The sequence below is a fragment of the Salminus brasiliensis genome, chromosome 17, assembly GCF_030463535.1.
Source record: "Salminus brasiliensis chromosome 17, fSalBra1.hap2, whole genome shotgun sequence".
In the NCBI taxonomy this organism is placed as follows: domain Eukaryota; kingdom Metazoa; phylum Chordata; class Actinopteri; order Characiformes; family Bryconidae; genus Salminus; species Salminus brasiliensis.
Genome location: NC_132894.1, coordinates 35,941,712 through 36,002,659, shown reverse-complemented (window position 1 = coordinate 36,002,659; position 60,948 = coordinate 35,941,712). Strand labels below are relative to the sequence as shown.

The following is a 60,948-nucleotide window of genomic DNA, read 5'->3' as shown; positions in this document are numbered from 1 at the left end:
TACTCTTCTAGAAAGGTTTTTACACTAGCTGCTGGAACATTGCTGTGAGAGAGGTCAGGTACTTGTGTGGCACTGACCTGTTCTGTCACTCCAGCTGGCGGTCTTTATACCCCTCTAGTCATACATGTCCTATCTAGTCCATGCTTGGAATTATGTGTGTTCTTAGACCAGGGACCTAAAGGGGACCTCACACTATGCACATTATCTGCCTGTGCTGGTTTAGGTGTGTTAGAGTAGGGGAAACACCAGATGCCCCGAGCACATGGCTCCCGGCACTGACTTTCAGAGCCAGACGCAGTCTTAACAAAGTGAGATTTGTTGGAAAATCTGTGTGCAGCTGAATTTCTACACAGATGGGGTGTCTGAACACTTTTGGCCATGTAGTTTAGTTTATGTATGTTTATGCTGAACAGCAGTGAGGAAGGAAGTGGAGTAGTTGGGAGGGAGTGTTGTATGTGTATGTATATGTATATGTGTGTGTGTGTGTGTGTGTGTGTGTGTGTGTGTGTGTGTATGTGTGTTCTGTGAGCGGCCTGTGGGGGGCAGTGTCGCTCCGCTATGTTTTGCCTGCCGGAGCTGTAACGGAAGAAGAGCGTCGCTAACGCTAGGCTATTAGCCGCTTCGCTTCGGTTTTACAGGGGTTTTTTAACATTTCCACCGAAATGCCGGCGGTGTCTAAAGGGGACGGGATGCGCGGACTGGCCGTCTTCATCTCGGACATTAGAAACTGTGAGTGGTTTTACTGAGGGCGGTGGTTATTCCCGCTAGGTGGCTCCAGCTAATGAAGCTAGGCTAGGGGCGAACTGAGCCAGAGCTAGCCAGGCAGCCTGCTGTGAGCTTGTAAAGCTGCAGTTATTAAACTGATATTAGGGATAATATTCACTAATAACACGGATAACAGCGAGATGAACACATAAACACCAGCCCAAGCTGTGGTTCAGTGTGAGGGAGTGCAGTAGCGGCTCTATAGGTGTGGCTACAGACCGACAGCGGAGCCCGTTCAGTTTAGCTGATGACCGAACCGAACCGGACCAGAACTGGACTGAATGCACGACATTTACTTCGACTCAGTCATTTTACAGTTATATGATTTATCACAGTAATAAATCATATAACTTAACAGCACTTCTGTCAGACAGCAGCCCCTGTAACACAGCTGCTCCCACCCCTAGCACAGAGGGGCCAGAACCTGCCACCCACCCAACCACCCACCCAACCTCGATCCAGACCTCCAAACTCCTGCCTAACAGACTTGAAGAAAGCTGGAGGACATGGACAGCATCAGGACATGGTTACTCCTGTAGTGCTTTATAATACCTCTGTTATAATATATATTAGTTATGTTATTTTGTTTGTGTTACTGAACTGCAACTGGCAGCTGAATATAATTATTATAATAATAATAATAATAACATCATTATTACTAAACCTATTAACCAGAATGAAACAGAATTCCAACATTCCTTATTGAAATCTCTGATTCGTGCAGAGGATCCTACAGCAGGCATAATTATATTAATTATACCAACACCGATCATTCAGATTTCTATTATATACTTATAGGAATCCTGTTCAAAGTTCTGCATCTTTTATATATGGTGTGTTTATCATCTCCAGGCCTGTAGTCCACCTGAAAATGCAACACTAGTTTTGAGGAAATGTTGCTGGAGATGTGTTGTAGATGTGTTGCTAGTCTTGTATATCCCTTTTTCCCATGTTTAGAATAAGAATAGTTATAATATATATAATAATAATAATAATGATTTTATTATGTTCAACAACAATGGTTTATTTAGCATAGGGCTGGGCGATATGGTAAAAATTATTTTTATTTTTGTGATACACAATCACAGACTAGAAACATCAGTAACAGAAGACTCTTATAAGCTACTATTCAGATCCTCTCCTGTACTGAATACAGTGATTTATACTCAACATCTGCTGCTCTTCATCTAATGAACCCTTCAGTCTAATTACACTGTTAGTAATGAAACCTGCAGCTGATCAGTGTTTATTAGCACTAACAGTCTCCTCCATATGATTAGAGAAGATTATTATTATTATCACCATAACAACATTTATCACAATACAATAAAATATCGTCATATTGCCCAGCTCTGATCACAGCGAATCTGCAGACTGCCTGTGATGATCCAAGCCTAGATCAAACTCAGCGGTGGTTGATTTGAGGAACGTCTCTGAATAGAGTTTACCACAAAACGAGAGAAACAAGGAAGTTATTTATTGCCATTATTCTCTGTGTTTAATTTAGGGCCTCCCTCGTCCTTTAGCTGAGACACGTGTCAGTACTACCTGTTAGTAATCATCAACGCTAGCTGGGCATGCTGTATCCTGTGTTGTCGTAACCAGCAGATGAAAATAAAGCCTTTTACAGGCTGCAAATGACCTCTTGCCAGTAAGGCTGGGTGATATGGTACAAATACTAAAAATCACGATATTTAAAGACATTTTCTCGATACATGATTCTATAAAAGTCTATACAGATTCTTATAATCTACTACTCAGATCTTCTCCTGTACTGAATACAGTGGTTTATACTCAACATCTGCTGCTCTTCATCTAATGAACCCTTCAGTCTAATTACACTGTTAGTAATGAAACCTGCAGCTGATCAGTGTTTATTAACATTAACAGTCTCCTCCATATGATTAGAAAAGATTATTATTATTATCACGATAACAAAATTTATCACGATACTATAAAATATCATCGTATTGCCCAGCTCTGCTTGTCAGTCCTGATATTAAAGCACGTTGTAAATGCGCTCTGTCTGTATTCACAGGTAAAAGTAAGGAGGCGGAGATCAAAAGAATAAACAAAGAGTTGGCCAATATTCGCTCCAAGTTTAAAGGTAAGTCAAAGCTTATGTTTCTGTTCAGATATTTTACATACAACCTCAGACACTAATTTTCTGACCATTTGAGGCATAAACTCCACAAGACCTCTGGAGGTGTGCTGTGGTATCTGGACACCTTCAGACATTAGCAGCAGATCCTGTAAGTTATGAGGTGGGCGGGGCCTTCATGAGCATTAATGGAGTCTTGGGCTCCCATGACCCTGTCGCGGGTACACTAGTTGTCCTCCCTTGGAGCACTTTAGGTAGGTACTGACCACTGCATATACTGGGAAGGAACACCCCACAAGACCTGCTTGCTGATGTTCTGGAGATGTTCTGACTCAGTCTAACTCGTCTAGAACATCACAGTCTGGTTCTTCTGGTCAAAGTGTCTCAGATTCTTAAGCTTGTCCATTTTTCCTGCTTCATCACCTTCATCACCTAAGAACTGACTGTTCACTCACTGCCTAATATGTAGATCCACATCTTGACCGGATCCGCTGTAGATTAAGATAATCAATGTTTTTCCCTCATCTTTAAAAGGCGTATTTGGACCAGGACCAGGTGGTTGACAGTGTTTCTTGATGCCTGTGTGTATTTTACAGTGCAGTACTGTGTGTTGTTACACTCCTAGTAAATATGGGCTGAAGTAGTGGTTGGGTTTAATCAGTTCGCTGTGACAGTCCTGCTGCTCTGCATTACTCAGGCGATGGATTAGATGTGCTCAGATTCATCCAGTCGTAGAATCAGTCAGTTTTCCTGACCCTGGTTTTCCTGCTGATTGTTTTCTGATTGACTTGCTTTTCGCAGTAAAACACTGTTCCAGGCAGTGTGAGTCAGATGCAGTGATGGCTGGCCCGCTTGTTTTCTCCCCATGGGAAGAAAGTGCTGGTATTTACTTCCTGCCTGCTGCTGCTGACTCATCTCCATCAGCCCTACCTTTCTCCTCTTCACTTCCCTTCAGTTTAGATCCATTCATTATTTACTGACTTGCTGCTTTTCACACTGGACTTAATAACAAAGCATCGCTTCGGTGTCTAGTCCTACTGATTGATTTATTGATTGATTAATAGATAGATTGATTTCTTTTATTACACCACTTAGTTTTTGTAAAACAAACAGCGTTTAGACTCTTTTGTGAGTTAATGTCGTTTTATAAATACAGTAACTGTCAGGAATAACACAAACCAACTCAAAAGGCAGCTGATTTACCACAGCAGATATCTGCGTACAGGCAGGTAATTAAATGAGCAAATCTTTCAAAAGCATTGGGACACACCTCCTAATCACTGAATCCAGGTGTCTGATTCAGTCTCATCAGCACAGCTGTATAAAGTCAAGCCTCTGGTCATGCAGTCTGTCTTTCCTCCACACATCAGTGAAAGAACGGGAGGTTCTGAAGAGCTCACTGAACTCCAGCGTGGTTCTGTATGTAATAGGAGACACCGCTGCACCAACAACAACAAGTCAGCTGGTGAAATTTAGACCTTCCCTCCTAGATCTTCCTCCATCAGCTGTGAGTGGTGTTATTATTGAACAGTGGAAGAGTTTAGGAGGAACAGCTCACAGAGAGCAGCTCAGCGTCCACCGAGGGTCTGTCAGACCACGTAAAGTTACAGAGCGGGGTCAGGGCCGAGTGCTGAGCTCAGAGCAGAGTGCAGAGAAGCCTCCAACTGACTCAGTAACTGCAGCAGAGCTCCAGACCCTCAGAGATCTATTAAAGGATGTTAGTCCAGTCTACATCCCGCACAATGTGAGCGAAGTGTGCTGAGCTCAGTTTACCTCGATCACGCTGTGTGTTAACATCCGCTGCTCTCTGCTCTGATGTGTTTCAGGAGATAAAGCTCTGGATGGCTACAGTAAGAAGAAGTACGTCTGTAAGCTGCTCTTCATTTTCCTGCTGGGCCACGACATCGACTTCGGCCACATGGAGGCAGTCAACCTCCTCAGCTCCAACAAATACACAGAGAAGCAGATAGTAAGTGCTGCAGGGATAGTTTGCATGTCTGAGCTTGTTTGTTTGCGACTGAAAATGAAGCCCTGGCATCTTAATCACAGAGTTCATGTGGGATCTGCCCCCGGTTGATAGAGCTGTCAGTCAGTCAGTTAGTTATAAGATGTGTTGTACATTACTGTTGATATGTAGAAATATATCATAGTGCTACTCTTTGCACGACACTGTATATAACATCAACACTGTTTTACTACTGCTGTTGTCTTCATAACTACGTAATTTCATAAGGAATTCGTTCTTATTCACACTATACAGTGTAAATTTGTGTAAATAAGTCTAAGTACTGTGTAATCTTCTGAGTATTTAGATAATTAATCAGAAAGTAAGAGGTCAGGGCGATTCAATAGATTGAAGTAGTGCAATATTAGGTTTTGCAATACTGTCAATTCTCAAACACAGTTTATATTAATAATAATATAATTATTACATATATTTTATATAATCTTGAACTGTATAATTAGATATTACAAATTATTTAGATATACAATATAAGTTGATATTAATTGCACAATGTTGGAAAACTAAGGTTGCGATATTTATTTCTGCAATTTATATTGCAATATTTAAAATATAAAAGAAAAAGTTATTTTACCAGAAGTCAGTGATCCAACATGATGATATTAATAATGCACTTAGTCTATCCAAGATGGGAGTCAAATAAATTAACCCGGACAGTTATAATCCACCCAGTCGATGTGCCGAGTGTGACTTTTTCCTTTCCTATCAAGCAGCAAAAAAAGTTATTTAATTTGCCTTACCTGAATATTGAACACGTGCACATTGTGGGAGTGTTGCTGAAACGATATATATACTGTGCAGGACTAATATTAATAGCTCATGTGCAAGGATTGGTGGCAGACAGTGGTTCATTCTGTGTTGTGTTTAAACCTCAACCACTAGAGAGCAGTGTTGTACACTGTCTTTAGATCCCGCTGTTCTGATTGGACTCAGACTTCATACAGATGGTGGTGTGGTTTTTTTTTTGTTTGTTTTTTTCATACTATGACAGTTTTCCTAAAATTAAAAAAAAAAAAAAACAATATCGCCCTGTTTACTGTATCGTGATACATCACAGTATCATCAAGTTCTTGCCATCACACAGCCCTAGTAATTATAGACTGACCTGAACCATAACAATCAAACCACTTTGTGTGCTGCACTGGTTTCCACCTTTTAGTGTATCTGACCTTTCTGGTGTTTTTCCAGGGCTATCTGTTCATCTCCGTGCTGGTGAACAGTAACAGCGATCTGATCAGACTGATCAACAACGCCATAAAGAACGACCTGTCCAGCAGAAACCCCACCTTCATGAACCTCGCCCTGCACTGCATTGCTAACGTTGGCAGCAGGGAGATGGCAGAGGCATTCGCATCAGAAGTGCCACGCATCCTGGTGGCGGGGTAAGAGAGGTTTGACATGATAACTGTAGAACTACTGAACAGTTGGAAATGCTCTAGTTTGTTAGATTCGGAAACTAAGCTGCCTTATGAATTCACTGTGTCCGTGATATCAGCCTACGTCAGTCTAGCTCCACCCACTCACACTGAAGTTAGAAGTTGTATAAAGAATAAAGGATAAGGAAAGGTTGGACATTCCTGAAGACTTCAGAATTATTATGCAGCCTGAACTGTTTCTAGGTGGTTGCTAGGGTGTTGCTAACCAGTTGGTTGGTTGGTTGGTGTATCTCCAGGTGGTTGCAAGGGTTGTTACTTGATTATTAGGTTGCTAACCATTTGCTATGCCATTCCTGTTGCTATTTGTTTATTACGGTGTACCGGGTGGTTGATGGGGTGTTGCTGAGTGGTTTTAATGAGTAAGAACCCTCTGTTTGTGTGGGTTTTCCAGGGACACGATGGACAGTGTGAAGCAGAGTGCAGCACTGTGTTTATTACGGCTCAACCGGACCTCTCCAGACCTCATCCCTATGGGGGAGTGGACTTCACGTGTCGTCCACCTTCTCAATGATCAGCACCTGGTACAGCTTCAGTTCTGCTGTATAACACATAGCAGTGATAAATCTAATGTTATCTATAATCAATAATCTTTCTGATCAGTAGAAATGTTCTAAGCCCATTGTTTTATTGTAAAAGAGGACATTATTGTTTGACTGCAGTAATAGAAGGATGTGCTTCTGTGCTTCTCACAGGGAGTGGTCACTGCTGCCACCAGCCTCATCATCACCCTGGCCCAGAAAAACCCAGACGACTTCAAGACCTCGGTTTCTCTGGCTGTGGCCAGACTCAGCAGGGTAAGACTGTCACTCTAAACAGGGCTTCAGGCTTTAATCTCCCTAATGTAATAAGTTTAATACGAATTTGATAAAATTATTGTTGCATGTACAGTCCTTTCTGTTATATTTGTATATTCAATAGGAATGAAATCAGTGTAATTTGACAGCTGCTGTAATCAATTATGTAATTACATACATTATGTAACTAGGTAGTTATGTAATTTTGTCGTTTAAACCGAACCAAAGCAGCATATTCTGCAGGTTAAACAGGTTAAAGGGTGTTGTAGCTGCGCTTTCCTACATATGCCATATGTCTGACCGAGCAGGCACAGACATTCAGATTTGCAGGGGTTTATAAAATGGGGTCTGATGGATGCACATAATTATTTGAAGTCTAACTTCACAAGACTTCACAATTGTTCTGCTTTACACACATTTTGCCAAAAGACCAATTTGTAGTGTTTATCTTGTCCTCGCTTCAAAACAAACCCGTCTGGCTGCAACGGGAATAAGGCTAATGAGCTGCCAGTCCGCTGGCTTTATTGATAGACTTTGGAAGAAGACCTGAGGCAAAATATGAGCCAGAATATAAACAGATTTCCAATGTGTGTGGGAGACTGCACTTTCTGATAGAAGTGAAAACTGAACAATAGTTGTTATTTCAGCTAGTTTATAAGCTGCAGAGGTGTCAAGTAATGAAATACAAGTAGAAATGTTGGTTATCTGAACTTTACTGGAGTAATTATGTATTTTTCAGACTTTTTACTTCTACTTCTTACATTTTCACCCAATTATCTGAACTTTCTACTCCTTACATTTTAAAAACAGCCTCGTTCCTCCTATTTCATTCCCCTTTGTTTTCATTCCGGCTCGTCATCAATAAAAACCCTCTCCAGATAAATCTCTCCATCCGGAAAGTGAGAGTCTGATCCTGATTGGATGAGAAGTATAAACAGACACCATTCTGACGCCCTATTGGTTTATAAGAGATCCATCACACCTGCACACGTCCCGTCACTCTCCAGCGAGCTCACAGCAGACGTCTGTAGTCCAGTATGAAGACTGTGTCCGTGGCAGAGACTCAAGAGAGCTGCAGTGAAACGTCCCGACTGAGCCCCACATTTATATTCCAATAAAGCTTATTGATCACACGCCTCTGAAGTCTGACTTTCTGCAGCTTTACAAATCTTCTAGACAACGACTCCTCATATTTTCCTCCATGAAGCTCATGTTAATGCTCAGTAGAGCACAGAGACGCTCCTTTAATAGAGCTGATATTACTGAAATGCTTCATTTTCAATGGGCAGATCTGCAGCTGAAACAGGAGCCTAGTGCAGCCCAACATTTTTGACATCAACATTTTAATAGAACATTCTTCTATTAACAGGAACAGGAACATATGAATATAGTAGTAATAAGAAATGATGCCACTTGTGGTTTTAGAGGCTTTATTGTGTGGAGCACAGTCTTGTAGGTTTTTTTTTCCAGATAAAATCAGTGTTTTGTTGTGTTTGCGTTCTCAGATCGTCACATCAGCCTCCACTGACCTGCAGGACTACACTTATTATTTTGTTGCTGCGCCGTGGCTGTCAGTCAAGTTGCTCCGCCTACTGCAGTGTTACCCGCCACCAGGTAGGAACAAATATGATTGTAGGTGTGTTAGTAGGACATGTGGCTACCTCATGTGTATATTCGTTATGGGGTATGTACACAGGGTAAAATAATATTTTAGCAGAAGCTTTGCTTTTATGCCTGTAAGGAAATATTGCAGTCTAATTCATCCCTAAAAAATAAACTTTTTGTAAAAGCTTTCAGGCTGTGTTTCACTGTGCCAGGATGCTCGCTGGGACCAACTGTCAGCATCGCCACTGGTAGAGCTGCTTAATTAAAGACGATAATGATGATAAAACAGAATGTTCCACATTGCTAATGGGCTCAAAGGGTTTATTGGCTGAAGGGCTGTGTATTTGGACGAGCTCCTGATTGTGCCTGTGTCCTACAATCAATGCTGGCTGCTATATTTGGGGGGGAAAAGCAGACAGCTCCCAATCACAGACACTTCATTGGAGTCTCAGTAGAATGAGTCATTCAGTAGACACATCCTGCTGAGTGAGATCATACAGTCTCTTACTGCAGTCTTGCCATCCAAACAACTAGTGTAGTGATTTCTGATGTAATCTAGTGATTAAATGCAGCACTGATGCTGTATGTTGCTGTTTGTAGTAACCTTAATGTGCTACAGGTAATTTATTATTGATATTGTGAAGCACTCTACAGGTGGTATGACTAATGCCTGGTTCGCTGTTGGATCTCATTAACTGCTGCCTGTGGTGTAACTGTCATAATCTGCTTTTTAATGTATTTTTATATAACCACTGACGTTTGGTTTTCCGTGCTTTTGTGGTTTTTATATTCAGAGGATGCAGCGATCCGAGGACGCCTGACTGAGTGCCTGGAAACAATTCTGAACAAAGCACAAGAGCCTCCAAAGTCCAAGAAAGTTCAGCACTCCAATGCCAAGAATGCAGTACTGTTCGAAGCCATCAGTCTCATCATACACCATGACAGGTTTGCAGTTCCCAAGCTGAAACTGTGCAGACATTAAGCCTCATCTCAGTGCTGGTCGAACTGAAACCAAGATATCTTGATCCAGTCATGTTCTAACTCGTCAGTTATCAGCTAGTTTAAGCCTGAGCCAGTTCCGATCCTTTGTTTTTACCACTGTGTTCTAGCAGAGCACCTTGTGGCCTCCAGAGTTAAGAATGATCATATTGGGGGCAAAAATCAGGAATGGGACATTTCTGAATAATAACTGATGCTGATTTTAAAGCGCTGTACCTAAAATATATAATGATAATTAATAATATTGTGTACTATAAATGTATATGGCCAAACATTTAAACGATCAGTTTAAGTGAAACAGGTTTTTACTTACTAATATTTGGTTATTATGGTGAAAATGTTAAAATCAGCGTGGTAGCTAGTATTGTTGATTGCGATATGCATGTTGGGTCATATTAATTCATTCTTAATTTTGTTACTTTTAACCAGTTCTCTTTAAATAAAGTCATTTTAGGTTACTAACATTATTATAGCATTATAGCATCTCCATGCTAAAGGCCGTTTTTACCGTTTTTATCATGATTATTGGTGTTCATGTTTGGTGTTTTCATGTTTATATGTTGTTTCATATTGTCATATTAGCTATCTGTAAATAGACTTTTCTTCTTGCGCATGAAACTAATAGAATTTGCAGAAACCAGTGATATAATGCTCTTAGTCTTGGAATTTATGTTCATAACTGTTTAAAATAGTCTAATTAATAAGCGAATTTGTCCTTGTTTCTCTTCCTCCCTCTCACTCTCTTTCCCTCAGTGAGCCGACGCTGCTGGTCCGTGCGTGTAATCAGTTGGGACAGTTCTTGCAGCACAGAGAGACTAATCTGCGCTACCTGGCCTTGGAGAGCATGTGCACCCTCGCCAGTTCAGAATTCTCCCACGAGGCAGTCAAAACACACATCGAGACTGTAATCAATGCTCTGAAGGTAAACACTCCTCCTCCACTGCTAGCCGTGATTTCTCACAGTCTCTGTGATCAGGCAGGTCTCAGGCCCTTCAGGACCTACCTGAGGAATGGAGTGGAAGGCAAAAGGAATCATGTGTATGGAGAACACAGGAATGGATCTGAAATAAATGTGGTTATGCATGAGAAACTCCCCTTTAAGACTGGTTTATGTAAATGACTTCTGTACTAATTGGCTGCGCTGGAATGCCTTCCCATAAAATGCATTTACAACAAAAACACTTCATATACCTTCAGAGTGGACAGGGCTGCGCTGCTATAGGCTGAATGAGTGGACATGCTGTATGAAAATGTTATCGTTTTTGTGACATCACAAACACATTGACATCAAAGCTAAATGTTTTCCTGTTTAGGAGGTGATGGTGTGTTTTGGAGCTATGACTTTTTATAAACCTGTACATAGGCTTACCCTTCAGTTGTTCACCCTCATAACGGCAATACTCTCGTGATTAACATCAGTTTCATAGACCCTAAAATAGAACCCTGTGGGATAAAACGTATTAATCTGTTACCAAGTAATTCATAGTAATTTCTGCATTATGATTATTAACAGTATATAAAACCAGGGTTCAAAAGCTCAACAAAGTGATTAGATACTGCTTCAAACACTTTTGTTTCAGTAAACTGAAGAAAATGAGGTTTCTGTATGATATGGGCCCTTTAAAAAGACGACGATTAGAAGTGTAAATCAATAAATCATGTTCTTACAAAATGATGAATACAGTAAGCTAGAATCCAATCAGCCCCTGTTCAGTTTCTGTCGTTACTATGTTCTTGTTGCTGCTGCTGTTTACAGAATCTCTATAATTGGTCTAAATCTTTATATTTTATACTTTTTTTGTGTGTGTGCCCTTCAGACTGAACGGGACGTGAGTGTGAGGCAGCGTGCTGTTGACCTGCTCTACGCCATGTGTGACCGCAGCAATGCCAAGCAGATTGTCGCAGAGATGCTCAGCTACCTAGAAACAGCCGACTACTCGATCAGAGAGGAAATCGTAAGTCTGCCGTCATGGTCCTCCCCCTCCTCCTCCCCCTTCTCCTCCTTCTCCTCCTCCTCACTGCCATTTTTCAGTTTGTTCTGTGACAGAACTTGACTAGAACTTTCCTTCTGGTCCCTCATCACCTGTGGGCAAAACTTTGTGGACTCCAACATTTATTCTGGAATCAAGGGCATTACCTGTAAGTTTGTCCCCTTTTGCTTCAGTAACAGCCTCTATTTGTCCTGGAAGCTGTGTGGAGTCTAACAAGCCCAACACCATCATCAGCGCCATGATCACTCTAGAGAACCTCAAAACCCAATGCTCGGGGGGCTTTATACCTATCTAGACCACGCTCTGCATTAGGCACAGTGACCAGAGTGTCCCGTTCTATTGGTCAGTGCTTTTCTTTGGAGATTATACAGCTGTGTCTGTACACCTGTGTCAGCAGTGGGAGCACTTTAACATCTCTATATTAATGTATCAATGTACACAATATGGACACAAGTATTGGGACACCTGCTCATTCATTGTTTTCTCCAAAATTAAGTGTATTTCGAAGGCTTTCTACTACATTTTGGAGGAACATTGCAGTGAGAATTTGATCGCATTCCACTCCAAGAGGTCAGGATGTTGGATGAAGATCACCACCCCATCTCATCATACCCGAGTCCCCAACTCACCCCAAACTAAAGTACTGGATGGGGCTCCACCATCCATCACTCCAGAGAACACAGTTCCTCCACTGCTCCACAGCTCCTCTAGGAGCTGGGGGCTTTATACCCTTCTAGCCCCTGCCTGGCATTAGACTTCCTATTACATTGTAATAGGAAGTAGACAAGCTGTGTGTGTGCATTTGCACATCTGTGTCAGCAATGGGTGCAATGAATTTATGCTGAATGCATTTATCAAAAGGGTGTCCACAAACATTTGGACATATTGTGTGTATCTCTAGTTTTATCTTTACAGCTAAACACTCAGTGAATTTTGTTTTGGTGGTTGGTGATCTAGTCAGCTTGCTCTTCTCCCATGTTTAACAGTAACTTGCTTTTGCAATCAGTGGACCTGCACAGAGTCTTTGAGGTACCTGCACTCAAACAGTAGCGTTATTTATGCCGTGGTCTGTTTATGCAGAGCTCTGTTGAATTTCCGTTGCTCTGAAAAAGCTGATTGTGGGTTTAAGATAACCTGATTGTTATCCTGGCGTGTCGTCTTCTTGCACATCATCTCTGACTGCCACCTGCTGACACACACGGCAGCTTCTGTCGCTTGCCGGCTTATAAAAGTCAAGTAGAACCCTTCACCCTCTCTCTGCTCCCCGGACACCAATGGCTGCCCACCACTCCGGGCACATGTGCTCACACACTGTCCACTGTGTGTGTATTACTGGTGTGTATGTGTGTGTGCACAGATGGGTTACAGGTGGAAGCTCAATTCCAAATGGTGAATATGCTTGTCTTGTCTTGAACATTGGTGTATTTTGTCATGTTTTATGTTCACTGCCGAATTATAAAAGCATTATCTCTGGGAAGTGATTTTAGATGTCGTGCTAAAAACACCCTTCTCCGTGATAACATCGCAGTAACGCCTGGCCTCTCATGGCTTATTGCATTAGTACAGTGCTCTAGTACATCCAGTTGAACAGGATTAATTTGGCTGTTTGTAACAAGAGATGCAGTCAGTGAGTGTTCTAGTCTGATGAATATGCTTATTAAAAAGTATATTGCTTCATATTGCGCAACAAAATCCTGAACGAGCTGGAAGAACAGCAAAAGACCTGGAGGAGACTCTACAAACTGTACATAAACATTGAACAAGAATGGTATACATGGAAGGAGCTGTGCTGGTTTGACCAAGACCACCTGGATGGTCAATGATGCTTCTGGGAGACAGATGAGAATGATAGTGCTACTTTTAGCACAAATTTAAAAGGAAAAAGAACACACTGCACACCAAAACCTCATCCCAAATGTGAAGCATGGTGGGGGGAGCATCATTGATTGGGGCTGCGTTGCTGCCTCAGGGCAGTATACAGTATTTCAGTATGTCGTCATATACTGAATCTAACCCCTGTATTGTGATACATACCGTATGCCAGTACACAGCACTAACAACAGACCACAGTTTATTAGTAATTAATGCAGAGATCCAGACAATTCCAAATGGTTGACTTACTTTTTATTAACTGTACATTAAGGTAATTGTTTTTAGCTGATGGACTGTAAACTGCAGAAGTGGCAGAAGTGGGTAAATACAGCTGGACTGTTTTTTTAAAAGCTGCTTTTCCTAAAAAAGGTCCTGAAAGTGGCCATCCTGGCAGAGAAGTACGCAGTGGACTACACCTGGTACGTAGACACCATCCTGAACCTGATCCGGATTGCTGGAGACTACGTGAGTGAGGAGGTTTGGTACAGAGTCATTCAGATCGTCATCAACAGGGACGACGTGCAGGGCTACGCTGCCAAAACGGTGTTTGAGGTAAGACCTGCACTCCACAACTGTCCCACTGGGCCTAGATTTATAATGTGTGAAGCTGCTACATGGCTTTTTTCCCTCAGTTTAATTATTATCATATTAGGATTATTTGACTGGTATTGTATTTCAAATTATTTATAAGTGGAATAAAAAGATTAGACTTTATATTGTAGTGTAATGATATATATATATATATATATATATATATATATATATATATATATATCTGCAGCCAGGATATATTGGTTCTAATTGTAAACAACACTGGACATGACATTACCTGAAAAATGTTGCCTGTTTTACATGAAAATTGATGAATTTGCTTTTATTAGGTTTGACAAATTGATTCTCAATAAATGTTTTACATCATTATTATTCATTAATTCATACTCCTTCTATAATATAGTCTGCACACTAATTACAATCTATTTATAGTCCTAATATGAAGCATATACAATGATGGAGAGGTTGCTGTGGTGTTGATTGCTGTTCCCAGTACAATTGTCCAGTCTGACTGTTAGGTCTGCTGCTGTAGATCAGGGCAGATCAGCTCTAATTTTAGAAGGCCAGACTCCCACACTTCAGCTTTATCTCCACTATAATGAACCTGATTGTACTCATCAGCTGAACATGAGCCTCTTCACGAGTTGAATAGGTCTGTAATGACTCTCCCTGACACTTCACTGAACTCTGAAATGGCTTGCTCATTACAGGAGAACAAAATGTAGAAAACACCTCTAAGCACCTCTAAACTGTGCTGTCCTGTGCTGCTTTAACCAGAGGTTCATTTGTCTTTTTTGTCCTTCCTCTCTTTCTCAGGCACTGCAGGCTCCAGCCTGTCATGAAAACCTGGTGAAGGTTGGAGGATACATCCTGGGCGAGTTTGGAAACCTCATTGCAGGAGATCCTCGATCCAGGTGTGTAAATGCTTCTGAAATACGTCAGTGAAATAAGTCCCTCTCTGTAGCTCCTGCAGACCTTTAATGGAGGTGTAGCTGCAGTTATTTGGCATATAAAGCTCTGTCCGAAGGCAACAAGTGCTGACGTCAGTTCTGACCACTAGATCCTTTGGATGCTGGATGTGGCTTATTCATCCTTTTCCTCGTTTACCTTCTGCTGGGAGCATCACTGTCCTTTTCAGCACTATATAAGTCATATGACAATATATAATGTTTTATTTTGAGATTATTGTTGGAGTATTATGTGGTTTATTAACTTATTTTTAGTGATCTTATATATCACTAAAAATAACACTTATCTATCTTAGCTTTTTTATCTAATTGCTTAATTCATTATATAACAGACAGCTTAGGTCAAGACATAATGCTTGAAACAAGCAAAATGATCTGCCAGTGATTTATTTATTTTTTTTTTATTTTTTATTGGTGAAATTGTCCTACATTATTCCTACAACAATGTAAAAATGAAATGTCAAATAATTAGCTTTGATTTAAGAAGGTTTCACTTACTTCACTTACTAAGATGCCATTTTTTGCAGTGAGTAACTGGACTGGCCTCGTTTAAAATCTTCCCCTCTCTTTCAGTCCACTCATACAGTTCAACCTCCTCCACTCCAAATTCCACCTGTGTTCGGTTCCCACTCGGGCTCTGCTGCTCTCGGCTTACGTCAAGTTCATCAACCTCTTCCCAGAAGTGAAAGGCACCATACAAGAAGTGCTGCGCTCGGACAGTCAGCTGAGAAACGCAGACGTGGAGCTTCAGCAGCGGGCCGTGGAGTATCTGCGTCTGAGCTGCATCGCCAGCACAGATATACTGGTACCTGTTTAAAATGTGTCTTTTTTCAAATGTTCTGTACTGAGACATATTTGTAAGTGTCACACCCTGAGCTATCTAATTTCCTGTCCGTAATGGGTGCTGGGTGAACGTAGGTGGATATGAGACGTAATAATATTGGTTAATATGGTGCGGTGGTGATCACAAGATTGTGGGTTCAGTACCCAGGTGCTACTGTTAGGTCCTTAACCCTCTCTGCTCCAGGGGAAGCTGTAGCATAGCTGACCCTGAGCTCAAACACTGGCTTTCTAAGCTATGTGAAAAGAAGAATTGACAATAAAGGCTTATTATTATTGTTGTTATTATTTTAATTTGTATTATTATTATTATTATTATTATGTTGTTATTAATGTTATTTTGCCTCACCTAATAGAGCATAGTGATGTCATCAAACCTTAGGAAGTGTTTTAGAGGTGGGAAAATCATTAAATATAGATGGGAAATAACAGAAAAACAACAATTTAGTGTTTTAAATGATGTGTTGTGGTGAATTGTTCTGTGTATGAGCACAAACATGAACTCACAAGGTAAAAAAGAGGCACACTATTCTCTTAAGTCATTATTAGAACTGTAGCTATTGATTAGTTTAATGATTACATAAACATGAACATAAACAATACAAACAGCAGAATTACATTACAATTTTTAAACAAATAACTAAATGAAAAAGCTAAATTGTGTTCCTGACTAATTCGAACCATAAGAAGATATTTAACTAAGATGTACAGAACTGTGTGTTTTGTATTTATCTGTCCTGTAATTCTGAAAGGCCACAGTTCTGGAGGAGATGCCCCCTTTCCCTGAACGAGAATCTTCCATCTTGGCAAAACTGAAGAAGAAGAAAGGTTCAGGAACTGTGTCTGATATGGAAGACAGTCGCAAAGAGCGCAACGCCAACGCCAATGTTAACGTCAACGTCAATGGTAGCAACGATCACACCATTGCTAACACAAGCACTAAGGTGGGCTTACTTCTCTGGCCATTCATTCATTCATTTATTCATTTATTCATTCATTCATTCTTTCAACCTTTTTAAACTCATTTTTAATATATCTGAATAAAACAGAACACAATCAATAAAAACAAATGCTTTAGAACTTTACAATCCTATTTATTGGCCTGTAGTACGAAACCATATACAAGCAGTGTTTATTTACAGACAATACACAAAAAAAGTGTGTAGAAGACATGTTTCACGATATTTATCACAATACATGTAATCACAGACTAAACACATCAGTAGCGACAGATTCTTATAAGCTACTATTCAGATCCTCTCCTGTACTGAATACAGTGATTTATATTCAACATCTGCTGCTCTTCATCTAATGAACCCTTCAGTCTAATTACACTGTTAGTAATGAAACCTGCAGCTGATCAGTGTTTATTAGCACTAACAGTCTCCTCCATATGATTGAAAGCTTACTGTGTATCTCAGTATCAAAATTGATCACGATATGATAAAATGTCATCATATTGCCCAGCTTCACATTCCAGGCTCAGCAGAAACAGCACTCTTATTAACAGTCAGCACTGCAGTAATGTAGGGAGGCATTTATTTAGGATTTGTAGATAAAATAAACTCCGGCAGTTATCCCACCTCGCTGACACAGATGCTCATCCAACTTAGCTTAGAGCTCAGAGTGATTATTATTATAGCTTATCAATAATGAACCGGATGATGGACAGTGATCCGAGTCCATCAGCTGAACCGTGCACGTCCATAAAGTCGCCATAGTCCAGAGAGGATAGAGCTGTGATGCCATGTTGCTGTTTTTGGAAGCCTTTGTAAGGTTGTGTGCAGAACAGACCTTATACTTTGATGCTCATGTGATTTCTATATGTTGCTTTGAGTCCTTGTGACACCACAAATTCGATTATGTCTCGACGGAAAATATAATTAGATGTGAAGCTGAAAGAGGATGGATTTGTGTGGATTTCCGACGGCAGCTCACCTGATTTCATTTAATAAAGAACTGATTAAATGAACTAAGTTTTGTTCTAAACTAAGAATTTCTTCTAAAATCAAGGGTCTCAACAGAGGGTTTGTCCTCCTTTGCTGCAGTTACAGCCTCCACCCCTCTGGGAAGGCTTGCTGTGAACATTGCTGTGAGGAGAATGTGATTGCATTCAGTGAGTAGAGCTGGGCAATATGAGGATATTTTACCATATTGTGATATATTTTGTTATGGTGATAATAATAAGCTTCTCTAATCATATGGAGGAGACTGTTAGTGCTAATAAACACTGATCAGCTGCAGGTTTCATTACTAACAGTGTAATTAGACTGAAGGGTTCATTAGATGAAGAGCAGCAGATGTTGAGTAATAAATCACTGTATTCAGTACAGTTTAGTAGTTTGCTGCTACTGATGTTTTTAGTCTGTGATTACATGTATTGTGATAAATATCATGTCTTTAAATATCGTGATATAGTATTTTTACCATATCGGCCAGCCCTATCAGTGAGGTCAGGTATTGATGTTGAATGTGTAGTTATTAAGCTTCAACTCGACTTTAACAAAAGTACTGGATGGAGCTCCACCACCATCATTCCAGAGAACGTAGTTATCCCACTGCTCCACAGCTCAATGCTGGGGGGCTTTATACCCCTCTAGCCCACGCCTGGCATCGATCACAGAGACACGGCTGCTCTAGAGCACCCCGTTCTATTGGGTAGTGCTTTGCTTTGGAGATTACACTGTCTGTAAACTCTCTGTGATGTCTTTGTCAGCAGTGGGTGTTTCTCAGCTGAGCTCTCTCATTAGAAGAGGTTAGAATAAACATCTGTAACCTTCTCTGCTCCTTTCACTTTTCACCTCTCTGTTCTTCTTTTCCCTTTGTTCTTCAGTCCTCTCCTCCCTCTTTTGTTTGTGACCTATTGGCTACAGCCCCGCCCCCCACCAACAGGCCACGCCCCATCCCTTCCACCTCCATGCCGCACATGCCCCTCACCCCCTTATCACCGAAGGCTTACACAGTTCACACTGTCACGCCCACTGCCCCCTTCTACCAGGTCCCGGTGCGTCCGTGTGTGTTTTGGTGTGATGCATGGCTAATCGCTTGGCTGTGTCTCCATAATAATTTGATAATGTTTAAGGTGGGTCTAAGTTCAGTGAAGCTGCACGCAGAAGTTTAGGAACTCATAATCAAAGTGTGATAGACTATTTGATGTTTACGTGGTCTGACAGACCCTCTGTGGCTGAGCTGCTCTCTGTGAGCTGTTCCTCCTAAACTCTTCCACTGTTCAATAATAACACCACTCACAGCTGATGGAGGAAGATCTAGGAGGGAAGGTCTAAATTTCACCAGCTGACTTGTTGTTGTTGGTGCAGCGGTGTCTCCTATTACATACAGAACCACGCTGGAGTTCAGTGAGCTCTTTAGAACCTCCCGTTCTTTCATTGATGTGTGGAAGAAAGACAGACTGCATGACCAGAGGCTTGACTTTATACACCTGTGGCAATGAGACTGAATCAATCAGTAATTAGGAGGTGTGTCCTAATACTTTTGTCCTTATAGTGTATTGGTGACATTAAATTTAAATTATTTATTTATTTATTTTGTGTCCAGGTTACTTCTTCACCGTCTTCTGATCTTCTGGGCCTGGGGAACACCTCCGTGGTAAACTCGGCTAGTCCTCCAGCCGCCTCCAACGCAGCCAGCCTGCTGGTGGACGTGTTCTCAGAAAGCCTGCCTGTAGCACCTTTGGGGACGGCTTCTCCACCTATTATTGAGGAAAACTTCTCAAGGTACTTCTCCACCCTGTACCAACGATAAAGTGGCAGTAATTTTATGACTGTCGTGGCTTTGGTACCTGATACCACAGGACACCGTCAGAGCGGGGACCTGCAGCATGTAAGGCTGTTTCACGTGTGTTCAGTCCTTACCCTCCTAGTGCTAGTGCTAGGGGGAGCTACGAGCGGGTGGGTTCATTGGCAGAACCATATTGGGAGAAAAAGTGGAAAAAGTAAATTAATATTTTTTAAAAAGAAAGAAATCTATAGTAAATATAATGTGAAATTGGTGGCATATTTAACCGTTTATAAATCAGACGTAAAACCACCCAAAATATTAGATTTTCTGCAGCATTAACAGTATTTTATTGTATTAAATTATTAAATAAGCACATTCAAATGATTGCATTAGGTTAAACAGGCTGTAATCTGATAATCCTGTCCAGTTTTCAAGTGAAAGGACACGTAAGACTGGTTGTATAAATCCCCTAAAGGACGATACGATGGCTGGTATAATGATTTATATTTTCCACAAACTGTGATGTTGATTTTTATCATGTTTTGAAGTCTTTTTGTTTTAATCGTCTGAGATGAACTGTGACGTCTAGAACAGTGTACCAGTTTAACGCTGTTGTCTTCTTTCAGGTTTGTCTGTAAGAATAACGGAGTTTTGTTTGAGAATCAGCTGCTGCAGATAGGCCTGAAGTCTGAGTTCAGACAGAACCTGGGTAAGAGCCTCAGAGCTGGATCTTTTATCTGGACGGTTTTAAATGGTGCAACAGCGTTTCTAATTTCCTCTTTCTGTGCGTCCGCCCCGCTGCAGGCCGCATGTACGTGTTCTATGGAAACAAAACGTCGACACAGTTCCTGAATTTTTCATCCTCCGTGGTCTGCCACGAACCGCTCAGTTCTCATATCCTTCACAAGAGCTTTCCACAGAGTTACCACATACTGACAAGTCCGGTCTGACAAGCTAATAAAGCATTGTGTAAAGTGAAGTCCACAGCGCGGAAACATCCGTACTGCAACCAAACCGAAGCCTGAACTGTACTGACTCATGCACTACTGGTCAAAAGTTTTAGAACACCACCAGTACACCACCAGCACTTCAGGTCCAGTGAAGAAACTTACAACGGTACAAAGTCCAGTGACAGCAAATGCTACAAAGCCATGACTTGTCAGAGATTTTAAGGCAATAAATGAGAAAACTTAAAAAACAAACAAACAAACAACAACAAAAAAAATATATATATAATGTGGACCCTTTTAGGGAAGTCATTGGTTAACCGCTTCCAACTGTTCTGTATTAATGGAAGGAAATTAAATTTTTCACATTAAATTTTTCTTTTATCTGTATAAACACAGTTAGATCATTCTAACTCTTCACAGTGGAGCTCTTCCCTTTAGAGAAGCTCTTCCCTTCAGATTCAGAGTTTCACCATCAGGAGACTCTCGGAAACTGGAAAAGACTGAAGAGGTTGGCTACAGGAAAAGGTCTAAAAGGTCTGACACACTCAGATCCACACAGCTGCATCAGCAGACCAGGTTCTGAGAGTCAACAGCAGCTCACATGACCACACCTCGTAGCTCAGCAGCTTAACTACGGAGCAAGTCTGAGTTTCAGCTGTGAAGAGCAGACGACCTGGAGCTGCAGGTTTGACTGCTGGTGGACTGGGCAGTTCTAACATAGTTAAATGAGAAATGCAGGCTGCCAGTGAAGTACTGAAAACACTGGGGGTGTTCTAAAACTTTTGACCGATAGTCGAGGAGTGTAGGGTTTCATAAATAAATACCACTAAACCCACTGCAGTTGTCCTTAATGGCGCCTTCACAGCTGAATGTTCACACAAAGGATGCTGACCCTGTGGTGGACGGAGGAGCCCAGCTTCAGCAGATCCTCAACATCGAGTGCTTGTCTGACTTTGTGGAAGCACCAGTGCTTAATATTCACTTCAGGTGGGTGAAAACTATTCTAGAAAAGTCAGTTTGATTAAACGGATATGAGCAGAGCCGAGTTGTTGGAGATGTCTATCAGTGTTTTTTAATATCATAGTCGAGGAGCTTTGCTTTGTGCTGTCTTTGGGTTCTGTGTCTGTGCTTCTTCTCTGGTCTATAGACGGCTGCAGGTTCTCCACTCCTGGTGGGGTATAGCGCTCATGCATCTTGTGGTTCTCCAGTATGAGACTGTAATCCTAACTGATCCTATTGTTTACTTTGATGGCTCTTTAGATATTCTGAATTTCTGCGGCATCCCTGGTGTGTTCTGTTTTTTCTTGTGTGGATCAGACTCCCCTGATTTTACCAAAAATGCCTTATGTTTCTGTGGCTGGTTTATTCACTGATAAATGTGGAAATTGAATTATTAAGATTTGGCCTTTTAGAAATAATCATATAGTGTTTACAGCCAAACACCCACACAACATAAATGAGACCCAATAAATCTTCCTTTGCTGTCTTGTGTCTTTGGTTCTGCCTGATCTGTATCTTATAATCTCAGTATATACAGGCAGAGTTGACTAGTATGTGGATCCATATGGCTATCAGATCAGGTGAAACAAGAAAAGCAGACAGAAAACTAGTGGTTCCAAAATGAAAGTATCCAGCCTGATGTGGCTGTTCAGCCTTTTGTACTCAAAGTTATTGGGCTGGTTTTTATTTATTTTATTTTTTTTTACTTTCTGAAAAATGTAGGCCCAATGTTGAATTCACTGCTATTCCAAACCACACAGAAACGAGAGTATCTGCATTGGTTCATTATTATCAGCCCAGAAATTCAGTGTAGGTACCTGCAGTAAAGAGTACAGTGCTGAAAGATAGATAGACAGATAGATAGATAGATAGACAATCAGCCAGCCAAATAGTTAGACAATCAGCCAGCCAAATAGTTAGACAACCAGCCAGCCAGTTAGCCAGACAGCCAGACAGCCAGACAGTTATTCAGCCAGACAGACAGCCAGACTTCAACAAACGTTGCCTGTAGCTCTAAAGCTATGTCTGCTGCTCTACAGGTATGGAGGCAGTGCACAGAACATCTCTGTTAAGCTTCCGGTCACCCTCAACAAGTTCTTCCAGCCCACAGAGATGACGTCTCAGGACTTCTTTCAGCGTTGGAAGCAGCTCAGCGCGTAAGCAGCACTCAAATGGCATTATTTCAGGGGTCTATATAAATATTCTGCAGATTCCAAACACAATTCCTGTTTATTTGACCAATTTAATATATTGGAATAATACCTAAATAAAATAAAGCACAACAATTAATGTGTCATTACTTTCACACATGCACATCCATCATTCCAGAGCGCACAGTTATAGCACAGTTATATATACAGTTTATACCCTCTAGCCTACACTTGGCACTGGGCATGCTGACCTTAGGGTCATGTGCTCACAGCTGCTCCAGAGAGTCCCATTCCGTTGGTCATTGGTTTTCTGTGATGATTATACAAGCTGCATAACAGCTTAAATAAGCTACTTTTTGGTATTACGGTCCTTTTAAACATTCAGCACAAGCAGATGAGCCACAGTTGGTCATTTCCGTGATTTAGTGAGATCTTGTCGTAGATGTTAAGTATGACTCAGTGCCAATGCATCTTCTTCACAGTCAGGCTCTTTTATCACTAAACCTGAGCTGTTTGACATTTAGGATGTGGAATGACGCATTACTAAAGTGTCTCATATTGATGTTCTTCTTCTGAATGTACTGTACATCTCCCCTAGTAAGAAGTCAAATCCAAAGAGGCATTTTTAATATCTCATGTGTTCTCAGAAACTGTATGTTTACACAACATCTCCATTACGGAGTCCGATCATTCATGGGGTATTTTGGTGTCTGTGCACTGTTTGATGTATATAACCTCTCATTATGTCTCTTATTACCCCCAGTCCCCAGCAGGAGGTGCAGAAGATCTTCAAAGCCAAGCATTCCATGGACACAGAGATCACGAAAGCTAAGGTAGCTGTAGTCTCGGGCTCAGATTGTTCTCTAGCGCAGGCTTTTAATACTGTACACTCAGTTTACCTGCATGGCAGCGGTGTTTGTAGGTGACGTTTGCGTGTTGGTGTGTTGTAGATCATTGGATTTGGAACAGCGCTGCTGGATGGAGTAGACCCAAATCCTTCTAACTTTGTGGGCGCTGGAGTGATCCACACTAAGACTATACAGGTCGGCTGTCTTATGAGACTAGAGCCCAACACTCAAGCACAGGTAAGTACGGGAGCACTGGGATTTAGTGATCTTAATTTCTCAAAATCGATGATAGACCTATTAGATACACTGTACTATCTTACTATCTGGGTTTATTCTAATGTTATATAGTTAATTACAGGTAGATACACTCGCTGTAGATGTCTTTCCACAAAGCACTGTGTTGTAAAGTGTTGTAAAACACAGCAGTAATATTTGCGTAGCTATTGTACACACGCCTGCGAACCAGATTAACCCCTTCCCCTCCTCTCTTCTCTCCTCCCACAGATGTACCGGCTCACGCTGAGGACCAGCCGAGAGTCCGTGTCTCAGAGGCTCTGCGACCTGCTCTCAGATCAGTTCTGAGCTCTCGTCTGGTGGAAGATCAGCCTTTCCTCCTCTCTCTGAAAGTGTACTGAGTCGATCGGACCTCCTCCCTGTGCTTCCCCAATGCACTCCTGAGGGTCAGACGGACCTGTTCGAAGCACCTCCCTCTATTCACATCTGTTACCTTTCACATGTATCCTCATATAGATCAATATTAACTCCATGTACAGTGTAAATTTCCTGATGCCTTTATTTTTTACTCACCTATGAATGACCTTTTCTTCACGTTTAGCTTGGCTAATCCCTGTCTGCTTGAATCAGGCCTTCAGGTTCCTCGGCAGGTTGAATGATGCTTGTGTTTGGGGGGGTTCTTTTAGGCTGTGTTTTTTTATGTTTCCTTTTATACCACCAGACTAGTTATCTCCCCCAAACACAAGACGGTATACTAGAAGAACGGGAGGGAAGTGAATTACAGGAATTGTACTTTTGTCTGCTGTTTCTAGAGTTTACTCAGCCTGGGTACAACACAGCTGGATGGAGTAAGGTCCTAACTTTGAGCTGGTCACTCCAGTTAAAAAAATTAAGTGCCTTGGTGGAATATAGATGGAGAGATGTGGAGAGGGTAGATCCTTTCTCAGGGGACAGCAGCAGCTCTGCCTGACGCCTCAAATCCAAATCCATAGTAAGCCATTACTGAGCGGTTGAATGGTGAAGCCCTGTGTTCCACCTGGCCTTCCAGGAAGCAAAGAATTAGACCTGCTAGCGTGCAGGGCTGCAGGATACGGACAAAACGCAATATTCTCTGGAGCAGTGCTGTAGAAGAACCCCTCTGTGTTCCTAACAAAACTTTTAGTGCTTAGGCTCTTTTATGAGGTTGCTCCAGAGAATTCCCCATCTTTAAAGGGCAATTCCACCCGTTTTTCAAACAGTTCTGCATGATTTAGTGGTTTGGTGTGAAATAAGACAACAAACTACTCAAGTGCCTTTTGTGCTGCACCCACAGTCCTCTGCATTTAACCCATCCGTGCAGTAAACACACATACACACACAAACACTAGTGAGCACACATGCCCGAAGCAGTGGGCAGCCTTAGCAGCGGCACCCGGCGAGCAGTCAGGGGTAGCATCCGGGAAACACCTCAGATTTTTTTTATTGAATTTTATTCCCTATCTAAACCCACCAGTGGAGAATCTCAACTAATGCAGTTTTTTTTAGGGACTACTTTCTGTAGCTGCACTACACCCTGCAGCATGTATCCCTCCACCATTTTAATGATCTGATTTTAAAAGCAGGTTCTAGAGCCGAACTCTTCTCAGAACTCTGGTAGAACCGTGTCTCAGGCATCAGGCAGCGTCTTCATCACCATTAGGTGAAGAACTTTCAGTGACGAGCTTTTATTATTAGAGCTTCAGACGGCTGCTTCCCTTCACCTCCACTGTAGAACCACAGCTCTGACCGGGGGAGCTTATCTAGAAACGAGCATTTCACACCAAACCACACCAAACCCCCCAAACCCCACTCTGACTGATCTACATGTTTACATTGATTGGTTCAGTTCTGCAGAACTTTTGAACAATTGGTGGAACCGATTTAAGAATGGATCAGTAAGCCTATTATTGAGCTCAATCTCGTGATCTGTATCGCGCAGCCCTTCCACAGTGACACACACTGGTGTGCTGAGAGATCAGTGGTTACAGGGCTTGTTCTCCAGACTGGCGCAGCCACTGCCAGCTTCTCCATGTGCCTTTAACTCGTATGTTCCTCCTGACTGAAGTAAATGTGGCTCTCTGTCTGTGTGTGTGTGTGTGTGTTGTCTGCATCTGAGAGCATGTCCGACTCCCAACCATACAACGTGTTCTATTTGCCAATTAAACTACAACGTCACTCTTGCTCTGATCTGCTGGGTCTTCTCTGTCTGCTGCAGGACGTGTGCTCACTTGTTTTACATTAGCAGTCGGCAGGGCTGGCACACACAGCTGGAGCACAGCTGCCACAACAAGCACATCCATCAATTTTTCTTGATGTAAATTGCTGTTTATGGACAGTTCAGCACCCGAGACTGGCTGATTAACCCTTCCTCACTGCCGACTGCTACACTCATAAAAGCCCCATTTCTTACATTTTTCATTTGTTTTTTTATAGAAATGTTTTATTTGTACACCAAAACTTTTATTCTGAAAATTGTTTTATTTTAAGTACTTATCATCTGAATAAAGCATAAAATCTTTATTTTTTACACCAAAATCACAAACAGACAAATAAAACGTGGTGCAAATCACGTAAAATCACATGGTGAATCATATCCCAAATACAACAAATTCCTCTTAGAGGAATAAACATCCTGATACAGTGTGTAGATGCACTTATCTTTCAAATAAAGCACAAAAAGCATCTTCCATTTTTTACCAAAATCACCAAAACACTCAAGACTTACCTTCACCTGCAGTTTTGACTGTTTTTGAATTCCTATTTCAAGACACCTAAAATTGGCTATAAATCTTTTCCACATGGTGATTATATGGTTGGTGGTTATATCCAATAAGGTTAAGGTTAAGGAAATACTTATTGTAAACATTTGTACTTTTGGTGATGCACCTGAACCACCCTGTCAGGATGTTTGTAGTTTCTGAGATCATTAGAAAATTCAATTAAACACTCTGCTGAAGTGTTTAGCATTCAAATAAAGCATAAAAATCTTCCATTTTCACATCAAAATCACTAAAACACAAAAAAATACTAAAGTCTTACCTTCATCTGCAGTTTTGATTGTTCCTAAGTTATCTTCATTTTCACTGCTAAACACCTAACTCTCCTGGAAAGCAGCTCTGTATGGTGAAATACACCAAATTTACCAAATAAGCAAATTCTTCATAGAAATTTGTTTTCAGTGATGCATCAAAACCACTCCTGTCTGATGTGAGACAAATCTTTTTGAAAATACAGGGTTTTTTAATAAAATATTTGTAAATTGCCGTAAAACAATGTGTAGAAGCAGCTGCTGCCCCAAAAAAAGCATAAACACCACCTTCCATTTTTACTCCAACATCACCAAAACACACAAGACTATAGTCTTACCTTCTCCTGCAGGTTTGGACTGTTTTTAATAAAAAAGAAGAAACACTTCAATCAGTTGGGAAATGCCTCCACATACTGAATTTTATCCAAAATACAACAAATTCTTCTTAGAAATTCATTTTCAGTGACGCACCAAAACCACCCCTGTCTGAAGTTGGAGGTTTTTTTTTTCTGAAAATGAGCTTTATTAACTCTGACATTTCTGGAACATGTCCTGATACAGTCTGCTGAAGCGTTTAGCATTCAAATAAAGCATAAAAATCATCTTCCATTTTCACACCAAAATCACCAAAACACACAAGACTATAGTCTTACCTTCACCTGCAGTTTTGGACTGTTCCCACGTTACCTTCATTTTCAGTGATAAACACCTAACTCCACTATGAGTCGCCTCCACATGGTGAATTTAATCAAATATACAGAACATTCTTAAAATGCCCAGCCAGCTCGGTCCAGAGTGTGTGGCTAATGCACTGCCCTGTTCTGACAGGAAGTGTGTGAGAACAGAGTCAGCTGTGCTGTTGGAGACCTTTGCTACAGGTGATGGACATCAAAACATCCCCATATCAAAGTCTCAGACATCAAACAAACACATGAAAGCATAGCTGGGAAATTAGATGTCACAGGTTCTCCCCCAGTTTTCTGTTTCAGCATAATCCCCCAGGAAGCATCCATCTTCATTGAGAGGTTCAGGGTGCTGTAGATGGACACCCAGAGGAGCCAGAGGAACAAGTCTACGTTCTTCACTGCTGTCCACACACCGTCTGTAGTTCTTTCTCTCCACACATTTCCAAACACAGTCCTGCACAGATCAGATCTGCTGATTGTGTTGTCATGACATGACCTAACTCCTCAACCCACTTGGGGGTCTTGCATGGTCTTGCTGCTCAGATTGGTTTTCCGCTAGATCAGAAGAGATAGATCTTTGAAACACGTCCAACATGTCCAATCGTCATCAGCGTGGGACATTCCAAAAGTTTACATTTGTATTTTTTAACCACTGTGAGGAAGCCCTGCCTCCATGCTTTGGATCATTGTCTTGTTGCATGACCCGACTGCACCCCAGCTTCAGCTTTAGCTTATGGACAATGGTAGCAAGGCTACCTGCACCTGAGTGCAGCAAAGCATCTCCAAACCATCACACTATCACTACAACCGTGCGTCACAGCTGGAATGAGGTTCTCACTGGCCAGGTTTAATAAGGCCCAAGTCCACCAAAAGCTCCACTTTAGATTCACCTGTTCAGACCACATTGTTCCACATAACTGAAGAATCATCTGGGTCTTGCTTGGAGAACTTGAGATGAGCACTGATACTGTTCTTGCTTAGCTCAGGGAGGGTTCTCTTCCATTCTTGCTGAGAGTTCTTCTGAGAGACGATTAGTTCATCAGTCCTTTACTGAGTAAAACTGCTGCAGGTGGAGCTGAACATGCCTCCAGTGGCTGGAGTTCACAGATAGAGCAATGCTAGATATCTGTAGTCTAATATGAATGTCTCTATGGCCTCGGCGTGCTGCCCAGCCAAAGGCGAAACCGTCCCGCAGTGAAACAACAGAACCCGCAGAACCCGTTGACCTCCAGCAGAGACTCGAGGCTGTTCCAGCTCACGCGGAAAATAACTTCCAACAAGATGGAGAAACACTCAGCCTGATTAATGAGGCCACTTCAGCTTTTCCTTCGTCAGACACACACTTACCACTGTGTACTTCTCACAGCTCATAAGATCAGAGTATGTAATCACTCAATGTGTGTGTGTGTGTGTGTGTGTGTGTGTGTGTGTTTGTAAATAGATACAGTATATTCTCACAGCAGCCTTACATTTCAGTGAGCGTGGTGGGTCAGGAGTGTACTGTAGATGTGATGGTGGGTCAGTCAGAAGTGTACTGTAGATGTGAGGGTGGTCAGAAGTGTACTGTAGATGTGAGGGTGGTCAGGAGAGTACTGTAGATGTGAGGGTGGTCAGAAGTGTACTGTAGATGTGAGGGTGGTCAGGAGAGTACTGTAGATGTGAGGGTGGTCAGAAGTGTACTGTAGATGTGAGGGTGGTCAGGAGAGTACTGTAGATGTGAGGGTGGTCAGAAGTGTACTGTAGATGTGAGGGTGGTCAGGAGAGTACTGTAGATGTGATGGTGAGTTTGATAGAGCTAAGGTCTGCTGTTCTACTTTGTGGTGTAAAATAAACAGAGTGAACAGCAGTGTTTTTTTTAATGGTCATAGCTACAGTGGGGGAAAAAGTATTTAGTCAGTCACCAATTGTGCAAGTTCACCCACTTAAAAAGATGAGAGAGGCTGTAATTGACATCATAGGTAGACTCAACTATGAGCGACAAAATGAGAAAAAAAAATCAGAATACATTGTCTGATTTTTAAAGAATTTATTTTCTAATAATGGTGGAAAATAAGTATTTGGTCAATAACAAAAGTTCATCTCAGTACTTTGTTATATATCCTTTGTTGGCAATGACAGAGGTCAAACGTTTTCTGTAAGTCTTTACAAGGTTGGCTCACACAAATACAGCGAGTTGTGTTTGTACCAAACAGTTCTACTTTGGTTTCATCTGACCATAAGACATTCTCCCAAAACTCTTCCGGAACATTCAAATGCTCTCTAGCAAACTTCAGACGGGCCGGATATGTACTGGCTTAAGCAGGGGAACATGTCTGGCACTGCAGGATCTGAGTCCCTGGCGGCGTAGTGTGTTACTGACGGTAGCCTTTGTAACGTTGGTCCAGCTTTCTGCAGGTCATTCACTAGGTCCCCCCGTGTGGTTCTGGGATTTTTGCTCACCGTTCTTGTGATCATTTTGACCCCATAGGCTGAGATCTTGCGTGGAGCCCCTGATGGAGGGAGATTAGCAGTGGTCTTGTAGGTCTCCCATTTTCTGATTATTGCTCCACAGTAGATTTCTTCACACCAAGCTGCTGCCTATTGCAGATTCAGTCTTCCAGCCTGGTGCAGGTCTGCAGTTCTGTTTCTGGTGTCCTTCCACAGCTCTTTGGTCTTCACCATAGTGGAGTTTGGAGTGGGACTGTTTGAGGTTGTGGGCAGGTGTCTTTTATACTGTTAACCAGTTCAAACAGGTGCCATTAATACAGGTAACGAGTGGAGGACAGAGAAGCCTCTTAAAGAAGAAGTTACAGGTCTGTGACAGACAGAAATCCTGCTCGTTTGTAGGCGACCAAATACTTATTTTCCACCATTATTTGCAAATAGATTCTTTAAAAATCAGACAATGTGATTTTCAGAATTATTTTTCTCATTTTGTCTCTCATAGTTGAGTCTACCTATGATGTCAATTACAGCCTCTCTCATCTTTTTAAGTGGGAGAACTTGCACAATTGGTGACTGACTAAATACTTTTTTTCCCCACTGTATTCGGATGCGGATATTCTGATGTGTTCAGGTGGGAAAGCTGGTCTGCTTCAAACAGTGTAGAATTAAGTACTGAATTAATAGAGTTTGTAAGGATTTTCATTATTCTGCTGTTTCATTTATAGCACTATCTTTGTTGTCATTCATTGTGACAGATCAGTTTGGGGTTACACTCAGCAGGCTAATCAGCACAGCTGAGGCTGGATAACTAGAATCTGGATTCTGGCCAAGCTGCCAAATTGCATCTAATCAGAGATCCGGTCTGATGTAGCTGTAAGAGAACAGGGATGGTGGTGGAGAAGAGGTTTACATAACATTCGAGACATGGCAGACTGTAGTGCAACAGCAGCTGATTTCACTTCACACACAGAGAGTTAGTCTAACACTAATTTTGCTGGCCACTTTTTTAGAAACCCCTCCTGTGTTCATCAACTCACTGGCCACTTTTTTAGAAACCCCTCCTGTGTTCATCAACTCACTGGCCACTTTATTAGAAACCCCTCCCGTGTTCATCAACTCACTGGCCACTTTATTAGAAACCCCTCCCGTGTTCATCAACTCACTGGCCACTTTATTAGAAACCCCTCCTGTGTTCATCAACTCACTGGCCACTTTATTAGATACCCCTCCTGTGTTTATCAACTCACTGGACACTTTATTAGAAACCCCTCCCGTGTGCATCAAAGCACTGGCCACTTTATTAGAAACCCCTCCCGTGTTCATCAACTCACTGGCCACTTTATTGTAAACCCTTCCCTTGTGTTTCCACTCACTGGCCACTTTATCAGAAACCCCTACCTTGTGCTTCACCTCTTGTGCTGTAGCAACAGATGAGCTACAGTCTCTAACTGTACACCAGCAAGCAAGTGCTCCAATAGAGGGGTTTCTAATAAAGTGGCCAGTGGCTGTATATATAATTTTCATAACTAATATGCACTTTACCGTGTGTTTGGTTGAGTGTGCTCTTAATGGGTAGGTCAAAAAGCTCAACATACCGTACGCCTCTCTGCAAAGTGTCCACACACACAAGACCACTGGACAGCACCTCAGGGGTATAACGGCAGGTTAATAGTGAAGCGATTCACCCAAAGCTCCAACGTGTTCAGCGTACTTACAGTCAACATTAACCCTCTCAGGCTCATGCTTCACTGGTCATATGACCTGCTATTACATGCCTCCAGCACAAGGCCTGTTTATGAGGAGCTGGGATTATGAAATAGCTGGCGGTTGAGCTCCTCTGTTGTGATTCGCTCTGCCTGCCTTTGCTGTGTGTGGGCTCCTAAACCTGCTAAACACTAACTCTGCCTTGAGTGAGTGTTAATAGGAGCATACTTATAACATATTTGATCATTTTTTAATAAATTTACATCCATGGCGTTTAGCTGACACTCGTATTACAGAGGAGGGTCAGTGTAGTGTTAGGAGTCTTGTCCAAGGACTCTTATTGGTGTAGCGCAGCCTAGTCACCCAGACTGGGAATCGAACCCCAGTCTCCCACATGGTGGGGATGCTCACTGTTGCGCCACACCAACCCATCATCCCATCCCATCCTATCATCTCCCCATAGCCAAGACACACGCTACAAGTCCAAATATTTGTGGACACCCCTTCTAACGAATGCATTCAGCTAGTTTAAGCTGCACCCATTGCTGACACAGATGTGCAAATGCACACACAGCTTGTCTAGTCCCTGTAGAGAAGTACTGCTAATAGAATAGGACTCTCTGGAGCAGATCATCATCATGACCCCTATTTTTTTTTCAGACACTGTATGATTCTCTATCATCTATAAACCGGATGCTAACCGTTTGTAGCTATGCTAATGTCAATGTTAGTCCATGTTAATAGATAACAGTGAGTCTTACAGTGGCAGATACTGCATTAGCCAGTCTATTAGAGATTGCTGAACACCACAGGGTTTGAGGAGCACCATGCTAAGCTCTCTCTGGTGCTTTCAGGCAGGTCTGTTATTGTCTGAGCTTTATATCAGGATTCTTTCACATTCTTAAGCATCAGGTTTCTTCGCCCACATAAAGACTTAATTAGCATGGCATAATAAAAGCTAAGTGATGAGATGCTAATGAACATTCATTACAGTCATATCAACAGTAAAAGACGTTGGTGCCACCATCTGTTACAGACCAATAAATGAAGCGTTTCAGTCACTGTGAATCTGAACAGATGGAGAAGGTATAACTGCGCTAATGACTGAAAAACATCTCATTAATCTGGAGTCTTCCCGCTCCTTCCAGCATCGCCTGTGGTTTATAATCAGCAATATGGAGCGGATCATTTCCAGTGCCCGACGCTAAGGATGCTAAACTTAGATCTGAATAAATGGCAGAAGGTAATTTTATATGAACACAAATCCCAGTATATGATATTATGGTTTATACCATTTGTGCCAGTGACTGTATTAAATATGGACAACGCAACAGCTCTCAAAAGTGAAGTCACCACAGGTCTAGCGCCTCTGCTGGTTGGTTGCAGTATGATGTGTAGCCCCGCCCATCCCCATATGTTTCAATGACAAAACAACTCCGCCCATTTTCCTTCTCTTAACTGTGTTTCCATCTCCAGTGTCTCCAATTTCCCGCAGTTAGTCTCCCTGTGCTGATATTTTCCCCCAGAAATCAGTTCTTAACCGTCACTCTGCTCTATTGTAAGAAGGCGGGGCTACACTTAGGAATGAACTGAGCTCTAGAGGAACGTACATGAGCTGCACTTTTACTGGTGGAGCTGTTGTCCACTTACCGGACAGACTGTGAGTCCAGGGGGAAATCCGCTCTGCTTCTGCACTGGAAGCTCAGTGAAGACGGTCTGGGACACTGAGGCTCGGTCTGGGAGAAGGGGGTGGGGCTACCAAATGAGAAGGTGAGTCTGGCGGACAGTTTTGGCTTCATTTATGTAGAGGATGTTTTAAAATCCACTGGAACTGAGCTGTTGATCCAGGCTGTTGAAGACAGGGTTGTGGGTTCGATTCCCGGGCTTGGCAAGCTGCCACTGTTGGACCCTTGAGCAAGGCCCTTTACCCTCTCTGCTCCCCGGGCGCTGGAGTTGGCTGCCCACTGCTCTGGGTGTGTGTGTGTACTCACTGACTCTAGTTCACTAGTGAGTGTGTGTTCACTACCACAGATGGGTTAAATGCAAAGGACACATTTCGCTGTACACAGTACAGTGATAAATACGTGCACCTTTACCATCACCTTTACCAAATGAGTGCAATCTGCACTCCCGTTCCAGTCTTTTAGTTTCATCCATTTGCTTCGACCCCGTGTGCAGCACTGCCGTACGGACACGATTAAGAAGTCTGCCATAATTACTGAACGTCTAGATTTCCTCTCTGGCCTTTCAAGCCGACACACAAAATCAAATTCTGCTCTAGTTTTATCTTTAAGGACATAATGGAGACGAGCGAGCTCTCAGAATTATTCCCCAAGGCACCAGAGTGCAGCTGCTGCCTGATATATTGACTTCATTCCTCTAACAGTTATTACTAAAGGCTGTTAATTAAAGCTGCCTCGCAGAATCCACTCGAGCTGGGAAAAAGGCCTAATGCTGGCCCTGAAAATAAAGGTTCTTCAGTTTCTCAGCGGTTCTTGTTATGGATGTACAGCTTTAGAAAAAAACAAGCTGCTATTTTTTAGAACATGTGGAGGTTCTTTAAGCTCATTTACACAGGGAATGTATTTGGGGGTTCTTTAAAGCAACACTATGCAGCATTTTAACCTTAAAAAAGCAGCTTCAAAATCACTGAACTGAGATGCTCCACTGACTAAAAGGTCGCTGTGGGAGCTACTCCGGGGTCGGCAAGCCAACTCCCACGGGAACTGCATAACGCTGCGTAACCATAGAGTCATATTAGTGTAAAATCCTGTAGAATTACTCTACCACCTCTGCCCACATGCTGCTCCACCTTCTGAGACAGGTCTGTACCTCTCAGCTCCAGAAGGAAGCTCAGTCAGTTCTGGTCTCCAGTCGGTCCAGTCAGAGATGTTAGCTGGTGTTCTGAAGGAGGCTGAAAGCCGGCGAGCGCTCTGTTAAAAGTCGGGTGCGACTGAGCAGTGACTGTGTCTATTCTCCATAGTGCTGCTTTAAGGAATTGCCGTCCCACTAAAGGACCCTTTAAGACACTAAGAGCTTAGGTGGTGACTACAGAGACTTTTACCGACTGAAGTGTTACACTCAGTCAACGGTGATCAAACGATGATGTCTCAGAATTAGCAGTTAGTGTCCTGTCCTGCACCGAAGTGGTGGTCCAACGCTCACTGTCTTCAAACCCAGACTGAAGACCCTCCTCTTCTGAGAGGACTCAGGCGAAGAGAAGAGTACTATGGTCTCCATATTGACGTGTGTTTGGTAGAGTCTAAGATTAGAGGAGCTTTGAATTTTACTCTAAACTAGCTGAGGGTCTTCTTCAGTAAACAGTGAAGCTCTTCTGTGAGTCTCTCTGGAGAAGAGAGTCTCATAAATGCTATGAATGTAAATGTTCCCCTGCAAGCGTGTTGAGGTGGTTGTGCTAGCAGCAGTTTGGGAAGCTGTGGAGGAGATTCACTGTGTTTCTTTGTTCACTTACACACACTCAGAACATCAACAGTATGTGATATTTAAACAGGGGTGCGTAAACTTTTGCATACTGCTGTATATAAAACAAAGAAAACCAGGTAACTCAGATAAATATTCCCAAATGAAGCCAATTATCAAACGAGCTACGGACAGAGTGCTGAGAGCAGACTAAATCATATGGTAATATTTAATACTTCATATTTATATCATTATTTTACAGACACACCGTTTCTCTATTCTGAGCGTCTCTCACTCGCTGCTGATTGTGGATGAATAATTAGGAATGCAGCCTATCAGAGTCAAGTGTTATGCTATGGACACACCTACACTCATGTGGCTGGGCTTTTAGAGGGCTGGGCGATTTAATCAGAGACACAGCTAAAAATATACAAATCTAATCAAACCATTTGATCTGACCCACAGAACATCCATGATTGATCACAGCACACATGAATTAAACATTCAGTGATTGGCCAGAGGGCTCATCTGCATATCGTAAACTTCTGCAGTTTCGGTAATGTGAATCACAGCCCTCCAGACCGCCCATCACTGTTCATCAGTGTTCTTCAGACCCCAGAGAGACAGAGCTCAGTCAGGCAGGAGGTCTCTGAAGGAACTGAAGCTGAAGCTGCGGCCGGTGGAGGCCAAGGCGGAGTTGGAATGGATTCTGGGAATTTTGTCCATCAGCCTGGAGACGGTGCGTCGACGGAACGAGGGCAGAGACGAGTCCATCTGCTGAATGACATCGGCGTAGAGGGCGTGAAACACCCCCGCCGTTTCCTCCCACCCGTCCCGCACAGAGACCTCACGCAGTGGGACCTTCAGGCCGCGAGAAAGGCCCTCGCCGTCCTCTGTGGAGACCATCCGGTCGAACTCCAGGTCCTTTTTATTGGCCACTATGAGCATGGGAGGCGGGTCGGGGCAGCTCCGCCTGCCGCTCGCTGTGTGGATGTGGTTCACCAGGAAACAGAGACGCATGACCTCATCGAAGCTGCAGCGGTCAGTCACGGAGTAAACGATGATGAAGCCGTCGCCCCATTTGATTTTCTCCTCCACCATCAGCGCATCTTCCTCCTGGAGGCAAACGGAAGGAGACAGAAGGATCAGATCAGATCAGATTGGATACAAAGAGGCCTCATAAAAAAACATCACCAGCAAATCTGAGCTTTATTATATTATATTACATTATATTATTTTATATTATATTTTAGTATATTTTATTATATTATATTATTACATCAACCTCACTTTTCCAACTTTCAGTTAATTTTTACAAAAGCAGCAGCAGCAGCTTTCCTCTAAATAACAACAACAACAATAATAATAATAATAATAATAATAATAATAATAATGTTAATAATGTACAAATGTAATTCTATTATTACAATTCTTTTTTTTTTTTTTTTACTTTTTTTTATTACTTTTTTAAACCTGTTGTCACAAAGCAGCTTTACACAATCAGTAATTAGTAAAAGGCAGAAAAATCAATAAAATAAAAAAGACAAACAATTATTAATACTATTACTAACATTATTTTATCATATTATTATTAGTATTACTACTAGTAGTAGTAGTAGTCACACACATGCATGCAATATTTCCTTTCCAGCATAAAACTACATGTAAACTACATGATTTTGTCCAGCTAACATTAATAAAGGCTGATCTGACGTATCTGATGCCTGATGCTAGTTGAATCAATGGCTTTGCTTCAGTGCTCTAATCTGTGTGTTGGTGGGTTTTACGGTTATAAGTGACCTTAACTCAATATACAGCTCTGAGCCGTCATTAGCTTGTCTGCTGAGTAGCTGATTTTCTTTTTTAAATATTGTAATAAATAAATAAATAAATAAATCACCTGCATGTTCTGCAATATTTGTTATTTATTTATTTATTTTTATTTATTTGTTTCCACCCTGTCATATTTCACTGTCTTATATTTCTTACCTGTCCTGCAGTGTCCAGGATCTCAAAGACTACAGCTTCGCCCCCTATAGTCACTTCATGTCTGTAGATGGTTTCTGTTAAACAGTAAAGGCCACATTTACACCTGATCAGCAACACAAACACAGACTACACACACTAACACACACTAACACACACTACTGCACTATAATCCAACATACAGATTTAATAAGTTATGAAATATACAGATCTACACACTGCTATTACACAGAGGCGTATAGGTGAATGGGGTCAAAGAGCATGTTAGCATGTTGCTAAGTCCAATTTTAATTAATAAATGTATTAATTTATTTTATATATATATATATATATATATATATATATATATATATATATATATAAGTATGATGTGGATATTTACGTCCAACCACGTGTTTTCTCACTTGGATTTTGAATTTCATAGAATTTGATGTTGGGGAATAAATATGGGGGCTGTTGAAAAGCCAGAGACTTCACTGTATGGCATCCCCTGGACCCACGATGCACCAGAACCACCACTTCCCGCTGAAAAGGACCGGGACACGCTGTGCTGCCCTTAGTTTTTGCAGCTTGAAGTTTGTGAAGATGGGACCGACCTCAAATGGCTCGGACCGTCTGGACGGCTACCTTTCAATAGCTTAAGCATGAATGGGCGGGGCTAAACTGCTGTAGGCTGAATAAAGCAATTCATCAAAAATGATTGGAAACTGACACTCAGAATCTGGAGCTGGCGTAATCCTGCTCATATTGATTATGTGGACGTTTTCATTTGTGATTTCTATTCTGTCAGCTCTCTCTCCACTGTGTGTTCATCCACTGTCCCCTTACAAACATACTACCACCTGTGTGGTCACGTGACTCGGCCCGTCCGGTCAAACACCAGCAGCTTCTATAATCATCCATTAACTGAAGTCGAACTGTGAGAATTGTGATACTGATTTAGGGTCATATCGCCCAGCTTTTCCATCATATTCATCTTTTATAAAATCTCTGATGCTGGCGGTATCGGCTCTGCACAGCATGATCATATCGGTCAGTCCTGATGCACAGTGCTACTGAGACCGGCCTTCTGGTGTTCAGTTCAAATATATAAATATATAAATATAATATATAAATATAACATAAATATATTAAAACATAACAATTTTACTCCTAAATATTTAATCATTACTTCAATATATTTTATTTACACAAACATTATTGTGATTATAAGTGTGTGTAAGTGTGTGTGTGTGTGTGTGTGTGTGTAGCTCACACCTACCCAGAGTTGGATCATACTCCCCTATGAACCTCTTGGTGATAAATCGCACAGCCAGGGCTGGAAAAACACACACACACACACACACACACACACACACACACACACATATGAATGACAGACACTGTGATTGATGGTCATACAGAAGGTAAAACGCCCTTCGTCTTTCAGCAGAAGACCCTCAGAGCAGACCCTGATCCCACAGCATCTTAATTAAGACTGAATTAATGAATCCTAATTAAACAGACAGCTGATTAGACCTCACTGTGCATTAAAGGGTGTAATAACGCATTAATTAGGCACACACACACACACACACACCCCCTACAGTGTGAGCTCTCAGTGGTCCTGGAGTAACGAGGTTTTACCTGTTTTGCCCACTGCTGATTGCCCCAGTATGACTATCCTCACGGTCCTCGCGGAAGGGAAGCTTCCGGTCCTCCTTAAACTTCTCGATAAAGCGAAATTTGAACTCATGGCAGTTTAATCCTCCGCATGTCCCCCCGCTCCGAGACCGAGCAGCCCCCGTCTGCAGAGCCAGCGACAGACCCCAGATAATTACAGTGTGTGTGTGTGCGCGCGCGCGCGCTGAGGATACGCACACAACACCGCCCCCTAGCGCCCACACACACACACACACACACACACACACACACACACACACACACACATAAACACAGTCCCACCCCCTTGTGTGTGTGTGTGTGTATCACATCTTCAGTATTTCAGCTGAGAAACATGTTCATATCAATAACACACAGCTAATCTTTTATTATAAATATGTTTCATAAGAATGATCAATAGTGGCAAATCATCTGTATTAATCTGAACTGATATTAATATCCAGTATGAAGCTCTAATAGCATTAATATCCAGTATGAAGCTCTAATAGCATAAATATCCAGTATGAAGCTCTAATATCATTAATATCCAGTATGAAGCTCTAATATTAATATCCAGTATGAAGCTCTAATATCATTAATATCCAGTATGAAGCTCTAATAGCGTTAATATCCAGTATGAAGTTCTAATATCATTAATATCCAGTATGAAGCTCTAATAACATTAATATCCAGTATGAAGTTCTAATAGCATTAATATCCAGTATGAAGCTCTAATATCATTAATATCCCGTATGAAGTTCTAATATCATTAATATCCAGTATGAAGCTCTAATAACATTAATATCCAGTATGATGGTTTTTATTTGTATTTATTAATCCTGATTTATGAAACAATACTAGGTGCTCCTGTCTTTCAGGAGCAGAGTCGTTGCAGATGTCAGGGTGGTCTGCACCTTCACATATAAAGGGTCAGTGGCAGCAGGAGTTTCCCACAGCAAGGCTTTATTAAACGTATACACAGGTCTCAAACTTCAGTTACCCCCCGGACGGGAACACACACACAGTTTATTTACAAGCATGGGGCAGGTCACATTAGTCTCGGCGACACCTCGACAGTGTTGATCCGGAGCACCGTCTGTGGCTGTATGATGACTGCAAACACACACACACACACACACACACACACACACACACACATTACTGTAATCATATCAAAAGCAGGACACCAGCAAGTCTCTATGCAGCACATGTGTGAGTTAACCTCATGTGGAATATGGATGGAAACTCAACAGCATTACAGGAACACGCAGAGAGAGCGAGGTTCGAGGCTTTGCGTCAGTTCTTACGCTCTCGGCGGTCCATTTGTTTAACAGTATGGGCAAACGCACCCCAGTCTCCTGCTGGAATTCCAGCTCTGCTCGCTGGTGACGCTCAGAAAAGTGAAAGCTGTTAGTGGAGCAAAACCATGTTCCTGTTTACTTCAAGCAAATCACCAAAACTATATTTAGCTGGTAATTGGCATTTGGGCATGCCCAGGAATTTAGGCCACTCGCTGAGCGAGAACCTCCCTGACGGTAGCTGTGGAACCGTGCACTCTCACGGAGAATGGAGACGTGGATTACATGAGCCCGACATGGCAGAGCGCTGTGACTGGTACTGATCTTATACTGACCTATACTGATTACACATCAATATGCAAATTACTGCTCTAATGAACCACTACGGTTGGTTGGTTGTTTGTGTGCTGAGTCCAGTCATGCATATAATCAAATAAATCAAATTGAGGAACATGTGATGATCAGTATCTGCTAATCATTCATTGTTATTGGAACAGCTGAACTTCAGACTGACGTTTAATGAGGCGCTTGCTGTTCGTCACACAACAGCAGAATATTTCGACGGCTGCGCTGAAACACCTGCGTTTGATTAATTTTAGGGATGTATAATGATAGCTGTATGGAAGACAACTGGTCAATATTTAAAGCTGGTGTTTTTACTGAGCTCCAGAACAGCAGAGTGTTCAGGTGATGCTGGACTACTGTACCAAAGTACCTGCAGATACACTGACTTTCAAATGTTTGAAAATTAATTTGGTACTAGATATATTAATACATTAATATGTATGACTGATTCTAATAATCAGTATAAAGTTATAAAGCTGCAAAAACACAAAAAAGTAATAAAAATAGTAATAGTAATAATAATAATAAGAAGAAGAAGAAGAAGAAGAACAACAAGAAATAAATGTACATAATTTATATTTTTTTTTCCCAAAATATAGAATTAACTAATATCTAAAACAACAATTTAGTTTGGTTTAAAATATTTATATTATCGTAAATTATTACTATATAAATCACCATTACACAAAACTGTCCGATTCACATTTAATCAAAAACTTATTTATTATATATGTTATTATATATAGAAAATTATAAACAAATAAGTAAATAAATAAATAAATAGATAAATAAATAAATAAAATTATATATAACAAAATAAAATCTATATTTCCATGAAAAGTGACTTCTGAAATCAGATTGATCAGATTGATCACACTGGCAACATAGTGCACAATGCGAGGTCTTTTATTCATTTATTTCTTTTTTTCTGCAGATTAAAAGCTTTAACCCTGCACTTCAGGCTGCAGCTCTCACCTCACATTACAAGTAGAGTTATAAAATATGCAGACAGCCGCGACTGAGGCTCATTATGAGGTCCGGTGGGTGATTAAGGCAGAGCGTGCAGGAACATCCTTTAGTGAGGCTTTATTTCCATTTTAGGCCTGAAGGCAGAATTACACAGTAAATCACCACCTGAACCCCAAACTACTCACTTCTCTTCTTCTGGAACCGGTGTCTCTTCTTGAACCTCATCTGGACCATAGGCCAGGACTCTGTCTTCTCGATGACCGTAGCCTCGACTCTGACCAGATCGCGGCTGGGTGTGAAAACAGCAGAGACAGACGGACAGACAGTGTGAAAGCTGAGAGAACAGAGCCTCCCTGTGCAGAACGCTGAGACAGACTTCAGCAGTGCTGCAGACCTCAGCTGAACATTAGGGGTGAGAATGTGGGGCGATGCACTGACGTGAAGGTGGGGGTTCACTGAATTTGGCACGTTGGAACTGATTATAACCTATAATACTATAATTCAATAATAACAATAATGATACATTAATATATTGACAATAATTAACATATAGAGGTTTTAGGCTCTTGATCCTAATCCTTCTCTAAACCATGAACCTCTCAGCAGTGAGAGGGTTCTACAGTAGAAGCTCCAGATCTCATCAGATCAGATAAAGCAGCTGAGGATAAATCCAGTAAAAAGGAGAAACAAGAGCTTCTCATTCTGAAGAAAGAAAGTAGTGAGATCTTGTCGGTGAGCTAATCTGAAGAACAGAGCTCGGTTCCTCCAGGGTTCTCCTGGACGCCCCCCAGTCCAGCCAGCACAGGGTGGAGGATGTGTTCAACTCCATCAGCAGCAGCAGCAGCAGCAGCAGCAGCAGCAGCTCACCTGATTTACCATCATTAAGCCCTGATTTACCACCAAACCAGGTGTTGATCTGAGGAGAACTCTAAATAATACTAGACTCCATGAGAGAGGAGAACTTTGGAGATGTTCTAATGATGAACACAGTGATGGAGAACCACCACCACTTTCTGTAGGAGTGATATTATTAGTGATTATTCTGATTTCAGTGATTTACTGAGCAGATCAGCAGATTAACAGTCTGATTTACACAGGGGGCTAAATCTACTGCACTGTACTGTATTTATTCAGTAATACCTGAGAAGAGGTTTCCCGATTAGTGTGAAATCCTCTCCTCCAACCAGCAGCACCTGCACACACACACACACACTTAGCATCAGCAGGATGAGGCAAAACCCCGGTACAGTGGAATTTCAGCAGGAAGGTGAGATTTGCACCTTTTCCAATACGATCTGATCCCCACACTCCGCCTCAATGTGGTTCTCAATCAGGATCAAATCTTCGTTGGTCACTTTCCACTGACGGCTGGCGAAGTGGACAACCGCGAAGAGCCGCCCATATTCTCCGTTCTTAATAAGGGTGTTGACCTTCTGGACAACCGCTACAGGAGAAACCGGACACAATTACACAAAACCAATTACAGCTTAAACACGATCACAAAAAGACTTCATCAATTCATTTATTCATGTTTGGCTTTTATTACATAAAACCTGTAAAACATTTATAAGACTTTCTATATTAATAAAACACGCCTTATTTATTTATACAGTAAAATATGAGTATACACAACTATCAATTCAGCTGAATCATGTTCAAACAGACTTGACTTGAACAGAAGCTGAACTGAATCATACCAGTGAATCAAAGTTTACTGAATCTGAATTAATTTACTGAATTAATTAAATATTCTTATAATTCATTACAATTCTAAAAATAAATAAATAAAAAAACAAACAAACAAAAAAAAACACCTTCAGCTTGACAACCTCTAAATGAATTCATCCAATTTAATATCAAAAAGGGTTCACAGCAGAACTGTTAAATAACTGCGACAGCTTTAATCTGCTTAATTAAACACACGTACTGTCAGTGGATTCCACAGTGAAACAAATACACAAACAAAACCTGCCTTGATGTCGCTTCTGCTCCTCCTCTTTGTCGAATAATGGCAGCTCAGGCCACGGCGGTCTGGACAACGACGTCTCTGGAACATAACTAATATATATATATATAAAATCAGGAAAAAAAAACAGAAGTTGAATTAATGAAATGCATTTAATTACATAATTACAACAGTCTCACACAACAAAACCAGGCTATAACAGTGACTGTGTGAGTACATGTGTCTACCTGCAAAACTCTATATAACATTAGAATAAACCCAAATAAACAAAGTACTGAGCATCACTTTATTCAAATAGTTCGGGAAAGACAAACACGGTGGTTTAGAGGATTCAGGTGGACTCTTACTCCGATGGGAAGACGGTGCTTTTAGGCCTCTGGCACTGTGCGAAGAAAGGAACTGCACATCCTGCATGAAACAGAACCACATATCACATTTAAGGTAAGGTACACTGTACAGCGAAATGTGTCCTCCCCATTTAACCCACACACACACACACACACACACACACTAGTGAGCTAGGGGCAGTGAGTACACACACCCAGAGCAGTGGGCAGCCAACTCCAGCGCCCGGGGAGCAGAGAGGGTACAGGGCCTTGCTCAAGGTCCGCAGCTTGCCGAGCCCGGGAATCGAACCCACAACCCTGTTATCAACAGCCCGGAGCTCTAACTGCTGAGCCACCACTGCCCCTTAAAATCATTTATTTATGTATTTATTTATTTATTTATCAGGTTATCACTGAATTATAAAGCTGTCTATTGTATTAAATCATCCAAAATAATTATATAACACACACACACATACAAAACTACATTTATTAATTTGGCTCTTAATGTACTGATCAGTAGCCACAGTAAGAGCAGGGGTGGCCCATGTTGCCTGGCCCAGGACACAGAACCAGTGATTTATAACAATCATATTTCAGCTAAATAACATGTTGACTTGCTTCACAGTAGAATTTGTGTATTTAGATGTTTTTAATTCACTCTGCAGTTATTTAGACTTGATAACGAGGCTTCATTTGGCTTCTTTTTCTAATTCTCCGGTCCACCTTAAGCAGCGCACAGTTACAGTCTGGCGGCGGCGGCTGCGGCTGCGGCTGCGGCTGCGGCGCTATTTAAGGTGGACCGGAGAGATGCAATACAAGCCAACACAACTTACAATTCTGCCCGATATATTTATGTAACAGAATAACAGTTACATAAACAACCTGTCGAAACTCTGCCTGAGCCACAAACAAACAAACAAACAAACAAACAAACAAATGTTTAAAACCTAAAGCAGCAGGAGCCACATTAAGCAACAGCGCTCAATGACAAACCGCTGCGCTTCACCACAAGCCCGCATTTCCTCAATAAAACACCCCGCACTGGTTAAACCGGGTGTATTCTTTAAGATAAGTGTGTTATAAATGTTTAAATTGTTTACTGTTGTTAATATTTACGTGTTTGTTGGAAAACCGTTCTCAACACCATGCGGGCTGCCATCTTGCCACGGTTTCTTCTTTACGGACCGCAGCTTCATGACAGCTGAGCATCGCTGCCCCCTGCAGGCCAGCCCGAGTACTACTGAATATCAGCGGTGATAACTTAATAACGGTGTCATTAATAATGTCAAAAATAAGTGTTTCTTATTATAAGCTTAATTTGATTTAATTTAATTTAATTTAATTTAATTTAATTACAAACACTTTTTAAAGTTTTAAGTCAAGTTTTAAACCCTCTAACAGCCCGTCTTGTAGTCATTGTTTTTGTGAGGTCATAAAAATCTACACATATTTACATATCCCCACCCACTCAGACTACAGAAGCTTGCCCCACCCATTTATGATCAGGTTCAGGGTGGTTTCTGAATGGCAGCCAATCAGAACAGGTCATTTTTTGAATATACTGAAATAGTGTATATATCAACTATATTCATTACTTCCATTGAATTATTATAATTATTATAATTGATATCCCAAATATTAAAATGAAAAGTGTACCAAATTATTTTTGACTATGTTCAGTAGACTAACCAAAAAAAGAAAAAAAAATAGAAACCCACAAAACAAATGTATAATATGGGCCCTTTAATATACATAATCATTTAATTTAATAATCTTGTCTGAAGAATATTTTCAAGCTGGGAGTCATTAATTTAACATTTAACTTTGGTCACATGGGACTGTTGGTTTTTAAAACCGTGGAAGAACCCAACTGAATAAAAAGTGTCAAAGTTACATATAATTAAAACACAGTTCAACAAGTTCTGTAGCATTTTTGTCATCAAACAGAATTTAGTCATCAGATTTTAATGGGTTAATTATTGTAAAATATGGAATATCAGTTTTTCAGGCCTTGGTGTGGTGCTGAAAAGTCAAACAATACATATTAGACTGCATCAATTCCCTTTACTGATCATAAACAAAACTCACAGAGTCAGAATCACAAAAACAAACAAACAAAAACCTGTAAACCTTGAACATGTACTGAGTTTGACACGAATCACTGAGAGACGAATTCACCCGAGCGGTTTAAACACAGCCAGTCCGAGACTAGTAGAGTTAATCACTACAGAAATAAAGTGACCGACAGGGATCTGAGACCCAGGGAAGGGACTGAGATTTAAGGGAGCACTCCGGGCAGCAATCCCCCCCCTCTGCTGAGGACACACCCTGAAGGTGGGAGGAGCCTGTGTTATAGAAAAACACTAATATAAAGCCCGCCTCCCAAATCCACCCTTAAACAGCTAGAATCTTACATAAGCTCCGCCCATCTTCAAGGCACATCATCAGAAGGGGGTTTTCCTAGTCTAGATGGAACGTCCCTTTAAGACTGAAACAGCACTCGTCACATTCACTTTCACAGAGCAGCAAATCACCTTACAGTAAAAATTAAAATAACTCATAACATTATAAAACTAATTTAACTTGTGCAGCTAATTTTGTTCTCATTTCAATCCATTTACCAGCTGAGGCTACTGAGGAAAGAGTCCCATTTTTGTTCGATTCAAGTCAGAATTAAATTCAAGTAAAATTATTCCACAAGAAAATAGTTTGGCTTCAAGTCTGGAACACAAAAACACCAGGAAATGAAAAAAATCTGATAAAATGAAAAATCCTTCAATTAAACAGAAATTCCACCTTTTTCCCCAAATGACTGCATAAAAAATCTGAAGCAAGCAGACTCATTCAGAGTGGGTTTGGTGTGAAACGCTCGGTTCTAGATAACCTCCCCCAGTCAGAGCTGTTCTACAGTGGAGGTGAAGGGAAGCAGACGTCTGAAGCTCTAATAAACTGAAGCTCCTCACAGAAAGTTCTTCACCTAATGGTGATGAAGACGCTGCCTGATGCCTGAGACACTGTTCTACCAGAGTTCTGAGAAGAGCTCGGCTCTAGAACCTGCTTTTAGAACCAGATCATTAAAATGGTGGAGGGATACATGCTGCAGGGTGTAGTGCAGCTACAGAAAGTAGTCCCTAAAGAGAACTGCATTAGTTCAGATTCTCTATTCACTATTTTACCTTCATCATCATCATCATCATCATCATGATTCCATATAAAACTCAGAAGACTCGTGTAGCTTCACTGGTGGGTTTGGATAGGAGATAAATTATGGGCTGTATCAGTGTTGTAGTCATGGCAACGATGCCTTGTACCATTCACCTCCACTGTACAGAGGTCAGAGTGGGTCAGTTTCTCTACAGTGAAGCTCAGTTTCACACTGAACCCCCGACTCTGACTGAGCTCAGCTCTCACTCTGAATTATGCAGAGAATTTAGAAAAATTGGTGGAATTCCTCTTTAATAAAAATCTAATTGGCCCGCACACTTAAAATAGTGTTTCTAGTTTCTGATTGGGGGAAATAACCGCACACACAAAGCGTGTAGTGTGTTACGCAGTGGTGTCCCATTCACTCACAGCTACAACAATAGGAGAGTTCATGCTGCATGCTGATTGGCTCTCGGCCTGATTAAGGAGGTCTGGACGCAGAAGCTTGTGTGTTTGATCTGAGTGTTTTTTTTACAATTGCAGATTTAAATGACTGTGAAGATTGAGGTCAGTGCACGGACGCGCGGTCAGTCCACGGGTGTGTTTCAGCTTCGTCTCCGCCTTTCAATCGGTCGGTGACCAAGACTGTCTGGACATTAGCTGTCTGCGTGGTTGATGATGTCTTTGTAGATGGCGTTTGTTGTGGTCTGGCCAAAGATGAAGGCTCCGATTGTAACCATGACGACCCCGTAAGCCACCAGTCCTTTCCAGCTATGGAGAAAATCAGAGAGTAACGTAACTACTGACCGTTCAAGTGCATTTAGGAAGTGTTTAATTAATGATTATTAATTAATGCTAATTAAAAAGAGCACAGTGTATTTACCTGGCGGAATGAACGTCATGCTCCGAGAGTTTAGCCTGAATTAAACACAAACCTGACGAACAGAAAGGAAAGAGCAGACGGGAATCATCTTCCCTCCAGAGTGTGAAATATATACATCACTGCTTTCAGGCAAAAACCTTGTATCTCCAAAACAGCAGCTTTACAGGTGAAGGAAAAAACTTTAACAGAAGTTTAATAGAAGCAGTGGTTGGTGTGGTGCAACAGATAACACCACTACCTGCCAGTAAGCTACCACACCACAATGGGAGACTAATGGGAGACTGGGGTTCGATTCCTGGTCTGGGTGGTTATGCTGCGCTACACCAATAAGAGTCCTTGGGTAAGACTCCCATCACTACATTGGCCCTCCTCTGTAATACCAGTAACCTTGTAAGTCGCTCTGGAGAAGAGCGTTGGCTAAATGCAGTAAATGTAATGTAAATGTAAACATTTTTTACTCCAAGTCATTTCAGAGCGTTTCTACTGGCCCGTTCATCATGAAATTCTGATACAGTATAAAGAAAAACAGCCAGTTTTACATTATGGAGAAAAGAGAAACAGCAAAAATGGAGATACAAGGTTCTTGCATGCCTTTGACAACACATACTGTCTGTAAATATTAAAAATGCAGAAGATAAGAGTTAGGATAAGACTCAAGACAAATGCAGAACAGTAAGTAAAATGAGTGATCAGTTGTTGAGCTGCTTTAGGGCGGTCAGAACAGCATACCTGGAAAGACGAAGATGAAGCAGGCGGCGAGGCCCCCGATGAGCGATATGACTCGCCCGATGTCGGGGATGAAGAGAGCGAGGAGGAGTGTGAAGGAGAACCAGACGATTGTTTGCAGCACCCGCCGTCTGCGCTCTCGCGTCACATCTGTGTCCACCTCCTCACCTTTAAACCGCAGCCACAGACCCTCTATCACTGCCCTGCAGCGCGCACACACACACACACAGACGCACACAAACAAGGGGTGTTAAGAACTCAATTCAGTTCTGATTTAATCAACATACAATTCGACTGAAGTGTTTGGTGAACATTTATAAGTGCTCCTTTATTTTTATTTATTTAAATTATTTATATTAATTATTTTTTTGCCTGTAAATCACACAGAGGCGCCTTTCACAGCCCCACAGACAATCAGATAAAAAGTGGCTTTCCATCGTGTTACCTTCCACAGAAGTGCAGTATGGGATAGGACGTCACCACGCAGATGATGATGAAGGCTCTGGCGATGGCCACAGCGACATCATCTGACGGATACGACATCAGGACATCCTGACTGACATTCGAACCAAAGGACAGGAAACCACTCACACCTACAGAGACACCAATTCCGAATGATTCAGGATCCGCTATGAATGATTCAATATTCACTGCATATTGTTTTCTATATACATTATCAATCAATCAATCAATCAATCAATCAATCTCTCTCTCTCTCTCTCTCTCTCTCCCTCTCCCTCCCTCTCTCTCTCCCTCCCTCCCTCCCCCTCTCTCCCTCCCTCCCCTTTTTCCCTGTCCTGAAAACTGACCCTTACATCTAAAGGATCTAATAGATCCCCTTAATCCTGCATTTCTAACAACCACGGCCAGTCATACACACTTACTCAGTCGCACACGCACACACTTACTCAGTCTGTCTCTCTGTCTCTCTCTCTCTCTCTCTCTCTGTCTCTCTCTCTCTCTGTCTCTCTCTCTCTCTGTCTCTCTCACACACACACACACACACACACACACACACACACACACACACACACACACACACACACACACACACACACACACACACCTGTGCCTGTGTAGACAAACAGGCAGATGATCATGCCGATTGTCACCACGCCTCCCCACGGCCGAATCTCAGCTTTCTTCATGCTATTAAACACTGGAACACTGCTGACATGACACTGAGAGAACAAGAGCGCAAGAGAGAGTTTATTGATCAGTTTATCAATACTCCTTATTTATACAATCAGTTATATTCAGAATATTTAATATAACATGTTCTCAGACTGACCAGAATAAAACCTCTTGGCTATTTCTAGGCAAAACTCTCAAAAAGCTAAAAGAACATAACCACTACTCCACTACTGAGTGAAACAGCACACAGTGTAAATACTGTCATTTAAAGAATCACAATATTGGTCAAGTTCATGATTCCATTATGCACTCAATCTCTCTCTCACACACACACACACACACACACACACACACACACACACATACATAAACACACACCTGGAAGCCAAAGCAGATTGTTGGCATGGCGTTGAAAACATCAGTCCAGGATGCAGGGCTGCAAAACACACCAGTTTTAATTACAGTAATGATCTGCTGACCATGACCCTTCATTTCCACCAATACTGAGATATATACAGTTCCAGTGTATATACACAGTATACACAGACACACATACATACACACACACATACATACATACACACATACATACATACATACATACATACACTGTACATATTGTGTGTATGTATATATATATTTATGTTGTGTATGTTTGTTGTTTATGTTTATTACATATACAATTACATTACATTACATGTAGTATTTTACAGAACAGGAAACGCAGTGCAGACCTGGTTGGGATGTCTCCTGGAGAAATATTTTTATCAGGCCAGAAGTATTTGATGATGATAATGATGGTCACGTACCAGGTGCCAATCACACTCAATGTGCTACGAGTCAACCAATCAGAACAAACACATTAAAAACACCCACTGATAGCAGCAAAAAACACCACATTATTTAATCAAATTCAGACACATAATTCAGCAAATAAAAACTGCGGCAGGTCTGTACGTATATAATCATTAGTCCCACCTCTACATAACATACCGTCACAGTCATGCATAAACCTTGTATCTCCATTTTATTCTGTTTTTCACTTTTCTCCATAATATGAATCTGGAGTGGTTCTTTATACAGTATTAGAATTTCAACCAATAGAAATGCTGTAAAATGACATCGACTTCCATTGAAAGTTCAGAAGGTTTTGTCTTTGTTTGTAAAGCTGCTGTTTTGGAGATGGCAGGTTTTTGCATGACACCTTAAGCTTGTATTTGCTGATTCTTCTTTTTATTCAAGCTTTTAGTCCAATAAGAAACCAAATGTAAAAGTGTGAATCAGTGCAGTGTGTGAGATGTGGATCACCTGGCGTATTTCTGGAAGCCGATTTCTTTAGGAATGGACAGTGGAAGTATGATGAGCACAGAGGTGACCGTGATGGTAAACCTGCGGTCTGTGAACCAATGAGAGCTCACCGCTGCCTCAGATTCGTGGGTCATCGCTCCAATCACTGTCCACAGAAAAATAAATGAAAGAATTGTCCATAATTCTCACCTGAGCTCAGTTCAGGTACCTTTACTGTTAAGCTACGGGCCGGAGCAAATTAAAGCAGTATTATGTGACAAACTTTTTTTTTTTTTTTTGCTTGTGGGCTCCCCCTACTGTTAGGGAGAGTAATTAACTTTTACTGCACTGCTGCAAATACTAATCAGGCTTTGAGCGCCCCCTCATGGACAGCTGTACACATGCATTTCTGGACAGTCTGAGAGAAGCTCCAGAAGCTTGATCTGAAGGTAGAGCAGCATGTGGGCTGAGGCGGTAGAGTAATACTACAGGGTTTTACACTAATATGACTCTATGGGTTCTGCAGTTACACAGCAGTTCTGGAGAGAGGCCTGTGTATGCAGTCTTCTTACAAGTGCAATTTAATTTAGCAGATTAAAATTGCAGTGGTGATGCTTAGCATTTGGGTAATCAATCAATCAATCATTGCAACCAGTCAAGCACCACAGATTCAGACTTGAAACAGGGGTCTAGACTTGTGTGTGTATGTGCATCAAGCCACTCACACTTGTCCAGCTGATCTCCGATGATGATGAGGAAGGCTATGCAGGTGCCGAAGGTGTAGACAGCGATGGCGATCTCACATATAACCCCCAGAACCTTCCCACACACCGCACGCACCACCTCCTGATACGTGCTCTCGTTGCTGACCTAATCAAACAAAAACACAATGGTAAAAATGTGTGTGTGTGAGTGAATGAGTAAAGTATGGTGCAGCATATGGTGCATAGTAGAGCTTCTTACCTGAGAACAGTAAGCCAGGATCACCAAGCCTGTGATGATGAAGATCAACATACACTGCAACAAAATAATTATAGTAATAATAAAAAATGATTAAAAGTCTTTGTTATTATACATTAATAAATAAACAGAGTTATTGTTAGTGTAAATGTAAATGTAAACAGCACTCTAATAGCTCTAACAGCACTCACTAATTGCATTTCAAAACTGCTCATCTGTCAAGCACGGTGGAGGTAGTGTCAGGGGCTCAAAGGTCTTTCACAGCAAAAATAAAACAGTTGGCTTTGCTGTCCTAATACTTTTGGTACACATACGTATACATATATCTCACCATCTGCAGCACCACTCCGGCCGTCACTCCTCCGGCCATGTTAAACGCAGCAGGGAAGTTGAGAAGCCCCGCCCCCAAAGCAGCATTCACCACTATAAACACGGCAGCAAACGTTGAAGTGCCTCCCCTGCACTGCTGTGATTGGCTGGGAGCCTGAATGGAGTCCACACTGGGGCTCTGCAACAGCCACGCCCGCTCGCCAGCATCTTCACTGTACCCCCAATCCCCAGCATCGCTGTTCACGGCCATATTCAAACGAGACATTCCACTCAGTTTTCGCGTACACACACTTACGAGAACAAGCTCACACACACGCAACAGTGGCGAGGAGTGACGACTCGGGGTCAGTCTGGTCAGACACAGATGTCACTCAGGACATTTTCACATGGAGGCCAAAAAACGCCATGAAGCGTCACAAGACATAGACAGAAACAAGCAAACACACACACACACACACACACAGTTCTATGGTGTGACAGGGGAAGAGGCCGCAGTCAGAGCTTGGTGAGAGCGGGGCCTACAAAAGAAGACAGAAACAGAAACCAGCAGTTTAGACAAACAATTCTGTGTCTACCTGTAATTAACTTTTATCAATGTATCATTAGAATAAACCTTAATAAACAGAAAGTCAGTGGTCAGTGAGAGCGTCTACCTGTAATTAACTCTATATAACATTAGAATAAACCCAAATAAACATAAAGTCAGTGGTCAGTGAGAGCGTCTACCTGTAAATAACTCTATATAACATTAGAATAAACCCAAATAAACATAAAGCCAGTGGTCAGTGAGGGTGTCTACCTGTAATTAACTCTATATAACATTAGAATAAACCCAAATAAACATAAAGCCAGTGGTCAGTGAGGGTGTCTACCTGTAATTAACTCTATATAACATTAGAATAAACCCAAATAAACATAAAGTCAGTGGTCAGTGAGAGTGTCTACCTGTAATTAACTCTATATAACATTAGAATAAACCCAAATAAACATAAAGTCAGTGGTCAGTGAGGGTGTCTACCTGTAATTAACTCTATATAACATTAGAATAAACCCAAATAAACATAAAGCCAGTGGTCAGTGAGGGTGTCTACCTGTAATTAACTCTATATAACATTAGAATAAACCCAAATAAACATAAAGCCAGTGGTCAGTGAGGGTGTCTACCTGTAAATAACTCTATATAACATTAGAATAAACCCAAATAAACATAAAGTCAGTGGTCAGTGAGTGTCTACCTGTAATTAACTCTATATAACATTAGAATAAACCCAAATAAACATAAAGTCAGTGGTCAGTGAGAGTGTCTACCTGTAATTAACTCTATATAACATTAGAATAAACCCAAATTAACATAAAGTCAGCGGTCAGTGAGAGTGTCTACCTGTAATTAACTCTATATAACATTATAAATAAATAAACCCAAATGAAGGTAGTGGTCAGAATGTGCTGCTGATCAGTAAAGGTGTGGATATGCTGGTAAGAAGGCAGTCAGAGGAACACTGGGTTAAAGCTCAGATGGCTCCATGCCCCCTGCATTGCCCTATAGCTTCTGCACCCCACTAGTTGTTGAGTAATCCAACTTCCTCCAACCTGAATGGCTTTCTCTTGGGTCATATTTAGCACTGTTTATATATATATTTATTATATTTATTATATATATATATATGTAATTAGTCAAAGAGACTGTCTTGGTAATGGATGGACATTGTAAACACTGAGCTTCCTCTAAACAGAAAGGCTTCATTTAAGCAAATGGTTAGGCTAACAAACTAAGGCCTAAAATCACAATATATAGCTAGTTTCTGAGTGTTTTTGTAATATTACCGGATTTTAAAGAGTAAATGATTTTATTGTAAATGTTCATACACACTACTAGCTAATTAGCCAGCTAGCTACTTTAGCAATACCTAATTCCCAAATGGCCCGTAAGATATAAAATGCTCAAACCCGCTCTGATCGCGCTTATAACTGTTATATAATCGGTTTAAGTGGTTTCTGTTTGCGTAATTTTGTTTTAAACAGCTTTAGCTTAGCCGCTTAGCTGTAAACTCTCTCCTGTGGTTGATCAGCTATCAAATAGCCTGCGCCTAAAAAGCAAAGCATCATGGGAGTTGTAGTTCCTTAAGACGCTTGTTCAGCTCTGCCGGCGGTTCTGCCGCGCGTCTGGGAAAACTACAACTTCCGTTTTGTAACCCAAACAATTCGAACCGAGCTAAAGAGGAAAAACAAACGTTTAAAATACAAAAATATAGAAATATAATAACGCTAGTTGATCCGTAATGGGTAGAAGAGATGTTTAAACAATGTAAAAGAGTAGATGTTAAAGTAAATGTAAAGGAGGTGTGGAAATAAGGCGAAAACAACAATAACAGGGGCAGAGTCGGAACTGTGTCCGGAGATAATATGAAAATCTGGACTTTAAGGAACTGTTCCGAATCAGCACTGACTTTATTATTCATTCATTTTACTGTAGCTAATCTAAACTAGGCTTCATCAGGTCCGTGTAAGCAGCTTCTCCGCCCAGGGTTTATTACAGGCACCTAAACGAGCTCATATTGTCCAGCCTTCTATACAGAACCAGGTCCAGTTACCAGCATGATCTCAGATCCGAGCCACCCAGTTCAACAGCACTGCAGTAGCCCCAGTGTTTCCCTGCCGGGCCCACCGGTTCTGTCTCCCGCGTCATTTTACAACCCAAACCAACGTACCGACCTGCTCAGCTCCTGTCTGCCCGGTTCCGTAGAGAGGTGAAGAGGCTAACAGCAGCACAGACCGGGTTACTGGTCGGGTTTGAGCCCTTTTGTTCCCACAGAACAAGTCACCATCCTCAGGCTGGACCTCACCTCCTGCTGCTGAGACAGCAACACCAGCATGTGACCTCCATGTGATCACCCCTGGAAGCATTATGGGCACTGTAGTCTTTCCTCCAGCTGGAGCCTGGATCAGTTTGGAGGATGATGATACAGAAGCTGATAGATGATTAAATGGCCCTTACACACCAGTGTTACACACCAGTGTTACACACCAGTCAGCCACAACATTAAACCACCTGCCTGATATTGTGTTGCCGGCCAAAGCAGCTCTGACCCGAAGAAGCATGGACTCCACAAGACCTCTGAAGGTGTCCAGCTGTGGTCTTGGGTGCCAAGACTAACACTAAGTGCTGTAAGCTGTGAGGTGGGACCGCCATCAGCATCAATATGCCTTGGGCACCCATGACCTTTTTGTAGGTGCTGACCACTACATACCCAGAATACCCCAATAGACATGTCTGATATTTTGGAGATGTTCTGACCAGTCACCTTCAAGAACTGACTGTTCACCTGCTGCCTAACATTATCCAGTAGCTGCTGTAGATGAAGATAATCAGGGTTATTCACTTTAACGGTCAGTGGTTTTAATGTTATGGCTAATTGGTGTACTTTTCCTGCCATGTAGTGCACTGATCAGGGAGTGCTTGGGCCTGGAGAGTGAGCAGGATCACAGGAGTGAGTGTGTCTCGTTAAATAAGTGAAGTGAAAAGTGGAAACTGAATTTGCTGACAGTCACAAAACTACAGAACAGCAGAGCCGGCACACTGTGTACCCCTCCACCCCCCCAGCCCCCCAGCCCCCGAGACTATCACACTGCTGAAATCACTGACTTCAACAACCGCCGTCACTGTTAGCAGCACTGTCAGAACCGGGTTCCTTAAACTGAAAAGCAGAAGTGAAAAACACACAGACGCTCACATTTGCGACAAACAGGCGTTATTGACCTTTGAGATGGTCTGCTGTGGTTGGAGATGACCTGTTATCTGTTATACACTCGTCACAGGGGTCCGGGGTGACCTGATCAAAGTGGTCAGTCAGGACAAAGAGAAGAGCTGAATCTAACAGGCTGAGAGATGCCCGATCCAAATCTCTGTATTTGTGGACTCTGGTCTCGGGGACTAGGCCTTATGTTCTGTGACGTTCACTGAAGTGCTCATGTAAAAGGGCGCTAGGCTGCAAGGGTTTAAAAGGGGCTGATCAGGGGGGTCTTTACACACTTAAAACTAATCAATAATCACTTATTTGTTATGATAACTGATAAATAATAAATACATAATAAATAAATAATGGAATAACGTAATAAATAAATGTAAACAAATGAAATATATGACATAAAATGTAATTAATTGAATGTAATTATGTTCATTGAAATATTCATATGATATAAAGAGTGTTTAACAAAACCAATGACATTTTAATAAATTGTGTTTTTTTAGAAAATGATCTGTTTATTTTCACTCCCCAAAATGTTTATTCCAAGAGAAGATCTGCAATAAAAAGTCTCAGTCAGAGGCTCAGTCTGGATCTGCTGACTCTGCAGCACTGTTGAAATTAAAGGCCTTGCAGTTCACCATATTGACCACTGGGGGGCTCTCTCTATCTCCACCATTCTCTCTCTCTCTCTCTCTCCTTCATGTTAGAGTGCACTCTCTGATTCTGGGTGGGGGTTTGCTCGTCCCCCAGCTGTGTGTTTTAAACACTACTGAAAGATGAATGTCCTGCTGATGTTTAATTGATGTTGCTCTCGGATTGCGTGTAGTACAGCAGAGAGAGAGAGAGAGAGAGAGAGAGAGAGAGAGAGAGAGTCTCCTTCTGACTGACTAGAGTTTTTTTTTTCACTACGATGTTCATATTAATATCTGCATATCTGTCCCAGCACTGAACCGTCACACACTGGGCTTTAAGGTAGAGCATCTTCAGAGAACAGAGAACTCCCTACCTCCTCCCAAAAGTACTGGATGGAGCTCCTCCACCATCATTCCAGAGAACACAGTTCCTCCACTGCTCCACAGCTCCTCAATGCTGGGGGGCTTTATACCCCTCTAGCCCACGCCTGGCATTATTAGGCAGCATGGTGCTGATAGGCCAATGATGTGGAGCTGCTCCAGAGAGTCCTATTCTATTGGCAGTACTTCTCTACAGGGCCTAGACACGCTGTGTGTAGAACTGTTCACTAACAGGCTGATGAACTACACTGGGGTAGAGTGAGAATCTCCTTAGATTACAAGAAGCTAATTTGGTGAATGAAGAAGGTGGGCAGGTGTGATCTACAGGAAAAGCCACAGTCTGCTAAACCCTTAACACTCACTGTGTTCTTCAGAAGCACTGGAGGCTGAAGATAAAGACTGCAGAGTGTGTTAGGGTGCCGTACGTGCTTCGCTGTCCAGAACACACTTTTCTCCATTAGAATCGCACAAGCCTGGGTGCTCCTGGAGATAAAGCTCTCCTGGTTCTGCAGAAGGTGCTTTTTTGTTGTTATCTCAGGAGAAAATGCAGCACATGGAGCCGGAGCAGCCGCTCCTCTACATTCAGCTAATGGAGTTCTGTTATCAGCCGTTGAAAAGTCTGGACTAAACTCAGCGTAGAAAACCTTCCGTAGGCCATTTAGCAAAAGCCTGCCCTGATTACAAATCCAGCTGAGGACCTGCTTCCGCTCCTGTAGACGGCTGGTCAGACGGTTGGTCAGACGGTCTACGCTGGTGTTTAATGGCTAAGGTGGCTGAAAAGCTGGTCACACCCTAGTTAACCAGCATTGGCAATGTTTTCATGAGTTGGTCAAGCTGGTCATACTGGGGAACCAATGTGGTCAGGCTCGTCAGACTTGGTCAGTTTGGCCATGTTCTTAGACCAGCTAAACCTTCACATGGGTCACCTTCAATGAGTGGGCTTCAAGTAGGCCTGGGTTGGTAGTTAGTGTGTGTGAAAGGGTGGGAGGGGCTTAAATACCCTTTAAACCATGCAGCTACATTTATACATTAATATACCCTCATTTACAGAGAGCAGTAAATAACGTCAATAGCCTGTATGACCAGATCGGCTCCTTCTGGCTTTTAGTTTCACCACAATATAAAAAATACATCAGTAAAATCGAGTCAGCTCCTTAAAACTGACCCACTGATTCACTCTTCAGTCCTGCAGCTCTGAGCAATAGGCTGGAACTGTGTGGGACACTGATCTGATTATTGACTGATCAGAATATTTCCTCCACTTAGTCTTGGGACTGATTTGTGTATTTTGTTATCCTAAAAACTTATTTAAATGTATTTTTACTGGGTTTTTAAAAATATATATATATTTATTTATTTATTTTAACATCATGTCAGTGTTGTTCTTTACATTGTATCAGAGTTTCGTGATAAATGGATCAATAGAAATGCAGTAAATTTGCTTCCCTCATAATCCTGAATGTTTTTTAACTCAAATATAAAGCTACACTGTGTTGCCAAAAGTATTCGCTCACCTGCCCGCCTCCCTTTGCAGCTATAACAGCTTCAACTCTTCTGGGAAGGCTTTCAACACAATTTAGGAGTGTGTTTATGATGAGAATTTTTGGTCAGACATTGATGTTGAGGAAAGTTCACGACTGGACTTGTGGCACAGGTGGCATCGTGTCACGGTGCCACGCTGGAGTTCACCCATTCTTTCACAAATGTCTGTAGAAGCAGTCTGCAGGCCTAGCTGCTTGGGTTTATACACCTGTGGCCATGGAATTGATTGGAACACCTGAATTCAATGATGGTTGGGTGAGTGAATACTTTTGGCAATATAGTGTGTAATTTGTTATAAGAAGTGCAGTATATATATATATATATATATATATATAAATGTAATATAACATAATATATATGTAAATAAATGTACATATCAAGGGACTGAATATCATAACATAAATAATCCTCCTCATCCTCTGGATTACAGCTGAATTGCTCTTGATTGAATATGTATATATATATATATATATACATAATGTGTATATACAAAGAAAGGACGCATTAGAAGGTTTCTCCTCTGGTGTTTATTGGTGTTCAGCAAAGCTCTCAGTGTTAGCAATACAGCACAGCACCACGACTGGAAGCAACGGTGGAAATATGAGGAACACAACAGAGAACTAACAGAGGAGCTTTAATTACAGTCTGATTTACACAGAAGAACGTGATCAGCACAGCATATCCAATCTCAGACTACCACAGTCAGACAAAGAGGAAAAGACACCAGCTATCGAAGCAGAACACGGTCAGGAAGGCGAGGGGGAAAGCCACAGAGATCAGCATCATTAACTTTGGATTCATTGGTTCTGTTGGGTCCAGGCCAGGGGAATCAGGGGTCAGAAATCAGAAGGAAGCTAATTTGGTCAATAATAAGGCTGCAGTCGCCACTCTCACACTGCGCCACTCCAACGGACCACCAGGATCGGCTGGTCTCACTCCCCAGGCCATACAGGCCTCATTCTGTAGCTCTGGATCTGAACAGCTTTAGTCTATAAGAAATATAAACAATGCTACAACAATGCTACGAGCTAAGCTAGCAGTAGAGCAATACGCTCAGTTAGAGAGAGTCACAGTAACTGGAGGAGGAGGAGGACTTCGCGTTACGGACTCTACGGCTCAGCTATAAAGCTTCGGGTGCTTGTGAGGCCCTTAGATTAGCTCTTAGGCTAACGTCCTAACTGACAGGCTCACAAGCACCCGAAGCTTCCCCGCTACCCTGAAGCTTTATAGCCAAGCCATTTCTCCAGGTGAGGATGTTCAGGTGTTGGTTGTATCCACCACACTTGGTTATGAAGCTCTGGTGAAGCTCTGGACACATTGAGTACTGGTGAGGCTCTTAGATTAGCTCCTAGGCTAACGTCTTCACTGACAGCCTCACAAGCACTTGATGTCTCCAGAGCTTCACCAGAGCTTCACCAGAGCTTTATAACCAAGTGTGGTGGATACAAGTTGTATGGTTCCTCACAACACTGTCACTCCAATCAGTTTATGCTGTGTAGGAAAGCTAATAGCAAATAGCCTGTTGGAAAGTTGGGTTAGCATAGCTAGCTCATTTATGATCAGGGTCCACAGCATTAGCCGTGGCAATGACCGGAAATTTTACCGAAAAGTGGAAGAAACAGTCTCTTGAAAGTGGGCGTGGCCAAATAAGGTGAATATAATAAGCAGAAGTGATTGAACGTTTGTGACCCACAGCTATCTGGCTAATATTAACCTAGCTAGCAGTAAAATAAGCTAGTGTTAAGTCAACAAAATGATTGTGGAGGTATTTGTAGGGAACGTTTTGCTATGCTTAGCTTAGCTACGGCAGCATTAATAGCTAATTCATGAAAACCTGTTTAAACCATTTATATTAGGATTAATATCATAATCATCATACTAAGATAATCTCTGCTGATAGACAGGACGTTATTATAGCTGTTATCCTCCGGCAGTGGTGGAGTTTGAGAGTGGGGTCTGTAGCCATTTCACACTCAGGTCTGGGGTCAGGGAAAGGTGGTTAAAGGACAGGATTCAGAGTGATGGCTCCTTGCACAGGACGATCTCCAGCTCAGTGCGGAAGAGCTTCCCTCCATCAGAGAGCGCCATGATGCTCTTCTTCGAACTGGCCAGGTTGTGTGAGTCGAAGTCCTGCTCACACACACACACACACACACACACACACACACACACACACACACACAGTTGTCAACATGGATCATTTATCTCATTTAGAGGGGAAAAGCTTCCACCACCACCAACATTCAGCAGCCCAGCTTTCACTAAGACTAACATTCAGCAGCCCAGCTTTCACCACCACTAACATTCAGCAGCCCAGCTTTCACTAAGACTAACATTCAGCAGCCCAGCTTTCACCACCACTAACATTCAGCAGCCCAGCTTTCACTAAGACTAACATTCAGCAGCCCAGCTTCCACCACCACTAACATTCAGCAGCCCAGCTTTCACTAAGACTAACATTCAGCAGCCCAGCTTTCACCACCACTAACATTCAGCAGCCCAG

At 41.8% G+C, this 60,948-nt stretch overlaps 5 protein-coding genes across 7 annotated transcripts in view; 1 reads left to right on the top strand and 4 right to left on the bottom strand.

Moving 5' to 3' along the window:
- Positions 1–582: 582 nt before the first annotated feature.
- Positions 583–26,064, top strand: LOC140537687 (AP-2 complex subunit alpha-2). Its single transcript, XM_072659861.1, has 22 exons — positions 583–729; positions 2,804–2,872; positions 4,693–4,835; positions 6,078–6,271; positions 6,717–6,846; positions 7,018–7,119; positions 8,625–8,733; positions 9,519–9,669; positions 10,477–10,645; positions 11,541–11,678; positions 13,956–14,138; positions 14,955–15,052; positions 15,680–15,911; positions 16,699–16,890; positions 19,502–19,680; positions 20,311–20,393; positions 20,489–20,579; positions 21,499–21,621; positions 22,674–22,790; positions 23,548–23,617; positions 23,735–23,869; positions 24,137–26,064. The coding sequence occupies exons 1-22, from the start codon at positions 663–665 to the stop codon at positions 24,212–24,214; spliced, it is 2,853 nt and encodes a 950-aa protein (XP_072515962.1). The 5' UTR covers positions 583–662; the 3' UTR covers positions 24,215–26,064.
- A 9,293-nt stretch (positions 26,065–35,357) lies between these two features.
- On the bottom strand, positions 35,358–39,091 carry LOC140538116 (ras-related and estrogen-regulated growth inhibitor-like). The gene is made up of 4 exons (XM_072660547.1): positions 38,759–39,091; positions 38,394–38,450; positions 37,136–37,209; positions 35,358–36,262 (listed from the first exon to the last, which is right to left on the bottom strand). The coding sequence occupies exons 1-4, from the start codon at positions 38,865–38,867 to the stop codon at positions 35,777–35,779; spliced, it is 726 nt and encodes a 241-aa protein (XP_072516648.1). The 5' UTR covers positions 38,868–39,091; the 3' UTR covers positions 35,358–35,776.
- A 610-nt stretch (positions 39,092–39,701) lies between these two features.
- On the bottom strand, positions 39,702–44,875 carry mrpl21 (mitochondrial ribosomal protein L21). The gene is made up of 7 exons (XM_072660420.1): positions 44,797–44,875; positions 43,699–43,759; positions 43,358–43,443; positions 42,666–42,829; positions 42,526–42,578; positions 41,571–41,674; positions 39,702–39,886 (listed from the first exon to the last, which is right to left on the bottom strand). Exons 1-7 carry the CDS (start codon positions 44,837–44,839, stop codon positions 39,822–39,824), a joined length of 576 nt encoding a protein of 191 aa, XP_072516521.1. The 5' UTR covers positions 44,840–44,875; the 3' UTR covers positions 39,702–39,821.
- Positions 44,876–47,385: 2,510 nt separating this feature from the next.
- On the bottom strand, positions 47,386–54,989 carry slc38a7 (solute carrier family 38 member 7). Of its 3 annotated transcripts, none has more exons than XM_072660860.1 (12): positions 54,853–54,989; positions 52,146–52,662; positions 51,818–51,871; positions 51,580–51,724; positions 50,876–51,020; positions 50,302–50,400; positions 49,946–50,003; positions 49,500–49,614; positions 48,879–49,026; positions 48,437–48,636; positions 47,708–47,759; positions 47,386–47,595 (listed from the first exon to the last, which is right to left on the bottom strand). In XM_072660860.1, exons 2-12 carry the CDS (start codon positions 52,407–52,409, stop codon positions 47,481–47,483), a joined length of 1,395 nt encoding a protein of 464 aa, XP_072516961.1. In that variant the 5' UTR covers positions 52,410–52,662; positions 54,853–54,989; the 3' UTR covers positions 47,386–47,480. The 3 variants fall into 3 exon arrangements, with proteins under 3 accessions (XP_072516961.1, XP_072516962.1, XP_072516963.1); XM_072660861.1 differs by having other exon boundaries at positions 54,857–54,989; XM_072660862.1 differs by lacking the exon at positions 54,853–54,989 and adding an exon at positions 54,736–54,751.
- A 5,366-nt stretch (positions 54,990–60,355) lies between these two features.
- Positions 60,356–60,948, bottom strand: part of calb2b (calbindin 2b) — a 13,352-nt gene continuing 12,759 nt past the window's right edge. The window contains exon 11 of the mRNA XM_072660467.1: positions 60,356–60,575. Within this exon, the coding sequence (XP_072516568.1) occupies positions 60,459–60,575 (117 nt within the window). The 3' untranslated portion in view covers positions 60,356–60,458. The remainder of the gene's footprint in view (positions 60,576–60,948) is intronic.

What these genes read in the sequence shown, in the direction of transcription:
- LOC140537687 (XM_072659861.1), top strand. Translation starts at nt 663, where the DNA reads ATGCCGGCGGTGTCTAAAGGGGACGGGATGCGCGGACTGGCCGTCTTC. An exon ending in TTCTCAATGATCAGCACCTG is followed by an intron (nt 6,847 to 7,017) that starts GTACAGCTTCAG and finishes TGCTTCTCACAG; the next exon opens with GGAGTGGTCACTGCTGCCAC. An exon ending in ATTGAGGAAAACTTCTCAAG is followed by an intron (nt 19,681 to 20,310) that starts GTACTTCTCCAC and finishes GTCTTCTTTCAG; the next exon opens with GTTTGTCTGTAAGAATAACG.
- mrpl21 (XM_072660420.1), bottom strand. Translation starts at nt 44,839, where the DNA reads ATGGCAGCCCGCATGGTGTTGAGAACGGTTTTCCAACAAACAC. An exon ending in AACGGTTTTCCAACAAACAC is followed by an intron (nt 43,760 to 44,796) that starts GTAAATATTAAC and finishes TGTTTCATGCAG; the next exon opens with GATGTGCAGTTCCTTTCTTC. An exon ending in AGCACCGTCTTCCCATCGGA is followed by an intron (nt 43,444 to 43,698) that starts GTAAGAGTCCAC and finishes TATATATATTAG; the next exon opens with TTATGTTCCAGAGACGTCGT.
- LOC140538116 (XM_072660547.1), bottom strand. Translation starts at nt 38,867, where the DNA reads ATGAGTTCAAATTTCGCTTTATCGAGAAGTTTAAGGAGGACCGGAAGC. An exon ending in ATCAGCAGTGGGCAAAACAG is followed by an intron (nt 38,451 to 38,758) that starts GTAAAACCTCGT and finishes GTGTTTTTCCAG; the next exon opens with CCCTGGCTGTGCGATTTATC. An exon ending in TCCTGGACACTGCAGGACAG is followed by an intron (nt 36,263 to 37,135) that starts GTAAGAAATATA and finishes GTTTGCCTCCAG; the next exon opens with GAGGAAGATGCGCTGATGGT.
- slc38a7 (XM_072660860.1), bottom strand. Translation starts at nt 52,409, where the DNA reads ATGTCTCGTTTGAATATGGCCGTGAACAGCGATGCTGGGGATTGGGGG. An exon ending in CCAGGAGACATCCCAACCAG is followed by an intron (nt 50,004 to 50,301) that starts GTCTGCACTGCG and finishes TGTGTTTTGCAG; the next exon opens with CCCTGCATCCTGGACTGATG. An exon ending in CATGACGTTCATTCCGCCAG is followed by an intron (nt 47,596 to 47,707) that starts GTAAATACACTG and finishes TTTTCTCCATAG; the next exon opens with CTGGAAAGGACTGGTGGCTT.